At 38.1% G+C, this 65,126-nt stretch overlaps 2 protein-coding genes across 5 annotated transcripts; one reads left to right on the forward strand and one right to left on the reverse strand.

Moving 5' to 3' along the window:
* Positions 1 to 2,870: 2,870 nt before the first annotated feature.
* Positions 2,871 to 14,283, reverse strand: HSPD1 (heat shock protein family D (Hsp60) member 1). 2 transcript variants are annotated; one of them, XM_036857188.1, is made up of 13 exons: positions 14,148 to 14,243; positions 13,476 to 13,561; positions 13,042 to 13,217; positions 10,887 to 11,139; positions 10,181 to 10,263; positions 9,251 to 9,346; positions 8,759 to 8,852; positions 7,489 to 7,657; positions 5,838 to 5,937; positions 5,022 to 5,267; positions 4,455 to 4,629; positions 3,989 to 4,167; positions 2,871 to 3,290 (listed from the first exon to the last, which is right to left on the reverse strand). In XM_036857188.1, the coding sequence occupies exons 2-13, from the start codon at positions 13,477 to 13,479 to the stop codon at positions 3,138 to 3,140; spliced, it is 1,728 nt and encodes a 575-aa protein (XP_036713083.1). In that variant the 5' UTR covers positions 13,480 to 13,561; positions 14,148 to 14,243; the 3' UTR covers positions 2,871 to 3,137. The 2 variants fall into 2 exon arrangements, with proteins under 2 accessions (XP_036713083.1, XP_036713084.1); XM_036857189.1 differs by lacking the exon at positions 13,476 to 13,561 and having other exon boundaries at positions 14,148 to 14,283.
* Positions 14,284 to 14,596: 313 nt separating this feature from the next.
* Positions 14,597 to 58,856, forward strand: LOC118897821 (MOB-like protein phocein). 3 transcript variants are annotated; one of them, XM_036857193.1, is made up of 9 exons: positions 14,597 to 14,831; positions 15,427 to 15,591; positions 32,261 to 32,323; positions 41,164 to 41,264; positions 45,079 to 45,121; positions 45,310 to 45,396; positions 55,052 to 55,131; positions 56,490 to 56,601; positions 56,732 to 58,856. In XM_036857193.1, exons 1-9 carry the CDS (start codon positions 14,829 to 14,831, stop codon positions 56,861 to 56,863), a joined length of 786 nt encoding a protein of 261 aa, XP_036713088.1. In that variant the 5' UTR covers positions 14,597 to 14,828; the 3' UTR covers positions 56,864 to 58,856. The 3 variants fall into 3 exon arrangements, with proteins under 3 accessions (XP_036713088.1, XP_036713087.1, XP_036713086.1); XM_036857191.1 differs by lacking the exons at positions 14,597 to 14,831; positions 15,427 to 15,591 and adding an exon at positions 28,685 to 28,797; XM_036857192.1 differs by lacking the exons at positions 32,261 to 32,323; positions 41,164 to 41,264; positions 45,079 to 45,121; ... (2 more) ...; positions 56,490 to 56,601; positions 56,732 to 58,856 and adding exons at positions 16,525 to 16,614; positions 16,694 to 16,934.
* Positions 58,857 to 65,126: the final 6,270 nt, after the last annotated feature.

Here is a 65,126-nt window from a genome sequence, read left to right on the forward strand (position 1 = left end):
TTTTTCTGTCCCAAGGCATGGGCTCCACTGCTATTCAAGGAATCCTATTCCCATTTGGTGGAAACCAGTATTAGAGACAAAAATCAGGTGCTATGGATGTGCCCAGGAATTGGTGATGGGCACCGATGCTGCCAATGATATCGTTAGGCCATTTTTTGGTGACAGAGATAGAGATCTTTTTTCTTTGGCTGCATGTTGCGGCTTGCCGGATCTTAGTTCCCCGACCAGGAATTGAACCGGGCCCCGGCAGTGAAAGCGCCGAGTCCTAACCACTGGACCACCAGGGAATTCCTCGTAGATAGAGATCTTTGAAGGCTACTAAATTCACAATGATCATCTTCAATTTGGTAGTTACTATACTCCATTTTTCTTAAAATTTTTGGTTTCATCAACCACTTACTCCAACATAGACAGTCCCTTATATTTAACCCAGTTCGAGAATCATCAGTTCAGAGATGCTCTTGTTTGCAAGGACCAGGGAGATACCTCTAGTCATGTGCCCCAAAACATGCTTTTTAGGTTTGAGATTCTCTAACACTTAAACCTAGCTGGAACTGCCCAGATTGCAGTAGAAACAATCTATTTTCTCAACTCTTTTCCTGAAATAGCAGGATCTGACTTCACAGTGGCATTCCTTTTTCCTTGATTACTCCTTTATCCATTTTTAAAGCAGATCCAGCTGTCTTTATAAAAGTTCACCTCCATGGTCAGGGCTAAATATTGGGTGTTTGTGTCCCCTCCATGCCCCTTTTCTCTCAGGCTCATAGATTTGTTCTAACACACTCTTGCAAATTTTTGCCTTTAAAAGCCTGTGCTGTTCAAATAAATCCTGCTTGCTTTCACAGCAAGGCAACTGGGGCCTGGACATTCTATTGTTATTTTGTGTGGCTTCCCAGGGGATTTCCATGAGCACCCAGAGCAGGTTTCCTCAGAGATCTACCATTCCTGCTTCCTCCCCTAGTCACTAGCATCTTTAGTCTTGACCACATGGTATTGGAAGGAACCATCTTGATCCTTGATACTCTTGCTCTTCTCTGTAATCTCTCCAAAACTGCAATCACCTAGTGCAGTTGTTCTAGTCAAAGGGAAAAGGGAATTGCCCCATTTATCTATATTGATTTCTCTGGCTGCGGCTCTTGGGTTTTTTTAAATTGCCTAGATCCTGGCTTAGGGGTTCATTCCAGGCTTGCTCTTTGGTTTAAGCTCTTCAATTAAACCCTGGTTCAAATCTTGGGTCTACCACTTAATAGCTCTGAGACTTTGTGTAAATTACTTAACCATTCAGAGCCTCAGTTTACTAACTGTAGCATAGGTTTGATAAGTAATTCCTAATCCAAGATTGTTCTAAGGGTTAAAATAATCCAAGGACTTAGTCCAGGGTCTAGCACATAACACCTAGTCAATTTTCCTCTCCTGTTGATCTCTTTAGGCTCTAGTCATTCTCTCTGATCAAACAGCAACTAGAAAAAAAAAGCACCTAGAAATCTTTCAGGTCCTGGTGTTTCTCATTTCTTACCTATTCTACTCATTTCGTTTGGCCTTTAAAATACAAACTATATAAAACCCATTCCCCATGGTTTCTCTTTTCCTCCAACCCTTGATACTACTAGCTAGGTTGCCTTTTGCCACTTGAATAACCGTAAGTACATTCTAGACAAGTTTTGTTTAAAATGCCTTTTATTCGTTCAGTCAGTCCCCTCTAATCTCGTCATTTTTTCTAACCCAACCAAGTTAACAAGGCGAAGGTATTTCTAGATGCAGGATTTCAAGTGATTTTGACTTTTGATCTGTGATGGACTTTTTCCTTCTATTCCTGTCCAAACTATTCATACTAGATAAGGAAAGTAGAAACATTTGCCTCAGTGCCTACCTTATACCAGACCTCTTAGCAGCAACCCCAGGGCCAAACTGAGCAACAGACTGGAGTTCCTTCCCACCGAGCAGATCGATTCTATAGCTCCAAGATAAGACTACATTCTTGGCACAGGTTAAAGTAAAAAAGCTTAATGTTCTTGTTGCATAAGATCTTGTACTTTAAATTAGAAAGCAATGTTCTATCTTGCAAATCAGTACCTGTCCCCAACACACACACACACACACACACACACGCATGCACACACAGCTGTTTTAAAAGCCATACTTCTATACTGTTTTATCTAATAAAGACCAAGTGCATTGAGACCGAAACCCATTTCAAGTTCTTATAAAGGTAATCACACTGGGCTGTGCATTATCAAGTTGTGGATGCCCTTCCCTGCTATTCATCATGCTTGAATGGCACACCTCTCCTTTCCACTGAAGTACACTCATACTGTAAACCCTGCCCTCCTCACTTGTGGGTACCTAGCAGGGAACCCATTGCTTATCTGTGATGCTGAGACTCTGGAACAGTAACCATAACCCTTGAAAGAAACAAGCTGCCCTTTTCTTTACGGCCAAACCTCAACACATACAACATTCAGAGTTGTCACCTTTCAAAATTTCCCCCATTACCAATGTAATAATATAATCCAGTCTGCAGCAAAGATAAACAGAGAAACATAAGGAAACTATAGGGAGAATAACATTTTAAGACTTGGGTCAAACCTTACCTTACCCCTCCCTCTTCAACTGGCTTTCTTTCATTCCTCATATCCTCTAGATCATGGAAAGGCTAACACAATTAACTTTAAACAATTTTTATTACACAAAGGTTGTCACATAATTGGATATTGCTCTACTCTGTACACAATTATTCTTACCCTCCACAGAAAGGCTGCTTCTTAACTTCTCATCTGTTGATGGCAATCACTAAAATCCTGATTTTAACAGAATAGTAGTAAAAGTGCCTCAGTGATTTAAGTTGAAAGCAGTACATTGGTGCATGGCTCTTATACTCATTTACCAGGAATGTACAAATGTCTTTATTCAAAAATACAAAATAAATTATCTGTAGGCATGGACAATGACAGCAGTAAACCATTCTATGTTGTCAACTGAAACCAGTAACTGATGGTTATAGTGATCTTCTTAAACATCAGCCAGCCTTTTCTTCAGTCATCTCCTTCAACTGACCTCTCTTAAAGTTATTGGTGAGGAACGCTGCCTTGAGCTTCCTCTCACAGCTCATTAATGATGGTAAAGCACTATTCTAGGAATTAGAACATGCCACCTCCCATCCCACCTCCCATCCCTCCCATCCCGCCCATTCCAGGATCCTTCTCTTCTTTAGGAATTTCTGTGACTACAACTTCTGCTGTAGTTAACAGAGAGGCCACTCCAGCAGCATCCAGTAATGCAGTTCTTACAACCTAGGAAAAAAGTTTTGATAAAATATTACTTTTCCTTAGTAAAAAATTAACAAGACTTGGGACTTCCCTGGTGGTCCAGTGGTTAAGAATCTGCCTTCCAATGCAGGGGACACAGGTTCGAGCCCTAGTCAGGGAACTAAGATCCCACATGCTGCAGGGCAACTAAGCCCATGCGCCGCAACTACTGAGCCTGCGTGCTCTGGAGCCCATGTGCCACAAGAGAGAAGGCTGTGCTCAACAAAGAGCCTGCGCACCGGACCGCAAGATCCCGTGTGCCAAAACTAAGACCCGATGCAACCAAATAAATTAATTTAAAAAAACAAATTAACAAGACTTAACGAAGAGTTCTTTTTTTTGTTTGTTTTTTAAAGGATGGTTTTTAAATTTATTTATTTATTCATTTATGGCTGTGTTGGGTCTTCGTTTCTGTGCAAGGGCTTTCTCTAGTTGTGGCGAGCGGGGGCCACTCGTCATCGCGGTGCACGGGCCTCTCTTGTTGCGGAGCACAGGCTCCAGACGTGCAGGCTCAGTAATTGTGGCTCACAGGCCCAGTTGCTCTGCGGCATGTAGGATCTTCCCAGACCAGGACTCGAACCCGTGTCCCCTGCATTGGCAGGCAGATTCTCAACCACTGCGCCACCAGGGAAGCCCAATGAAGAGTTCTTGAAAGTATTTTTAGACACTGGTGAACTATTTACCTTAGTTGGATCAATGATTCCTTTTTCCACCATATTCACAAAATCTCCAAGCATAGCATCATAACCAACTTCTGAAGAACTTTGCAAAATTTTCTCAACTATCAATGATCCTTCGACACCTGCATTCTTAGCAATGGTCATTGCAGGAATTTTGAGTGCTTTTTTAATAATTTCTATACCTATAAAGAAAATAAATTTTTAGCAAATTTAGTTCTTTCCTTTGTAATTATTATAGCACAATTCTACTTGTGAGAGTACAGATGTAGAAAAATTCCAATTGGGAGAATACCACAGGTCAAATCATTCCCCCTGAAAGATCTCTGACATCAGTGCTATTCTACTTTTGTTATTCTGGAAATTGCTTTACGACTTCTTATTCCATGCAGTGGTAGCAACAATGTAATTCTAACAACAGAAAGACTAAAATCAGGCTACAAGTAAACTCATTACTAAGGTAACTTTTTACCAATTTTTTGATCTTCATTAGCTGGAGTTATTGAATCCAAGGCTGGAAGGCACCGAAGCAGGGCACAGCCCCCTCCCAAAACAATGCCTTCTTCAACAGCAGCTCGTGTAGCATTAAGGGCATCTGTAACTCTGTCTTTCTTTTCATTCACTTCAACATCACTTGTCCCACCAATCTAAAGATTAAAAAAGCATTCCAGTTAGTATGGCTTCTCCCGTTCAAGAAGCTGACTGCCAAAAGACTCATTAAAAAGCACCTAGTTTACTTAAAAAGCAATTTTAAAAAGGTTGCCTATTTGTTACAAGTAACTACGTGATTAAACAGCTAACAGAGTGTGTCTCACAAGTCAGACTCTAGACTGATTATTAACAAAACATCTGTTCCCACACAATTCCCCCACTACAAGTTCAATTCTGGTTTTAAGGAAGGAATGCTTCAGTAAAGAAATTTTATATAATAAATATCTCCACAAGGAAGTTGATTCCCTAAATATTTTGGTTACATACCACAGAAATAGTCATCTTGGGCTTAGAACCCAAGAAGCTTATTTATAACAATGAATCTTACCTTTAGCACAGCAACACCATCTGAGAGTTTTGCCAGACGTTCATTCAGTTTTTCCTTTTCATATTCACTAGTTGTAATATCTAACTGCTCGATGATTTCTTGAATACGCTTTTCAATTTGAGCCTTGTCACCTTTTCCTTTCAAGAGCATGGCATCATCTTTGGTCACAATGACCTCTCCAACTTTTCCTAAGTCATGAGGCTGAACATCTTCAAGATTTAGAGTTAGTCCTTCTTCTCCAAATACCTACAAAAACATTTTAAAGAATGAACAAATTACGGATTACAGCTTTTTTCATTACACCAAGTTCATTAATAATATATCCTACAGGTGTTTTGATAAAAGAAACATCTTGCAATACTGTGTTTCTTTGAAATGTGAGATTTCGAGACCAAAGCTAGACTAAACAAAGTCTGAATACAGTCTTTCATGACATTTCCAACTTCTCACTTAATTCTCAATTATTAACTTTGAGAAAACTATGAACTCAGAAAACTCATCTAAGGCCATACTTTTGGTGCAACCAAAACTAGACCCTAGGCCTAACTCGTAGATCCCATGTCTTTTCTACTACATTCTTGAAAACAGGTTAGTCAGTAAGCCCATTCTTGGGCCAGACTCTTGGCGAGTTAAAGAAAGGGACCTTATCACTATTTAACCCAATCTCTACCTCCCGAACATCTAATAAAAACACAGATTAAGTAAACAGTTCAGATGGTAGTATCTGACTATGAAAATGTGAATTCTGCCTATAAATTTCAGACCAGGATGTATAAATAACATTCAGTAAACCAAAATCACATTTATTTTACTTACTGCACCACCAGTAGCAATAGCCATGTCTTTAAGCTGGTTCTTTCTATTGTCACCAAAACCTGGAGCTTTGACTGCTACAACCTGAAGACCAACTTTCAGCCTGTTAAGAAGTTATTAATAAGATTTAAACTTTATAAAAATGTCTGTCTACTTCAAGTTCTGACAACTAAGGTTACTTAGAAAACTGCACTTTAAAAAGATTTTTTTTTTTTGCTTCCTAGCAACTTTTGGTCAAGTTGAGACAGGAAAGGGCAATTTTCCATTTATCCGTATTTGCCAGTATCTGCTTACCTTCTTAATAAACTGCTGACCTTTCCAGTTGAAAACATGTAAATAGTGGTAACTTTTTATAGTTTGTGAAAATCAGAATTACTATATATTAAATCTGGAGATCATCTAATCAGCCTTTACCCTTAACCCATGGGTTCCATTTAGTATTAGATTAAGTTGCTATTAAAGTCAAGACTGAGCAGTTTCTTCTTTTTTATTGAGGTAGGTATAGTTGATTTACAATACTATATATTTCAGGTATATAACACAGTGACTCACAATTTTTGAAGTTACATGCTCCATTTATAGTTATATAATACTGGCTATATTCCGAGCAAGCAGTGTTTTTAATTCAGTTCGTTTATAAATGTAAATATTGCTGAGAATATCATTAAGCTTATCTACATTTTAATCAGGTAATGAATACTCAGAATATACAATTTAAAAAATGTCCATTTGAGACCAGACTGAAATGGAAGGAATGTACCAACTAAGACAGAAGTGGTCAATTTTATTAAGGAGCCAAATAAAAATCAGAGGGTTAACCTCTGATGATACGCGAAGTAAACTGGAGATCCAACTTTACAGCTACCAGTAAAATGGCTCAATGAAAACTCTTCAGGCCTACTGTTTTTCTATTTTGGCTTCAAATCCCACAATCTCTAGGGCTTTTAATAAATTTTCATAATCCCAAAAGCATATCCAGTCTACAAACATTCCAGGATAAGTAACTCACTTAGGTCAAAGTACTCAATTCTCTAATATATACCTGCTATTTCATTTGTGCATTTCCAATACAATGAAAATTGGAGACTGATTTCTGATGTACCTCAGTTCTAAGATTAGGAATAATATGTATTTTAACAATGCCCTAAAATTGTTTACAGCGTTAACATTACCTATCTTAAAGTAAAAAGTAATACATTAATGTATAGATTAAAAAAATTAAAAGAATAGACCTCAACTTACTTTAGGTTGAGTACCAATTTCTCTATTTCAGACTACTCATTAACAAAATTTTCCTTTTAACAGATTATTCAGAATGGTAGTTGTCTACCTCTTCCCATGAAAAATGGTAATTGTGAAAATATTTTTTTCCAGAAGTCTTTTTGTAAAAAAAAGAATAAAACTAAAGTCATTTATCTTCAAAACAACTGTAAACACTTACGCTATCTTATGAGAAAGTTGCACAAAACATTAAGGACTCTGGGACCCCATTCAAAAAAGACAGAATCATAACTGTACCAACGGTTCATGAATCACATCAATATTATATAAACACAAGTAGTTCAATGTGAAGGTACATAACGGAGATTTCAAACATCAATACAAATAACTGCCTTCCACACAGAAACGTAAACCAAATACCACTGCCTATTACCTGTTCAAAACGAGTGTGCTTAGAGCTTCCCCATCCACATCTTCAGCAATTATGACCAAGGGCTTACGGTGAGCATTGGCAATTTCAAGAGCAGGAACAATGGACTGGACACTAGAAATTTTCTTTTCACTTAACAGAACATAGGCATCTTGGAATTCACATTTCTGACCTGCAGAAGCAAAGAACATTTCTAACCAACTTTAGAACATTATCCTGAAAATGACTGCAACTTAGAAAAACCTCTAAACCAAAGCTCCAGTACACTTTAAAAGTGATTGATGAGTTCATGTTTTTCCTTTCATTTCTCATATACATGAACTTTCTTTTATTTATTTATTCACTGTTATTGATCACTGACTGGGTGCCAGTGCCAGGCACTGTTCTAGACTCTTGGGGTAGATCAGTGGAGAAAAAAGTGAAAAAAACTCTGCTCTTTAGAAGTTTTCATTCAAGTAGGGGAAGAGAGTAATAAATAATAAGAAATACATAACTATTATAAATAATACATAAGTGAATTTGCCATTACTGCCTCAGTCCCCTGGTGAGCTCTCAGTCTGCTTCTAAAGGTGTTGGATCACAACCTTTTCCATTGTGTCTGATGATGCTTTCTTCCAATTTGCATTTTTCTCCTCATCCCTGTTCAGATGCAATGGATGTGTGGTGGTCTAGTTTAGGGGCACCAGCTCCTTTCTGCTTAATGGTAAGTTGTTCCAAGTAGATAATTTATTCCAGAATCATCTTGTCATAATTATTCTACATCAAATTTATATTTCTCTGCTCACCCTCAAAACCTGTCTAGCTTCTTGCTCACGCCAGTCCACACTGGGGCAGCCGTGCAGCATTTTCCAGTGTGTTCCATATTACTCTAAGTCCAAGAGACAGACCATGAGAAAAGTGTTCTATAATCAAATAAGTTTAAGAAAATCCGCATTCTACATCACCTATTTGGAAACTCACATTGTATATGATCATTTTTAAGGCTCTGAGAAGTCTCACAGTAAGAAATTGTTTAACTCTGTTCACTCAGCATGTCCAACACTTACTTTACCATAAAATAGAAACTTGCTCACATTCTACAGAACTAGTGTTTCAGAGCTCAACTTTGGGAAAATGCTGAGTGGTCGACAGCATCATAAGCAAGAAATCCAAAGAAATGTGAGGAACATATGAATTTACTTTTGAGGTCTGACACTGACTAATGCCCTCAGGTTGTCACATAACAAACTATGTTTAAAAAAAAAAACAAACTTAGTTACTGATTTGCTCTTACCTTTTGATGTATTAATAAAGTATGGAGAGATATACCCTCTATCAAACTTCATGCCTTCAATAATTTCTAATTCATCATTCAGTGTTTTTCCATCCTATGAAAAGTCAAAGAATTTGTTATGTGAATTTCATTAAAGAAACAAAAACTGTATAGACCAATTAATAGTCCCCACTTCTCATAAGGAATCCAGGTAGGAATATGCAAATGTCCCAGGGCATCCAACTCCACTTCTGCAAGAATACATGTATGTATTTGAACTAATTTTTACAGCTAGAAGGCAGTATCATCTAAGGATGGATTTACTCCCGAAGGCAAAGGTTAATAATTCACACAAAACACAGAAGGCACTCTATTCTATACAGGTGCCAATATTACACATGAAAGAATGATACGGAATATACTTTTAGAAACACATATAGATCAAATTTTTGTATTTATAAAACTCAGATTATCAGACACCTCATTTCTATGTGTCATTAAAAACACACTTGCCTTTACTGTGATAACACCCTTTCTTCCAACCTTTTTCATCGCATCAGAAATGATGTTGCCGATTTCTTTGTCTCCATTTGCAGAAATAGTAGCAACCTGAAACAATCAAATTACTCTTCCAAATTGAAAAGTAAGGCTACTGTCCTCAATCAACTCCCCTCCCTTTTCTCAGTAACTTCCAAATTGATAGATCCTTGGTGGGAAGCTAGAGGGAGGGTGATGGTGGCGGTGAGAAAGAGGGAGGGGATTTTATGGCATAATAATTGTAATGAAGTATTGATCCTGTTTTCAATTTTTTAAAAAATCCAGTATTTGGCCACATTATTTTTGAAAGATATGAAATAAACACACAATTATTCTTTTAAACAAAAACAGAAAAGAGGAAATTCCTGGTGGTCCTGTGGTTAGGACTTGGCGCTTTCACTGCAGGGGCCCGGGTTCAATCCCTGGTCCGGGAACTAAGATCCCGCAAGCCACGTGGCGTGGCCAAAAAAACCCCCCCAAAAAAACAAAGAAAGAAAAAGAAAAAAGGAGGCTGACCCTGTTACTTTCTTCCCCTTGGCAAACGTGGCAATATTAGAACATGACAAAAATTATGCACCTTTGATAAATGGCCAAAGAACATTTTCTACACATACAAATGAGTTTTTACTCAGTCATATAGAACTAAAACGACATCTCATTAAGAGTCAAATTATGGGGACTTCCCTGGTGGTCCAGTGGTTAAGACTCTGCACTTCCACTAAATGGGACCCGGGTTCCATCCCTGGTCGGGGAATTTTCAAATGCATTAGCAGTAAGAAAAATGCTTCCAATGTTGGTGACTGGATAATGTTGTTATTCTGATACTGCTGTGTAATTATGGAATAAAATCACGTTACTAAAAAAAAAATTCTAACTTTATCATAAAATGTTATAAAAAATCCATACCTGGGCGATCTCTTCTGGGGTTGTCACAGGTTTAGACTGCTTCTTAAGTTCAGCAATTACAGCATCAACAGCTAACATCACACCTGGTCCAAGAATAAATATTATTCTTGAATTATATGCTTATTCTCTCATGGCTCCACGTCAAGTAAAAATTCTGATTCATGTTACGTGTTTCAATGCCTTAACGCTTATGCACTGCTTCTGTACCAGTACTTTTCCTAATCACATGGGAGTTGGATAGCATGCACTGAAACAGAAACTTTAAAAACTGTATTAAAAAACCCCATCTGACATCCTGGGTGACTTGGTTCCTTGTTTAGTCCTACTTTCCAAATAACTAAAGTAAAACATGAAAACTGTATCATCTCTCTCTGCTCTAATCCCCATTAAACTTATTACTTTCAAGGTGAATGGTACATGCTGTAACTTCCAATAAACTTGGTTTGTGGGAGAGGGCCAGGGGACAAAGACATGGATGACTGTGGACAACAGGGAATGTCTTAGTCAGATTTCCCTCTTTGCCACCCAGCACAGTGCCCACCACACAGTCAGGAATTCGATCACTACTCAGTGATTTTTTATTTTTTATTTTTTTTAAGATTTTAAAAGATTTTTTTTAGGAGAGAGAAAAAACAAGAGTCAACTTTCTAATACAATTTAACAGATAGTTCAAAACACTGTGGTGACAATGAAGAGACACTCCTACCTCTCCTGATTTCCACTGGATTAGCACCTTTGCTAATCTTCTCAAAGCCTTCCTTGGCAATGGAGCGTGCCAGTACAGTAGCAGTAGTGGTGCCATCCCCAGCCTCTTCGTTTGTGTTATTGGCAACATCTTGAACAAGTTTCGCGCCAATATTTTTATATTTATCTTTTAAGTCAATGGACTTTGCAACAGTCACACCATCTTTTGTCACTTTGGGACTTCCCCAACTCTGTTCAATAATCACCGTCCTTCCCTATTGCAGAGAAAAAAAAATGTGACAGAGTCACACACTCCAAGTACTATTTAGCTTACAACAGTTTTCATAATAGGCAATTACTTGAAAGCCTTAATGCAACATCTGACAATTTTTATCAGATCTACAGCATGAATCTCAAGGGCAAGTTCATCAATGTTCTTAGTTCACAGACAAAATGACCTTTGTTGCTTAGTGCATAACCTTGGATGATAAAAATTTTAGAGACTTAAAAGATGTCTTCTTATACAATGATACAAGATGAACCAATACCACTTTGGTAGATTATAATGAAATTCCAGAGTAGTCTTCACAAAATTCATACTTGAGTTTTGTCCAGTACCTGCTGTAATAATAATATGAAAACTTTCTTTTAAACTTGTTTTAAAATTTAGTTTCTAAAATACTAACAAGACAAGTACAGTACACACTTTGAGTTGTTCAACATTAAATCTTAAATATGGTGCAAATAGTATTGGCAGCTTTTGAATTTGAACCAAAGCTGCTTCTTGTGAGGCATGCATATGCTGTATTTTATATAGTTTGGATCATTTTGATATTTGTACTGTCTTCAACCTGAAATGAAGCATCACTTCACCGTGCACGACCCTCAAAAAGGTATCCTCAAATTACTTATTACCCCTCACTCATCAATCTCTTGCTAGTATGGAAATATGTTAATATAAATGTTTCAGACATTACATGAAATTTCTAAAAATCTTATATTTGTATTTGTATGGAAATATGTTAATATAAATGTTTCAGACATTACATCAAATTTCTAAAAATCTTATATGTTCTGGTATAATGTTATAAGTAATAATCCTAGTTATTACTTTAAAATGTATATCTCAGAAATAACTACTGTTCTTGTCAACTGCATTATTATGAACTTTCATCAAATCTTTAACCGTGGTCATTCTTAAGTCTTTTGTCATTTACAGACAGTTCTGGGTGTACTCTGATGATTTTGCAAATATGTTCCTATAAAAGGGTTTCATCTTCAAGAAATTCATGGAAAAGACTCTGACAAGTACAGGTTTCTGGTAACTGACTGTACTGCTGAACTGAATGAATAAGCATTTTCAGAACTCTAATGAAAAACTGATGAACTCATAAAAGTGCTAACAAAAGATCAAGATGAAAAAAAATTAATTACATGGGACTGAGTGAGCTGATGAGGATGAGTATAATTTTTGTGACTTTCTGTCTGAATTTAAAAAAAAAAAAAAATCCCACAAGGACTCAGAGGCAAAGAATATACAAATCAATTTTCACTGCAAAGTAAAGGAGCTGTTACAGTGGAGGATTACTGGACTGAATGTCAATATTATGACATAGTATGAGTGTGTTTCATGTTTGGTAATTGCAATCAGTGGTGCTTTTGTTGTGGTCATCCATGTACAATGCTTGGTGTCAGTCTATTTATGTCTTGTAAAAATAAAATACAGTGTGTGTGTGTGTGTGAATAAAAAAAAAAAAAGTTCCAAAAAAAAAAAAAAAATCTCTTGCTAAATGAGACTTAAAATTTTAAATGTGCTTTGGAACCAAGGGACAGTAGAAAAACATTAGGTTAAACTAGCACCTACCAGCACATACTTAAGGTATTGTGGACGTTGTATTCTTCCCTCTATGCCTGGTACTAACTACTGGGAAAGGATCCAAAATTTAAGTCAAGCAGGCAAGCGAGATTAATTCCACCTCGAGTTTACCAATCCATCTTGAGCCAGGAGTTACCACTGGTTTACATCACACATTGTACAAAATAAAGTTCCTCAATTTTGGCAGAAGCAGTTTATGAATACCAAAGCACTGTTCAAAAGCTTGCCGTGACTCTCGCCATCAACAAAATATTACTCCTTAACAATACTCTAAATTACAACAAAGTAAGAATACTGATACCTTTGGCCCCATAGTAACGGCTACAGCATCAGCTAAAAGGTCTACACCTTGAAGCATTAAGGCTCGGGCATCTGCACCAAATTTTACATCTTTGGCATAAGCCCGAGTGAGATGAGGAGCCAGTCCCCTGGACACTGGCCTAATCTGGCGAAGGACTGTGGGCAATCGAAGCATTTCTGGGGGAGAAACAAGCAGATCATCAGTACAATACTAGCACTACCCGTGGTGTGTTACAACACAAACATGACACCCGTGCAACAGAACAAGAAATGTTAGAAGTGAGCTGGGCTGACCTCTGCCAGCCACTACAGCTGGGCCTCGAAACTCACCACCGTCCCAAAACACCAGCTACTAGCGCAAGCTTTAAGTGGCCGCCCCACGCCTGACCTATAGCACTAGCAAAAACCATACCCTTCTTACCCATGGCCACTTACCCATGACGCTAAAAACGAGTTAATCTTTCACCGCTAAAATGGCCTTGGGGGCAAATCAGCTCCAAATGTCCCCTGAAAAACCAAGTCTACAGGAAAGGGGCATTTACAAACCCAAGTGACCAGGGCAATGAAAATATTCCTGACGGTGCAAAAATCCGCTTACTAAAATGTCTTCATGTATCCACTCGGGGCTGCTGCATCAGTGCAGCAGGCAAGGCCGCGAAGCTGGGGGCGGCGGCCCTGCCCACTCCGGGCGGCCCCACGCGTCTTTCCATCAGGATGCCCCAGCAAGGTCAAGGGTAGATGCGCCGTACCCCAGCTGTTCGCGGGGCCAAAAGCCGTTCCCACGCGCTGCGACCACCCCGCCCCCACCCCGCAGCACCCTACACCCGGCCAAACTGGCTTCCATCGGAGGACCCATGTGAATTCACTTCCCCGACTCCACACACCCACCCCAGGCAAGCCCTCCCAGCTGCGCCCTGCCCGGGCGAGCGATCCACGCCGCACGTGATGGGCCCCTGCATGCACCCACGGGGCCTGGCTCAGCGGGCCCAAGCCTGCGGCGTCTTGGGGAAGCTCTGGCTCTCGCCGGCCCGCCCGCTCAGAGCAGCGGGGGAAGGCCAGCTCCGGGGTCCGAGGCGCATAGGTGAGGCGGCGCGCGCGGCCGCGTACCTGGGGCAGCAGCACAGCTTGCGGGCAACGAGACAGGCCGTCGGCGGCGAGTGAGGGACAGAGCGCAGGTCGCACACAGCAATGAGCCCGTGTCCCCTCCCTCCGCCGCTCCCCCCGCCCCTCCGCAGCGCGCGCGCGCGCGCAGGCGCCTCCCACCCCCGTCCCGTCCGCCCAGGCCCTGCAATCTGCACGCGCCGCGCGCCGGGCCCGCCCCTCCCCACCGCGCTGGGCCAGGCCAGTTGGCTTAGCCCTCTCCGGCCGATTTAGGCTAGTTCCCGGGCGGCGCACCGTTCCAGAACTTTCCGGGAAGCGCCGGGCTCTGTGTGGGTCAAGCGTCACATTACGTCATTTCCGGGAGGGGAGGCGAAAGGTAAGTACTTTAACCTCGGCCCGCGGCCTAGAAAACCCTAGAAAAGCCTAGAAAGAGCTCCTCTTTTCTTCCGCCTACCGGTCCGCGCGTCAGTGCCCTGCGCAGAGCCCTGCGCAGAGCCCAGGAAACGAATCGTGGCGCGCGCTGGTGCGGCCGCCCCTTTTCGCGGGGAGGGGCCGGGGGCGAGGGCGAGCGCGCCTGCGCGCTGGGAGGTCTTTTCTCGAGTTCACGTGGCCGGGGGGTCGGACTGAGGATCTCTCCTTTGCGGCGGCGGCCAGAGAGCAAGAGTACGAAGTGCGGCAACCCGAGTCATGGTGAGTCCCGCGTGGGCTGGAGGCCGGTGGGCCCGGGTTGGCCTGGGGCGCACGGGGAGTACGGACGATTCCCTTTGGGCCTGGAGGGAGGGGTAGGGGTCACTCAGAGACCCGCGCCCGCCCGAACCCTGGAGAGGCGAGGGCCCCCCCCCCGACCCTTTCCACCTCGGAGGGCTCTTTGCACTCGCGTGTGAGGCAGCGTGTGTCAGGGGGCGGGAATCCGAACGCACGCGCGGTGGCCGACCCACGTCTCTTGCGGGACATTAGTGGGTGTGTAATCGTCTTGAAGAAAGCACGGCTCCAGGCAGAGGGACTTAAATGTTTGCTGGAAATTTACAGAAAAATGCGACGAAGGAGAATACTTGACCTTGGGAGAAACTAAGGTTGTCCTTGAAGCTCATCTGGCTGCTGACCAAAGGAGCAACAGTGATCCCTAACACACATAGGGAATGGGAAATTAAACTCGGAATTTAGAGCTGAACGTTCAGAGGTGTTTCCTTTGAATGAAAAATCTGAGTTTTGTCCTTATCTTTGAAAGCCATTTGTGGCCTGTTCAGAATACATTGTTTCAAATCTAACATTTTTCTCTCTACAGGCAGGACAGGCATTTAGAAAGTTTCTTCCCCTCTTTGACCGAGTATTAGTTGAAAGAAGTGCACCCGAAGTTGTAACCAAAGGAGGCATTATGCTTCCAGAAAAATCGCAAGGAAAGGTATTGCAAGCAATGGTAGTAGCTGTTGGATCAGGCTCTAAAGGAAAGGTAAATGGGGACTGAAATGGAACTAATTTTTTGTGTGAAGGAGAGGGGGGAAAAAAACCCTGGTTATTATTAAAAGTAGCCTTTTAGGTAGTTTGTTATTTTAAAGATCAGTCCCTAGTGGGTTCGCACCTAATCTTTCTCAACAAAAATGATTGCGGAAAAAAAAATACCGCTTATTGTATATGATGGAGGGAGAGTTCCACAGTATTAAAATCAGACGGCGTAAATTTGAATTGGTCTAACCTCTAACACACTGAAATTGCCATAATCCTTTAATCACTTTCGGCCTTGGTTAGCATATAAAAGGAACTGGTTGGGCTATTGTAGTCATTCTCCAACTGAGGGTTAGACCTCAGACCTCTGTTAAGTGTCAACTAGAATATGCGATAAATGCCCTTGGAGGTCGGATATGTTAATTGCATTGTTCCAGTTGCCTCTAAAAGTTCTAGCAAGGAGCTATCCTGGAGTTAGGAATAGGAAGGCTTTGGGTGCTCTGCCTCAGTCCCTCTCCCCAAATCTGCTTTGGAGGAACAGAAGTTGAATCACAAAAGAAGTGTATGTTCCAAAGTCAGAAAGAAGACTCAAGTTTTTGTGTGTTGAAAGAAGTTAAACATGACCATTGTACATGTGGTTTTAAAAACTGGTTTACTTCGCATACTTGAGAGGTTATGTTAATATTTAACGATCAAAAAGCTTACAGTTTTCCCAGTATAACTCTTTGAACCTTTACACTGAAATCAGGTTTTAGTTTAAGCTACTGCATGTGCATTATTTCAAAGTGTAACTCTACAGTGATATGTTTGAGTGAAGAGCTGTGGTTGTATAAATTATATCATTTGGCCACAAAGTCCTTTTTTAACATTTGATTTAATAAAAGTGTAAATATTTGGTCAACTAGATGTCTTTACTAATAAACATCTTTATTTTCTTAAGGGTGGAGAGATTCAACCAGTTAGTGTGAAAGTTGGAGATAAAGTTCTTCTCCCAGAATATGGAGGCACCAAAGTAGTTCTAGATGACAAGGTGTGTAAACTTAATAATATTAAGGAGAGGCTAAGTATTTGCTATTAGTTTTCTTAACTAACCGTTTCTCTGTTTGCAGGATTATTTCTTATTTAGAGATGGTGACATTCTTGGAAAATATGTCGACTAAAATAAGTCACTATTGAAATGGCATCACGTGAAGCTGCCACTGAAGTTCTGAAATCTTTCATCCTGTAAATAATTTCCGTGTTTCTTTTATAATAAAGTAATGATATCCAAACTAATGATATTCAGTGTCTCTGAAATTTAGTTTTCTCTGTATTGATTTAAACATTCCCAAATAAAAGTATATAAATGAACGGTTTATCTTTATTTAGTGATTTAAGATGGTTTCTAGGGTTCTTAGCTTATGGGGCTTTTTTTTTTAGAAATAACCTGCAGAGAATTCAGGGAAACAAAGTTTTCAGTTTTCAAGTTGAGGTTAGCTTTTTACATATATAGTTGATGCTGATACAAAGCCATAGATTTACACTTACTTAACATTTTAAGAAGGTAAAGACAAGTAGCAACATTCTGACCTCATATATATCAAACATTTCAGTGTAGTTTATGAAATCTAGTCTCATATGTCTTATTTCTTAAGTTATATTTTGAAAAACTTAACACTTCCGGTTTTTAAAACAACACTACTACATAATATACTTGGCAAAAAATCGAAGGCAGGGTATAATAGCTCACACTGGCTGGGTGCCTTCTATATGCCAGGCATAGCTAACTTTTTTAAATTTATTTTTGGCTGCATTAGTTCTTCACTGCTGCATGCGGGCTTTTCTCTAGTTGAGGTGAGTGGGCTACTCATTGCGGTGGCTTCTCTTGTTGTGGAGCACGGGCTCTAGGCACGCGGGCTTCAGTGGTTGTGGCGCACAGACTTACTTGCTCCGCAGCATGTGGGATCTTCCTGGACCAGGGCTCAAACCCATGTCCCCTGCACTGGCAGGCAGATTCTTAACCACTGCACCACCAGGGAAGTCCCCATAGCTAACTCTTTAAGAAGCATTTTCCAGGTACTGGCCTCCATTGTAGGTACTTTTCATATAGCAGATGGTTTAGTCTTTTAACAGCATATGAGCCAGGTACTATTCGTGTCTTGCAGATAAGGAAGGTGGGGCACAGAGGGGTTAAGTAATAACCAGGGACACTGTAGGAAGTGGCAAAGCCAGTATTTGGACATAGGTAGTCCACATTCAGATGCTGTCTAAAACTTCATCCTTTATGGCCTCTGCTACTTTGTCAGCCAATTCTAAGTACTTAATACACATTTCAGTCCTGGTGATAATGACTATGGAAAAGGGGAGGGGGTGTCTAAAAGTGTCTGGCAATTGGTAGGTATCTAGTATATAATTTATTGAGTTTAATAGGAAACTGACAGAACTGGATAAATAGCTTGATTTAGCTATAGCAGCCAGGGAGAATTAAGATTTGAACCCAAACAATCCTACAACAAAGTTGATTACCAACCCCTAAACATGACTGCCTCTCAGCTACCAGCTCTTTCTGCCTCGCAGTCAAATGTGTGGCCTAGTTTTGGTTGCTTATAAGCTAGTGTATGATCATGTCTTTTAAAAGTTGTGTTCCATATTTTTCTTGTGGAATCAACGTCTAGATGAAATTTTAAGTGACATGGAATAATGGTCTCAACTTTTGATCACATCCCCATCAGTAAAGTATTATGTATGTGTATGTTAATGTATGCATTAGTGCCATTTGGTATATAAGGCTTTCGTCATATTTGGGTAAAGAGATTAGAAACTCTTGGTCTTCCCTGGTGGCACAGTGGTTAAGAATCTGCCTGCCTTCCTTAAAAACTAAAAATACAAATACCATATGACCCAGCAATCCCACTACTGGGCATATACCCAGAGAAAACCACAATTCAAAAAAGACACATGCACCCCAATGTTCATTGCAGCACTGTTTGCAATAGCCAGGTCATGGAAGCAACCTAAATGCCCATCGACAGACGAATGGATAAAGAAGATGTGGTATGTATATACAATAGAACATTACTCAGCCATAAAAAGGAACAAAATTGGGTCATTTGCAGAGATGTGGATGGACCTAGAGACTGTCATACAGAGTGAAATAACTCAAAAGCAAATATTGTGTATTAATGCATATATGTGGAATCTAGAAAAATGGTACAGATGAACCGGTTTGCAAGGCAGAAATAGAGGCGCAGATGTAGAGAACAAACGTATGGGCACCAAGGGGGGAAAGTGGGGGTGGGGGGATGGGATGAATTGGGAGATTGGGATTGACATATGTACACGAATATGTATAAAATAGATAATAAGAACCTGTATAAAAAATAAATTTAAAAAAAGTAAAAAAAAAAAAAATCCACCTGCCAGTGTAGGGGACACAGGTTCGAGCCCTGGTCCAGGAAGATCCCACATGCCACGGAGCAACTAAGCCTGTGCGCCACAACTACTGAGCCTGCATGCCATAATTACCAAAGCCCACGTGCCACAATTACGGAAGCCCGTGCGCCTAGAATCCGTGCTCCACAATGAGAAGCCACTGCAATGAGAAGCTTGCGCACCACAACGAAGAGTAGCCCCCGCTCGCCACAACCAGAGAAGAGCCTGTGTGTAGCAATGAAGACCCAACACAGCCATAAATCAATCAATCAATCAATCAATCTATTTTTACAGAACCCAAGTGGGTCATCAATTTCCTGCTGTGCCCCAGGCACAGCTAATGTGCTTTGGAGGTCATAACCTTGTAAGCACAGATTTCCCTCTCATTTACCAATGAGAAAACTGACGGAGGAGAAGAGGAAACTTGTTCAAGGCCATGTAGCTGGTAAATTGCAATTAGGAATCCAGTCAAAGGCTATGGCTTTCCCATTAATACTGATTTTTTCCCCCAGACCCAAGCAAATAAGTTTTGAGATCTAAGATGAGTTTCCAAACCTTGGTTCATCCTTCGAATTACCTGCTATACTTAAATTTCAGGGCTCCTTCCATAACCTACTAAACCAGAAGGACAGGAGAATTCTTTTTTTTTTAAACACACACAAATTTTTTTTTTTTTAACTTTGGGTTTATTTATTTATTTATTTATTTATTTATTTATGGCTGTGTTGGGTCTTCGTTTCTGTGCGAGGGCCCTCTCCAGTTGCAGCAAGTGGGGGCCACTCCTCATCGCGATGCGCGGGCCTCTCACCATCGCGGCCTCTCCTGTTGCGGAGAAAAGGCTCCAGACGCGCAGGCTCAGCAATTGTGGCTCACGGGCCTAGCTGCTCCGCGGCATGTGGGATCCTCCCAGACCAGGGCTTGAACCCGTGTCCCCTGAATTGGCAGGCAGATTCTCAACCACCGCGCCATCAGGGAAGCCCGGGAGAATTCTTTTTGTACCACAGAAATTGTCCTCGTCTAGCAGAACTGCTAAAGAAATAACTTTAGATTGTGAGATTATATTGGGAATTAATAGGGAAAAGAATTTTGGCATGAGAAATTTGGGCCAAAAATATGGGTATTGTGGGTGTGGACCCATGTGCTTTAGAAAAGCATGTTGGGACTTCCCTGGTGGCTCAGTGGTTAAGAATCCACCGGCCAATGCAGGGAACACGGGTTCGATCCCTGGTCTGGGAAGATCCCACATGCCGTGGAGCAACTAAGCCCGTGCGCCACAACTACTGAGCCTGCTCTCTAGAGGCTGCGTGCCACAACTACCAAAGCCCACGTGCCTAGAGCCCGTGCTCTGCAACAAGAGAAGCCACCGCAATGAGAATCCCACACACTGCAACGAAGAGCAGCCCCCGCTTGCCACAACCAGAGAAAGCCTGGGCACAGCAATGAAGACCCAACGCAGCCAAAAATAAATTTTTAAAAAAAAGCATGTTGTCATTTACCTTTTGTTCAACAGGAAAATATCAATGGTAAGGAGAATGGTAAAATAGGTAAAATTCTGACTGGAGTTTTCATAACATTACCATTTTTGACCTCTTGCCAGGCACTGTTCTAGGCACTTAACATATAATCTTGCTTACCTGTGTAATCATAGCAACTCTGTGAGGCAGATGTTCTTTGCCTCATAGGTGAAGCATGCAGACAGAGGTAGAGTAACTTGCTCAAGGTGACATATTTTAAGTCATAAGCTGGAATTGAACTCAGTTTTGTCTGACTTCAAAGTCTGCCTTCCACAATTCTATACAAAAAAAAAAAAGAAAAATTGAGAATAAAATTAAAGTTACCAGGGAGCTATTCTGTTGTGAAAGTATTACCATTACCAAGATTATGATTTTTTTCCTCTATTGCTCCGGAAACTATGCTTTACAAAAAGTTCTTATTTTTAAAAATTGGGATTACAAAATATTTTTTTCATTTTTATTGTGGTAATGACACTTAGCATGAGATATACCTTCTTAACAGATGTTTAAGTGTACATCATAATATTGTTAACTATAGGCACAATGTAGTACAGTAGATCTCTAGAACTTTTGCATCTTACTTAACTGAAACTTTATGCCTGTTGATTAGCAACTCCCCATTTTCCCCTCCCCCTAGTCCCTGGCAATCACCATTCTACTCTCTGCTTATATGAGTTTGACTATTTTAGATACTTCATGTAAGTGGAATGCAGTATTTTGTCCTTCTATGATTGGCTTATTTGACTTAGCTTAATGTCCTCAAGGTTCATTCCATGTTGTCAAATGTTGCAGAATTGCCTTCTTCTTTAAGGCTGAATAATATTCCAATGTATGTATATACATTTTCTATATTCATTCATCCAGTAGATGGACATTTAGGCTTCCACATCTTGGCTGTTGTAAATAGTGCTACAGTTAACATGGAAGTGCTAATATCTCTTTGAGATTCTGATTTCAATTCTTTTAGATAAATAGAAGTGGGATTCCTGAATAGAAGTAGGGTAGTTCTATTTTTAACTTTTTGAGGATCCTCTAAACTGTTTCCCATAGTGGCCACACCATTCCGCTTTCCCACCAACATGGATCATAAGGTTTTATATAATAGAGGTGTGAACTTGTCACATTTGTTTCCTAATTTGATGTGCAGTTTTGTTTCTAGCTAGTCAAATCTCATTCTTCCAGTACATTTTTTCTTTTGGAAATGTAATTCATTGATCCATAATTTTAGTGTATAGTGTATGTGTCTTTTTTTTTTAACCAATGATTATCTTGTCTCAACTTTACTGGATTATCCATTCTTCCCCACCACCACTCCCCTGCCCCCAAATTTGAAATGTCACCTTTATCATACATTAAAGTTTTAAATAAACATATTCCTGGATTTTTTTTTTTTTTAGATTTTTTTTTTTTTAAATTTTATTTATGGCTGTGTTGGGTCTTCGTTTCTGTGCGAGGGCTTTCTCTAGTTGCGGCAAGCGGGGGCCACTCTTCATCGCGGTGCGCGGGCCTCTCACTATCGCGGCCTCTCTTGTTGCGGAGCACAGGCTCCAGACGCGCAGGCTCAGTAGTTGTGGCTCACGGGCCCAGTTGCTCCGCGGCATGTGGGATCTTCCCAGACCAGGGCTCGAACCCCTGTCCCCTGCATTGGCAGGCAGATTCTCAACCACTGCGCCACCAGGGAAGCCCCATATTCCTGGATTTTATAGTCTGTTTCATTGATCTCTCTGTTCCATCACAGTGTTTTCAATATAAATATAAACTGTTATATTTAAGTTTGATATCTGATACAGCAATTTACTCTCAACAATACTTACCTAGCTGTGAGCATTTTTAAGCTTCTCAGCAAGGACTGCCAGATTGTTCTCCAGCATGATACTAAAACATGCCTCATCCAGAAAGCTAATTGCTGTTTTCTCTGCACCCACACAAAAATGGAGTTTTGAGCTTTTTATTTATTTATGTGAAGACTATTTAAATGTTTTTCTTTACCCTTAAGCAATCTGTATGAGAGAGCTCAATAAAACCTAGGCTCTGGATCCCATGTTGCTTACATACTAGTTAAGTGACATCTGACAAATCATCTGACCCCTCTTAGTTCAAGAATTAACTGTAAAAGGAGGGCACAAGATGTCCCTTAACATTTTGAGTCAAGCCTGTTATTTTTTTTCCTTAAACTTTAATTTTTTTTAAAACTAGATAATGTGTATGTAAGAGTCCTTCCCATCCCTGTGCCCTAGCCACAAAGTTCCATTCCTGGAGGCACTAGTGTTACAGTTTATATTCTTCCTGTCAGGGGTGTTTTATGTATACATATGTATACGTGTGTGTATAAACATATGTATCTTGTGCATATGAAATATATATATATATATATTCATTTTCCTTTTAAAAAATAAAATATTCCATACACACCATTTGGCACCTTGTTTCTTTTTGTATTAACAATTTGTCTTTGGAATTAATCTATAAACTACATAAAAGTTTCATTCTCTTTATAGCTGTATGATGTTTCATTATTTGGATGAACCAAAATTTATTTAAGCATTTCCTATTGATGGACATTTAAATTCTAAACTTATGCTATTAGAAACACTTCTGCAATAAATAAAATTTCTGCATAAATTTCATATCTGTAAGATAAATTGCTAGGCATGTAACTGCTATGTCAAAGGGTATGTGGACTTTAATCATATATGTGTACACACACACACACCCCTTCAAGTTGCCCTTCACGGAAGTTCTATCAATTAATAGTCCTACCAACAACGTATGAGACTGCTGATTTCTCCCGACTCTCAATAATACAGGATGTTATAAAGTTTATGTTTTGCCAAACTGATAATTTTATCATTATGAATGAGGGTGAGGATCTCATGTGTTTAAGAGCCATCTCTATTTCCTTTACTGTTAACTGACAGTCCGTATTGATTGTTAGTATCTTCTACTCATTTTTCTACTGGGTGACTGGCCTTTTATGATTTGATATCTTTATCTATCAGGGGAATTGTTTCTTTGTGACAAATTCTTTTCCTCCAGTTTATCATTTTGGCTTTGATTTTGTTTATGCTTTGAATTTGCAGGAAGTCATTTTGGTACAGTTGAATAAAAACTGTTTTCCATTATAGCTTCTGGTTATTATTTCAAACTCTGAAAAGTCTTCTCCAATATAAGCTTCTTCCATTGGTTTCTTTAGGTATTTTTATAGTTTTTGGTTTTATAGTTTATGGGGTTTTTTTTTTTTCAATCTTGGCTTACATGGAGATTTTCCTGTTATAAGAGATAAGGAATGGATCCAAACCCTCTTTCCTCTTACAGATTAAGCCTAGTTCTTTAAGACATGTTAAAATTTAGCCAAACTCTTACAAAATGCTCTTTCAGTCTCATTTAGCCTGGAGACTTGACTTGGAAAAAACATCAATGGGTACTTACTTATCTGGCTTGTCATTTCAAAAGGTCAGTTTATTATAGTATTTTTTTTTAAATTAATTAATTTATTTATTTATGGCTGTGTTGGGTCTTCGTTTCTGTGCGAGGGCTTTCTCTAGTTGCGGCAAGTGGGGACCACTCTTCATTGCGGTGCGCGGGCCTCTCACTATCGCGGCCTCTCATGTTGCGGAGCACAGGCTCCAGACGCGCAGGCTCAGTAATTGTGGCTCACGGGCCCAGTTGCTCCGCGGCATGTGGGATCCTCCCAGACCAGGGCTCGAACCCGTGTCCCCTGCATTGGCAGGCAGATTCTCAACCACTGCGCCACCAGGGAAGCCCTATTATAGTATTTTTAAGTAATTCATTTTTTTTTTGAACATGTGTCAGGCACTGTCTTAGGCACTGGAGATACAGGGATGAATAAAATGGGGGAGGCAGAAGTAAACAACTAAAGTAATAGCATAATTTTAGATAGAGATTGCTGTCATCTAGAAGATAAAGGTAGGGACTTCCCTGGTGGTCCAGTGGCTAAGACTCCGAGCTACCAATGCAGGGGTCTAGGTTCGATCCCTGGTCAGGGAACTAGATCCCACATACCACAACTAAGAGTTCGCATGCTGCAACTAAAGATCCTGCACATGGCAACTAAGACCCAGCACAGCCAAATAAATGCATAAGTAAGTATTAAGAAAAAAAAAAGAAAAAAAAGAAAGGTAAAAAATGCTGTTAACTTCATGAAAGACATGAGGTCCCCTCTTAAAAAGAGGAAATGATAATAGTCTGTTGTGACTTGTCTCTTCTGATCACATCTTCCTGAAAGTTCAGGAACTACTGTATTAGTTATCTATTGCTGCATAACAAATCACCCCAAACTTAGTGGCTTAAAACAACAATGAACATCTCACACAGTATCTGTACATCAGAAATTTGGGAGCAGCTTATTTGGATGGTCCTAATTTGGGGTCTTTCATGAGGCTGCCATCATCCAAAGGTTTGACTGGAGGTGGAAGTTATACTTCCAAGATGGTCACTTATGCTGGCAAGTCGATGCTTGCTTTTGGTGGGAGCTTCAGTTCCGCACCATGCAGATCCCTCATAGGCTACTTGAGGGTCCTCACACATGACAGCTTTCTCACCCAGGGCAGGTGAGCTAAGAGAGCAAGGCAGAAGCCACAATGTCTATCACCTAACATCAGGAGTCACACAACATCATTTTCACAGAACCTATTGGTTAAACAGGTCAGCCCTATTCAGCATGAGAGAGAACCACACAAAGGTGTAAATACTGAGAGATAATAATCACTGGGGGCCATCTTGGCAGCTGGCTACCACAATCACTAATTGGCCAAATATTCTAGAGAGAAAAATGAAGTGCAGTGGGAGGTCAGTCTCTCACTCATTTGTAGTCAAAGTTGTCTAAGTTTGAACTTTATAAATTTAAAAAATTTTGTCTATAACAATTTTTATAAAGAGAAATTAATTTTCAAATAATACATTGGAAATGTATAAAGCTACATATACAACTAATTTGTTCAGCTATGAACATACATCTCCATACTTCACTGCTGCTTCACCTTTACTTGGCCTGGAATGAAATCTCCTGCAACTCCACAGATAAATGCTACTTTATGGCACATTTCAACTACTTCATGCATCATTCACTGCATCAGCTTTGCTCTTAGGCTGGCTTCCTTCAAGCCAAGACGGTTGATGTAGCCCCAGACTTGACAAGGTTCAGTGGCAGAAAAAAGGGACCATCTCTTTTAGTATCTTGTCAAGATTAAGAAAACCTATCCCTAAAATGCTCCATCAGATATCTTTTCATATCTCTTTAGGCTAAAATGGAGTCACATGCTCACCCTTTAACTAAACATTGGCTTAGGCCAATGAGGGTTTGTCCCGCAGCTAGAGATGGGTTTACCTTTCTCTGCTCAAATTCGGAGAGATGGATACTGAGCAAGATCAAAGTCTGTTTGCAAAGAACATGAGTGAATGGGTATGGAGAGCAAGCAGGCAACCATCAGGGGCTGCTTAACACTTAAGACATCTTGCTTTGTAGTATAGTAATTTACATATCCTCTTTTCCCATTCATTTTTAAGCTTTTTGAGGATAGATTATACATCTTATTCATGTTTCTCAGCACTTGCTCAGTGTCTTACACACAATGGGCATTCACTATTTTACTTGGATTTTAAAACTCCCCAAAGAGAATTTCATATTGGATAGATGGTTTTGAAATTACTTATGATTCTTTGGATTTACAAAATATTTTCTTCTAAAACCTTAAGAGACTTCCAGGAGTATTTACTTTTATACTTTCATACTCTATGAGGCAGAGGGAAAGAACTGCTGTGCAATAGTTTTATTACCAAAAAAAAAAAAAAACCCTTTTATTTGATACATTGTTCAAAGTCTTACAGTCAATAAGCAAGAGAATTTAGATTTCTTGAATCTCAGTCCAAAGTTATTTTCATTTGTCCATACTGCCTTTAAAAAGACGACTCCTTCTTTAACCAAAATATTCAAGTAACCCATTATTACATGTAACTGTTATGATACTGATCATGCTTTTTTTTTCTTCTTCTTCCCCCATCCCCTAAATTAATCGTGGTTATAAAACTGTTTTTGCTTGGAGGTCATAATCTGCAGACTGATAGAAGAATTAAAATGTGAAGGTTATGAGCTAGAAACATTTCAACCATAAAGAAAAAGGTTCTTCCTGTGAACAAGGCCAGAATTGACATCACAATGTAACTTGATTAGACTTTTCAGAGAGATGAATACGTATTTTGTACCTTAATTTAACACCTACTTATTCACTTTTTCTTTTGTTCTTTTCAGATGGGCTGAAACAGTATTACTTAAGTATTATTAAATCTGGACTTAAGAGAACATTAAGATGAGCCCCTTCAACTATAGGTAACTGATATTTACAGCTCGGGGACTACCACACAATCTGGGAAATTTTAACTGAATCCTTGGAGTAAATGAGGCGAGGTTGTCCACAGACCTAAGACTCTGCTCTCTACAGACCCACCTTTATCTCTCTTAGGGAGGCAATATTTAGCTGCCGCTTGCCTTAGATTCTCACTGTATTTAGTAAGAGAATTGGTGATTTGCACGGCTGTCTCCATTGCTAGACTCTAGGCAACTTATGGTTAAGGATGCCGCCTTTTCATACTTTTACCTCACTGGGGCTTAATAAATACTTGTTGAATGAATAAATGTTTTGCCGTCTATGAGGTAGTGATGGAATTGTCCTTGCTCTTGAAAAGTTACCAGTCTCGGGGCTTCCCTGGTGGCGCAGTGGTTAAGAATCCTCCTGCCAATGCAGGGGACACGGGTTCGAGCCCTGGTCCGGGAAGATCCCACATGCCGCGGAGGAACTAAGCCCGTGCGCCACAACTACTGAGCCTGCGCTCTAGAGCCTGCGAGCCACAAATACTGAGCCCACGTGCCACAACTACTGAAGCCCGCACACCACAACAAAGAGTAGCCTCTGCTCGCCCAACTAGAGAAAGCCCGCTCACAGCAATGAAGACCAAACGCAGACCAAAAAAAAAAAAAAAAAAGTTACCAGTCTCTACATATTCCCAATAGAAAGTATCTTACTCAAAGGCAAACAGACTTCCCGTTGTTAAATGCTTTTGAACAAAATTCCAGGTCATGAGTTATTCAGCTTTGCACTTACTCATTTTAACCAACCTCTCCTCCACTCCTCCCTTCCAGCTTTGGAGGCTCTGCTACATCTCTCAGCATTCTCAATACACCTTTAGGTGTACTTGATGGGATATCTGATGTTTTCCTCTCTTGTAAATCACCCTACTGTATATACACTGTTTACTCTTTTAACTGTCTTCGCATCTGGTAACCTATGGCCTCCGTCATCCCAGATCAAATATTTAAGGTTTCCAAGCAGGAACAAAAACAAAAGTTTGCCAATACTACTGTGATTTCATGACTTAAGAGAACACTTAAAACTTGCAACAAAGGAAATCTGAAATCCTGTAAGATGCACAACTCCCACTGTCTATCAAGGGGCATTCATTTTCTCCTCCTGCTTCTGACTTGCAAAATTTATAAGCTAATTTTGTTTGCTTGACACACAATACCAGATGTCTACTCTATCTCAGATAATTGGCATCTGGGTCTCATCTACACAAACAAACTTGTTACTGAAAAGCCCTTGGTTTTGAAGGTAGTGGATAGCGGAAATATCATTTCACACTCTAAGCCCGAGTCTGATTTGAAATTGGGTCGATTTCATGCAGGGTCTGTGGAATTCTCCCAGACTGCTGGCGTGTTTCCCACTTTGCACGCCTAGGCAGATTTCGGGACAGAATTACGCTTCTCTAGGTATTTGCTTGCACAAGGGTTTACTGAAACGGTCGCCATTGTGCAAGCTCTGTCCTTCCAACGTTAACCAATGTCAAAGTTAAGCCCAAGGAGATGCACCAACGCGTTACGCCGAACTTGCACATTCCCGCAGCGCCTCTCTGCGCTGGCCTGCGGACTCCCTCGCAGCCACTCCCGGCCTCCGCGGCGGGGGTCTCTCCCTCCCGCCACATTGCCGCCAGTGAGTCGTCGGATGTTCCTTCTCCAGTCCCCCTCCCTCCGCCCGCCGGCCCTTTCCCGGCCTCCTCCGGTTCCTCCCAACCTGCCCCGCGCAGGCTGCGGCTGTGCCGTCAGCCGTCGCCCCTCCCCCTCTCCCGGACCAAGAGCGCCACTCCGCCCCGCCCCCCGCGCAGGCAGCCGTCCCCTACATCCGGGTACCGACTTCAGCCGCCCAGACTCTGGCACTATGGTCATGGCGGAGGGGACGGCAGTGCTGAGGCGTAACAGGCCGGGCACCAAGGCTCAGGTACTATCTCTGCACCTCTGGTGGAGGGGGGAGGGGACTCTTGGTGCCGAGCTGCGCCGCACCTGGAAGGTGGATGCCTGTGCGAGGAGGTTGGGCCGGGGCGACAGGCGGGCGGGCAGGGGCACTGGTGCCCGGCCTGCTCTTCCGGAGCCTCAGCCCCTCGGTTTGGCTGAGGCGGCGGCGGCCCGCGAGGCCTGCGGAGCTCCGACTGGAGGGTGGGCGTGAGGGGCGCGTGGGGGCCGCCGAGGCCCGGGGCTGGGAGCTTGTCAGCAGCGACTGCTTGTTCTCGCTTCTCCCCTGATCCCCAGTGACCAGCTTCGGGGAGGGGCGCGGCCGGCCGGGTGGAGACCCCTGGGGTGCCATGAGGGTCGGGGCTGCCAGGGTGGGAGGGGTGTAAACAACAGCCTACCTCGTCCTGGTTTCCATTTCCTACCTGGCCTGTGACGTGCCCGACTTCTGCCATCCAGCTTGTCTAGCCGGATCCGGGAGTCGATAATTTACTTTATCCTCCTCTTCATGCTGTTTGCCTTTGACCACTTCTCTCCGTAGTTGTTCTCTGGTCTAGCAAGTTTTCATCATCAGGCTGGGACTTGTTAGATGCCATTCCTTGTCAATTTCCTTGTTACTATGTGTGAAGCATAGGGAATGAACTTATTGTAATTTTATCACCTTTTAGTAGGGCAGTACTTGGGGTGAATTGGTGCTTGTTTCAGTATTGATTCTTGGGATTTGCCAAAGACGGGATGCTTCACATTCTTAAAAAAATCAAATAGACCTCATCTGATTAATCTGCCAGGTGAAATGCCTTGCGATTGAGTACAGACTCCAAAATCGGAAGAGATGTGTTAAAATGTAATTTTAAAGAAAAAGAGATGGATGGGGAGGAAACCAGAAACCACCGTGGAGCTATGACAGTATGCCAGAGAATACATTTTAATATCTTGCACAGAATTTTGGAAAGGGAGTTCTTTCAAAGGGAACTTTTAGATCCAGACAGCTTCCTAGATGCATGTCACAGAAAAGGAAACTGAAGCCCAGAAATTAGACTGCATTTGCTCAAGGTTGCACAGTCTCCAGATTTGATTCTTAGTTCATTAGTGACCTTGTCTTTTTAACAAGTTGCTTCTAGTACTGAATTTTACAGTTTAGTTGGGAAGCCTTTTTTTATAGAGTCACGTGTGTCAGTTCTATTGGCAATTTTGTGGTCATACTACTCGGAATTTATATATTATTTATGCTTTTACTGTTTCTAAAGTTTCTTTCTTTATAAATGATCTTTTCTCAGATACCTTTAATTCTTTTTCTGTGGTAACATTATTTCTGATTCTTTTAAGTGATCAACTTTTATGTTTTTAAATTCAGAAATGGACTTTTGTACTCACATTCTGAGACTCATCCATTTTTACTTATTCAAAAGTTCTTAATTTTGAAAGGTTAGAGTCATAGATTTTAACTCAATATTGTAACACACCTGTTTGCTGTGTTGTTATGAGTAAGTCACCTATAAGAAAACTCCTTTGCTTTTTTCCAGATTGTCATAGATCAAGGTTGTTAAATAAAATGTATTAGAAAAGGTTAGGATTAAAAAAAAACAGGACTACTTAAGCAGCATTCTGTCATATCCCTTGTCTATCACACTGATTTCCTTCAGTGAAAGGGGTCTATTCTAAAATGATTTATTTAGAACTATAATAGAGTAGGTAGAGTATCTTTCTCCTTTTTTTTTTTTTAATTGGTTAGATTGGGTTATAAGCACAAAGTTGGTTTTCAGTAAAAGTTTAACTGAATTAGATGAGAATGTTCATTAGGCTGGATTTTTGGCTCCTGGTTTTTTTTTAAAATATTTATTTATTTATTTATTTGGTTGTGCCAGGTGTTAGTTGTGGCAGGCAAGTTCCTTAGTTGCGGCTCGCTGGCTCCTTAGTTGTGGCATGTGAATTCTTAGTTACGGCATGCATGTGGGATCTAGTTCCCTGACCAGGGATTGAACCCAGGCCCCCTGCACTGGGAGCACGGAGTCTTAACCAGTGTGCCACCAGGGAAGTCCCTTGGCTCCTCTTTTAAGTGTTTAAAGTATATCACAGTTATGATGAGGCAAAGCATTTAATTTCCAATTAACTTTTTTACATCTTTTCTGTGTATCACTATGTGTGTTTTCTAATATTTTGAAAACAAAATATTCTACAAACTATCTTTTTTTTTTTTTTTAAAACGAAAGAATAGGCAAAGCTTATTGATAGAAACATTTTTCACTACAAATCAGAAAGGAAGAATTTAAAAACTACTTTCTGGTGATATGTAGATGATGTCTAGGAAAAGACATCCTAGAACAATTTCCAGAAAGTTTTTATTTCTTGACATTTTAAAATAAAGTTCATTTTCATTCAGATAAGGCAACTATTAAAAGATATGAAATGCTTAAGACACTTAAAAAGGTATACCATACCCATCACCTACTCTCAGAACTAGGACATTACTAATATAGTTAAATCCCTCTGTATCACATTCTTCTGTCTTCTGCCCACTCCCAGCCAGTAATGGTGATTATCATTCCTTTTCTTTCCTTTATACTTTTATCATATATGCATTATATTCATAAGTATGTTTTGCACTTTATTAAACTTTTATTCATGTGGTATCATGCACTGTATTCTGCAGTTTGCTCCAATTTTTGCTCATGGCCTTTGGAGACTTAATCCATGTTGATCGATACAGGGTTATGGATTGTTGGTTTACTACTACCTTTTCCCAGACATTTATTGAGTACCTACAATGCGTTGGACATTGTGCGCCTACAAGGGATATATTTCAGCCGTCAAATGGAAAGGTTCTTAACCACTTAGGGGAACGTCTGTGAACTGAACTATCTATAGAGAAATTCAGAACCAGTGCAAAGTGATCCACAGAAATATTCCCCTTAAGAGAAGATTGTTCTGTTTAGATGACTACTTTTGATGGAGCTCATATTTTGATTTAGAAATTTAAAACACCATTTGGAATTGGAATTATAATTTATAATGTCTGTCTTAAATAATATTTATGGAGTAGTAACTACTACTAACTCTAGCTATTCTCTTTGGGTAAAAACTGATTCAGTTTTTTACTGCCTGGAGTTTTTTTTTTTCAGTATAACTTTTAGAAAAATATTTAACTATCATAAACAAAAAAGTGATAGACTTATCAATTAAGTAATACATGAGAGGTTTATGGGAGCCATATTTGAGGGATTTGTGACTGAAAAAAGTATAGCTTATAGTTCAATTAAATAAAATCTTGGTGTTCATTTAAAACATTGAATAAATTCCTTTAACTTATTCACTAATAATCACATTGTTTACCATATGAGGGCTTTTCTTCTCTGGTATAACTTCGGATCTTTATTAAGAATTGAAGTTAATCGTAATAGTATTGCACCTTCTTTGTAACTTTGTACATGCTTTAATCATTAAATTTTTTTTTATAGGATTTCTATAATTGGCCTGATGAATCCTTTGATGAAATGGACAGTACACTAGCTGTTCAGCAGGTAATAACAATAGTTACTTTTGCAACTCTAATAACCTAAGCATTTTATTTCCTTTGGCATAGTTAAATATTCCTGTAACTTTTAGCACAAACCAGAATCCATGTAATTAATGGGATACCTGTTTGAAACTTTTATCAAACCTCATTTTAAGATGGCATATTAGGACTTCCCTGGTGGCACAGTGCTTAAGAATCTGCCTGCCAATGCAGGGGACACAGGTTCGAGCCCTGGTCCGGGAAGATCCCACATGCCGCAGAGCAACTAAGCCTGTGCGCCACAACTACTGAGCCTGCGCTCTACAGCCCGCGAGCCACAACTACTGAAGCCCACGTGCCTAGAGCCAGTGCCCCACAACATGAGAAGCCACCACAATGAGAAGCCTGTGCACTGCATCGAAGAGTAGCCCCCGCTCACTGCAGCTAGAGGAAGCCCGTGCACAGCAATGAAGACCCAACACAACCATAAATAAATAGATAAATAAATTTATTTTAAAAAAAAAAGAATGTATTGTTCAATCAGGAAATATTTAATGGGCTAGCAAAGAGATAGGCCTTGTGAGGATACAGAAATATAAACCTGGAGCTCTATGCCTGGAAATTGGCAAAAATTAAAAGGAAAAATGTGCACATATTTTTCCCTTTAAAAGTAGAGTTTTGTCCTGATACTTCGTTGAATTCGTTTATTAGTCCTAACAATTTTTTTGTGGAATCTTTTGGGTTTTCTACATGTGAGATTATTTCATGTGCAAACAGCTAAATTTACTTCTTTTCCAGTCTGGATGCCTTTTATTTCTTTTTCTTGCCTAATTGCTCTGGCTGGAATTTGCAGTAGTATTTTGAATAGACATGGCAACAGCAGGCATCCTTATCTTGTGCCTGATCTTAGCAGAAAGCTTTCAGTCTTCCACGTTGAGTATGATGTTTGCTGTAGGTTTTTCATATTTGGCCTTTATTATGTTGAGTTAGTTTCTTCTTATTTCTGGTTTGTCGAGTGTTTTTATCATAAAAAGGTGTTGAATTTTGTCATATGCTTTTTCTGCACCAATTGAGATGATTGTGTATTTTTTTTTCCTTCATTCTGTTAACATGGTGTATTATATTGATCAATTTTTGTATGTTGAACCATCCTTGCATTCTAGGAATAAATCCCATTTGATCATGATGTATAATTTTAATTTGCTGCTGAATTTGGTTTGCTAGGATTTTTGCATCAGTTTTCATAAGGGATATTGGTTTCTAGTTTCTTAGAGTATCTTTGTCTGGCTTTGGTATTAAGAATGCTGCTGTAGTGGAGTTAGGAAGTATTCCCTTCTCTTCAATTTTTTGGAAGAGTTTGAGAAGGATTGATGTTAGTTCTTTAAATATTTAGTAAAATTCACCAGTGAAACCGTCAGGTCCAGGGCTTTTCTTTGGTCGCACAACATTGTGAATGCAAGTAAGCCACAGAACCGTACACTTAAAAATGGTTAAAATGACTAACCTTTCCACATTGAATGGTTTTGGTACCCTTGTCAAAAATTCATTGGACTGTATATGTGAGGGTTTATTTCTAGTTTCTCTATTCAGTTCCATTGGTTTATATGTGTATCCTTATGTCAGTACCACACTGTTTTGTTGTTGTTGTTGTTTTTTGGCCGCACAGTGTGGGGGAATCTTAGTTCCCCAAACCAGGAATTGAACCCGTGCCCCCTGCAGTGGAAGCTCAGAGTCCTAACCACTGGACCACCAGCAAATTCCCAGTACCACACTATTTCGACTACTATAGCTTTGTAGTAAGTCTTGAAATTGGGAGGTCTGCATCCTCCAACTTATGTTATCTTCTTTTTTTTTTTTAATTTATTTATTTTTGGCTGCATTTGGGTCTTTGTTGGGCTTTCTCTAGATGCAGTGAGCAGGGGCTACTCTTCCTTGCAGTGCACAGGCTTCTCATTGTGGTGGCTTCTCTTCTTGCGGAGCACGGGCTCCAGGTGCGCAGGCTTCAGTAGTTGTTGCTCCCTGGTTCTAGAGCGCAGGCTCAGTAGTTGTGGCGCACGGGCTTAGTTGCTCCACGGCATTTGGGATCTTCCCGGACCAGGGATCGAACCCTTGTCCCCTGGATTGGCAGGCCGATTCTCAACCACTGCGCCACCAGGGAAGCCCCCAACTTATGTTTTCTTTTCAAGATTATTTTGGCTATTTGGTGCCCCTTGCAATTACATATAAATTTGAGAATCAGCTTTTCCATTTCTACAAAAAAGACTGTTGGAATTTTGATAGAGATTGCACAGAATCTGTAGATTGCTTTAGGTTATGCAAGTTTTGAAGTTTTCAGTATGCAAGTATTTAATCTCCTGATTTAAACTTATTCCTAGGTATTTTATTCTTTCAGATATTGTTGTAGATGGAGTTGCTTTCTTTTTTTTTCTAATTTTTATTATTATTTTTTATTGAAGTAGAGTTGATTTGCAATGTTTCAGGTGTACAGCAAGGTGATTTAGTTATATATAGATGTAGATATATCAATATATAGGAGTTCCTTTCTTAATTTTCTTTTTGAATTGTTCATTGAAGGTGTATAGAAACACAACTGATTTTTGTATTTTGATCTTGTATCCTGCTACTTCACTGAATTCACTTCTTAGCTTTATGAGCTTTCCTGTGGATTCTTTGGGATTTCTCTATATAGGATCATGTCACCTGTGCTCTTTATTTATTTATTTACTGTCTAATTGTTCTCACTGGTATTTAAGTACAGTATCAAATAGCAGTGGTGAAAACAGGCATCCTTGTCTCATTTATGTTTTTTTTTTTTGGGGGGGGGGCCGTGCTGTGTGGCTTGCAGGATCTTAGTTCCCCGACCAAGGATTGAACCCAGGCCATTGGCAGTGAAAGCATAGAGTCCTAACCACTGGACCATCAGGGAATTCCCTTATTTCTGATTTTAGAGGGAAACCTTTCAGTCTTTCACCATTGAGTATGAGTAACATCATACCTGTGGGTTTTTCAAAATGCCCTTCATCATATTGAGGAAGTTCTTTCATATACCTAGTTTTCTGTGTTTTTGTCGTGAAGGGTGTTGGATTTTGTCAGATGACTTTTCTGCATTAATTGAGGTACTTGTGTGTTTTTTTCTCTGTATATTAATGTAGTGTATTACATTGGTTAATTTTTTTTTTTAATGTTGAACTACCTTTCATTCCTTGCAGCTTTCTTTTGATTCATGTTTGTATGGTATATGTTTTTTTCCATCCTTTTACTTTTAACCTACCTATATCATTATATTTGAAGTAAGTTTCTTATAAACAGTATAGTTGGGTCGTATTTCCTTGTTCTTTCTGACAATCCTTACCTTTTAACTGGTATATTTAGGCCATTTAATGTTAATATGGTTATTGATAGATATGTTTAGATTTAGAATTACCATTTTATTACTTGTTTTTAGTTTCCTCTTTTTTTTTCTGTTTCCATTTTCTGCCTTTTTAAGGGTTATTAGAGCATTTTTAGTATTCTATTTTAATTTTAATTTTGATTGTATCATATAATTTTTTTGATGATTGCTCTAGAGATTACTAAGTTCATGCTTAACTTTTCACAGTCTATTTAGAGTCAATATTTTACTGCTTCAATTGAAATGTAGAAACTATTATCATTTGGACCATTTTACTCTCCTCCTTTGTGCTTTAGTTATCTATATTACATCTACATACATTGAAAACCCCACAATATTATAGACAATATTATATTTTTTGCTTGCATCTGCCAAACATATTTTAAAGATCAAGAGAAGAATGGTCTAATATATATTTATACCCAGATATTAATATAATTGCTGTTGCTCCTGATAGTCTAAGTTTCTTTCTGGTATTATTTTTTTCCGTCTAACTGAAGAACTTGCTTTAGCAGTTCTTTTAGAGCTGTCTGCTGGCTAGGAATTCTCCTTAGCTTTCTTTTTTTTTTTTTTTTAATTTTTAAATTTAATTTTATTTATTTTTTTATACAGCAGCTTCTTATTAGTTATCTATTTTATACATATTAGTGTTATATGTCAATCCCAATCTCCCAATTCATCCCACCACAACGACCCCCCCCGCCTCTTTCCCCACTTGGTGTCCATACGTTTGTTCTCTACATCTGTGTCTCTGTTTCTGCCCTGCAAACTGGTTCATCTGTACCATTTTTCTAGGTTCCACATACATGCGTTAATATACGACATTTGTTTTTCTCTTTCTGACTTACTTCACTCTGTATGACAGTCTCTAGATCCATCCACATCTCTACAAATGACCAAATTTCATTCCCTTTTATGACTGAGTAATATTCCATTGTATATGTGTACCACATCTTCTTTATCCATTTGTCTGTCGATGGGCATTTAGGTTCCTTCCATGACCTGGCTATTGTAAATAGTGCTGCAATGAACAATGGAGTGCATGTGTCTTTTTGAATTATGGTTTTCTCTGGGTATATGCCCAGTAGTGGGATTGCTCGATCATATGGTAATTCTATTTTAAGTTATTTAAGGAACCTCCATACTGTTCTCCATAGTGGCTGTATCAATTTACATTCCCACCAGCAGTGTAAGAGGGTTCTTTTTTCTCCACACCCTCTGCAGCATTTATTGTTTGTAGATTTTCTGATGATGCCCATTCTGATTGGTGTGAGGTGATACCTCACTGTAGTTTTGATTTGCATTTCTCTAATAATTAGTGATGTTGGGCAGCTTTTCATGTGCTTCTTGGCCATCTGTATGTCTTTTTTGGAGAAATGTCTATTTAGGTCTTCTGCCCGTTTTTGGATTGGGTTGTTTGTTTTTTTAATGTTGAGCTGCATGAGCTGTTTATATATTTTGGAGATTAATCCTTTGTCCATTGATTCATTTGCAAATATTTTCCCCCCTTCTGAGGGTTGTCTTTTCGTCTTGTTTGTAGTTTCCTTTGCTTTGCAAAAGCTTTTAAGTTTCACTAGGTCTCATTTGTTTTTGTTTTTATTTCCATTACTCTAGGAGGTGGATCAAAAAAGATCTTGCTGTGATATATGTCAGTGTCCTTCCTATGTTTTCCTCTAAGAGTTTTATAGTGTCCGGTCTTACATTTAGATCTCTAATCCATTTTGAGTTTATTTTTGTGTATGGTGTTAGGGAGTGTTCTAATTTCATTCTTTTACATGTAGCCGTCCAGTTTTGCCAGCACCACTTACTGAAGAGACTGTCTTTTCTCCATTATATATCCTTGCCTCCATTGTCATAGATTAATTGACCATAGGTGTGTGGGTTTATCTCTGGGCTTTCAATCCTGTTCCATTGATCTATATTTCTGTTTTTGTGCCAGTACCATATTGTCTTGATTACTGTAGCTTTGTAGTATAGTCTGAAGTCACGGAGTCTGATACATCCAGCTCGGTTTTTTTCCCTCAAGACCACTTTGGCTATTCAGGGTCTTTTGTGTCTCCATACAGATTTTAAGATTTTATGTTCTAGCTCTGTAAAAAATGCCACTGGTAATTTGATAGGGATTGCATTGAATCTGTAGATTGCTTTGGATAATATAGTCATTTTCACAATATTGATTCTTCCAATCCAAGAACATGGTATATCTCTTTGTCTGTTTGTGTCATCTTTGATTTCTTTCATCAGTGTCTTACAGTTTTCTGAATACAGGTCTTTTACCTCCCTAGGTAGGTTTATTCCTAGGTATTGTATTCTTTTTGTTGCAATGGTGAATGGGATTGTTGCCTTAATTTCTCTTTCTGGCATTTCATTGTTAGTGTATAGGAATGTAGGAGACTTCTGTGCACTAATTTTGTATCCTGCAACTTTACCAAATTCATTGATTAGCTCTAGTAGTTTTCTGGTGGCATCTTTAGGATTCCCTATGTATAGTATCATGTGATCAGCAAACAGTGACAGTTTTACTTCTTCTTTTCCACCTTGTATTCCTTTTATTTCTTTTACTTCTCTGATTGCCATGGCTAGGACTTCAAAACTGTGTTGAATAATAGTGGCAAGAGTGGACATCCTTGTCTTGTTCCTGATCTTAGAGGAAATGCTTTCAGTTTTTCACCATTGAGAATGACATTTGCTGTGGGTTTGTCGTATATGGCCTTTATTATGTTGAGGTAGGTTCCCTCTATGCCCACTTTCTGGAGAGTTTTTATCATAAATGGGTGTTGAATTTTGTCAAAAGCTTTTTCTGCATCTATTGAGATGATCATATGGTTTTTATTCTTCATGGTGTATCACATTAATTGATTTGCATATATTGAAGAATCCTTGCATCCCTAGGATAAATCCCACTCATGGTGTATGATCCTTTTTATGTGTTGTTGGATTCTGTTTGCTAGTATTTTGTTGAGGATTTTTGCATCTATATTCATTAGTGATATTGGTCTGTAATTTTCTTTTTTTGTAGTGTCTTTGTCTGGTTTTGGTATCAGGGTGATGGTGGCCTCAGAATGAGTTTGGGAGTTTTCCTTCCTCTGCAATTTTTGGAAGAGTTTGAGAAGGATGGGTGTTAGCTCTTCTCTAAATGTTTGATAGAATTCACCTGTGAAGCCATCTGGTCCTGGACTTTTGTTTGTTGGAAGATTTTTAATCACAGTTTCAATTTCATTACTTGTGATTGGTCTGTTCATATTTTCTATTTCTTCCTGGTTCAGTCTTGGAAGGTTATACCTTTCTAAGAATTTGTCCATTCCTTCCAGGTTGTCCATGTTATTGGCATAGAGTTGCTTGTAGTAGTCTCTTAGGATGCTTTCTATTTCTGAGGTGTCTGTTGTAACTTATCCTTTTTCATTTCTAATTTTATTGATTTGAGTCCTCTCCCTCTTTTTCTTGATGAGTCTGGCTAATGGTTTATCAATTTTGTTTATCTTCTCAAAGAACCAGCTTTTAGTTTTATTGATCTTTGCTATTGTTTTCTTTGTTTCTATTTCATTTATTTCTACTCTGATCTTTGTGATTTCTTTCCTTCTACTAACTTTGCATTTTGTTTGTTCTTCTTTCTCCAGTTGCTTTTGGTGTAAGGTTAGATTGTTTATTTGAGATTTTTCTTGTTTCTTGAGGTAAGCTTGTATTGCTATAAACTTCCCTCTTAGAACTGCTTTTGCTGCATCCCATAGGTTTTGGATCATCGTGTTTTCGTTGTAATTTGTCTCTAGGTATTTTCTGATTTCCTCTTTGATTTCTTCAGTGATCTGTTGGTTATTTAGTAACGTATTGTTTAGCCTCCATGTGTTGTGTTTTTTACGGTTTTTTTCCCTGTAATTGATTTCTAATCTCATAGCATTGTGGTCGGAAAAGATGCTTGATATGATTTGAATTTTCTTAAATTTACTGAGGCTTGATTTGTGGCCCAAGATGTGACCTGTCTTGGAGAATGTACTGTGTGCACTTGAGAAGAAAGTGTAGTCTGCTGTTTTTGGATGGAATGTTCTATAAATCAGTTAAATTTGGTGTATTGTATCACTTAAAGCTTGTGTTTCCTTATTAATTTCCTGTTTGCATGATCTATCCATTGGTGTAAGTGAGGTGTTAAAGTTCCCCACTATTATTGTATTACTGTCGATTTCCTCTTTTATAGCTGTTAGCAGTTGCCTTATGTACTGAGGTGCTCCTATGTTGGGTGCATATATATTTATAACTGTTATATCTTCTTCTTCAGTTGATCCCTTGATCATTACATAATGTCCTTCCTTGTCTCTTGTAACATTCTTTATTTTAAAGCCTATTTTATCTGATATGAGTATTGCTGTTCCAGCTTTTTTTGATTTCTATTTGCATGGAATATCTTTTTCCATCCCCTCACTTTCAGTCTGTATGTGTCCCTAGGTCTGAAGTGGGTCTCTTGTAGACAGCATATATATGGATCTTGTTTTTGTATCCATTCAGCGAGCCTGTGTCTTTTGGTTGGAGCATTTAATCCATTCACGTTTAAGGTAATTATTGATATGTATGTTCCTGTTACCATTTTCTTAATTGTTATGGGTTTGTTTTTGTAGGTCCTTTTCTTCTCTTGTGTTTCCCACTTAGAGAAGTTCCTTTAGCATTTGTTGTAGAGCTGGTTTGGTGGTGCTGAATTCTCTTAGCTTTTGCTTGTTTGTAAAGCTTTTCATTTCTCCATCGAATCTGAATGAGATCCTTGCTGGGTAGAGTAATCTTGGTTGTAGTTTCTTCCCTTTCATCACTTTAAATATATCATTTAAATATATATAAGCTTCCTGATGGGGGGTACTTGTGGTGGGTAGAGTTGGGTGTTGCTCTGGTGGGCAGAGCTCAGTAAACCTCCTTAGTTTTCTTTCATCTGAAAATATATTTATCTTCATTCCTGAAGGGTATTTTTGCTAGATACAGAGGTTGACAGTGCTTTTCTTTCAGCACTTTAAACTTGTTCTGCCATTTCCTCCTGTCACCTGTGTTTTCCGGTAAGAAAGCTGCACTCATTTGAATCCTTATTCTATAGGTCATGTGTCTCTTTTTTCGCTGGATTCTTCACACACACACACACACACACACACACACACACACACACACATTCACCCCCGCTGGCTTCTTTAGCTTTAGTTTTTGTCAGTTTGATTACTTCTGGGCATGGATTTCTTTGGATTTTCTTGTTTGGTGTTTACTCTGCTTTTTCTTATTGTGGTAAAAAAATATATAACATAAAATTTATCATTTTTGCCATTTTTAAGTGTACGATTCTGTGGCATTAAGTACATTCACATTGTTGTGCAACCATTACCACCTCCATCTCCAGAACTTTTTCATCTTCCCCAACTGAAACTCTGTACCCATTAAACAATAATAAGTCTCAAAAGATTTACCATGTAGTATATTTTAATTAACTGTAATAACTTCTTTGTTTGTAGTATATTCAACAGAATATAAGAGCAGATTGTTCCAATATTGACAAAATTCTTGAACCACCTGAAGGCCAAGATGAAGGTGTATGGAAGTATGAACATTTAAGGTAGGTCTTTATGATGTATCAAAATAGTAATAGTACTCCTAGTAGTAAAAAATAACCTTTAATATTAATGATGATTATGAATCATTAATTAAATTATTTAACTACAGAGCAAAAAGCCAAATTCTAAAGCTTTTATGTTTTCAAGTTATAAAGTGTTCAACATTGTTATTTACTCATGGTTTTCTGTATTTATGGATTTGGGCCTTATTATCTTTTTACACGGTTTTCCTTAATCACATCATTTAATCACAGATGCATTATTTCCATGTACCTACTCATTTCTAATACTTACTACTTACCTACTTTATTTTTCTCTAGAGGTCCTAGTCTAGACTTGGTAGCTGATGAGTTACCTGTTAACTATTGTGAACTTCCAGTCTTTCGTTTGGTAAATGGAGATTAATTATAATCCTGAAGTAAGAAGTTTTAGAGCTTTTCATAATATCCTTTGAATGAGAAAATTGATTTCTAATGAATCATGAGTTAAGTTTAGAAGCAGTTGTATTCTGAAGCTACTAGGTTATTTCTTGAAGTTATAAACTTTCCATTGTAAATGGGAGCTAGGATGAGTTGATAGATTAAAAATAGAGGATGCTGTATGAGATATGTGTTCATCAGAGTTTGTTACTTTGAGTTGATTTTTAAATAATAAGGTGGAGTAGAGATATGACTTTTCCTGAATAAATTAGACTACATTTCCTGTGATGAGTGCCTCAATTTGTAGACAAGGTACTTTTTCTGTTGTTTTGTTTTGATGCTATAGGCTTGTCTATATATTGTTAAGACAGTGTCTTGTCATAACCGTTCAGCAGTTTTAGGATGCTGAGACTTCTTTGTAATCTGCCATTTTCTTGGGCAAGTCACTTGGCTATTTGATTGAGTTTTGGTTTTTTGTTTTATTTATTTATTTATTTATTTATTTATTTATGGCTGTGTTGGGTCTTCGTTTCTGTGCGAGGGCTTTCTAGTTGTGGCAAGCAGGGGCCACTCTTCATCGCGGTGCACGGGCCTCTCACTATCGCGGCCTCTCTTGTTGCAGAGCACAGGCTCCAGTCGCGCAGGCTCAGTAGTTGTGGCTCACAGGCCTAGTTGCTCCGCGGCATGTGGGATCCCCCCAGACCAGGGCTTGAACCCGTGTCCCCTGCATTGGCAGGCAGATTCTCAACCACTGCGCCACCAGGGAAGCCCAATGAAGAGTTCTTGAAAGTATTTTTAGACACTGGTGAACTATTTACCTTAGTTGGATCAATGATTCCTTTTTCCACCATATTCACAAAGTCTCCAAGCATAGCATCATAACCAACTTCTGAAGAACTTTGCAAAATTTTCTCAACTATCAATGATCCTTCGGCACCTGCATTCTTAGCAATGGTCATTGCAGGAATTTTGAGTGCGCCACCAGGGAAGCCCTGTTTTTTTTTAATACATCTCGATGCATGATAACTGAAAGCATGAGTATGTAGATGTTATACCATTCTTATAAATATAGAGAGCACTTTAGTATAATATATCCTCTGTCTTTTTTTAATCAGCTTTGAAAATAACTACTTCGTTACCTATGGGATTAATGATGAAAATAAGCAAGCGTGTTTTTTTCACTGTAAGCATAATTCCTAAAAAGTGAGGGTTCATTTTAATTTACAAGGTTTTTATTTTAGGTCTAAGAAAAACCTTTTCCTCCCTATTTAACTTAGACTATGAAATATGCATTATACAAAACTTGTAAAATCTTTCTTATTCATATTCCATTTGTCCTGGTGCTATTGTTATTACTTTTGGGGTTTTTTTTGATGTTAGCCACCTTTTTTGTTTTGTATAATTTATGTATTATATATGACATATATATTCTTTTGTCTCTTTATTATAGTGTATACATCTTTATAGTTAAGCAAGAAGAGTTTTAAAAGCAGTTTGATTTTTTTTTTTGCATGTGCTTAATGTTACTGATTTGAGGCTTAATACTTGCTGTTACTGATTAATGCAGTTGATTATATTATGATGTTAATGGGAATTGAATCATGACCTCAGTCAAATCTCCCACTACTCCCTACTGAATATTTGTAATTAGGAAAAGATGCCCCTTCCTCTGGGTGACTGCAATCCCATGCTAGTATGCATGGCTTAGTGACTAGAGTGTAGACTAGATTTCAGCTCTGGTTTGTCTTTTCAGCTGCATAACTGTGTGTGTTAGTCCTATACTGAATTAACTTGAAGCTGTTAGGTTTGCACTATTTGCCACAGATTGTACCTGTAGCATTGCCAAGTCAGTTAGCTTAATTTTCCTGTTGGCCATAAGTAGGTTGGACTAGATGAGAAACTTGTTTATCACCACCCGTCTTTATTACCACTTAGTAGAAAACAACTCAGAAACACATAACATGCAACTTACAGATATGGGGCAGTAGAGGACTATGTGGTGATTCAGAAATAGTGTTACTTGTATAATCTACGAACAGCATTATTATTAGGCATCTGGAAAGGAAGTACAGTTGTAGACAACTGAAAATTTGACCCTTGTTTTTTAATTTGCTTTTTTCTATTTTAATGTATGTTATAAATAAATAAATATAGTTTTTCTTTCACATATGTGCAGTGTTTTGGGTTTTTTGTTTTTCTTTTGGAACTCTCTTTTATTTTCTAATTATAGGTTTTAGCCTTGCATATTTGCGGAACCAAAGTGTATTCATTTGTTTGATAGGGAAACATAGCGATTAACTAATTTGATAGGTTTTTAGAGGGAACACATTCAGCACTTTGACAACATAAAGTATCTTTATGACATAAAGGATTAATTGTCTTTTCATATCAAATAGCAAGTCTGTCTAAAAATGATCTAAATGTCATGTAATTTGCTCCATTTTTCATTTATTCAAAAATATTTTTTGAGCACTTAACTATTGTAAGAACAATCCAAGCATTGTTCTAGGCTTTATAATTCTCAGTTTGACAATTTTAGAGGGAAAGTAAATCATGAAAAAATGCCCAAGATCTATTAAGTGGCAAAAAAGCAAGTTACGAAATTGTGTATGATAGGATTCCAATATATTTTAATCTATCGAGAGAAAATCAGATTTGCATGTAAACAATAACTATCTTTTGGGAAGAGGTCATGGAAGTACGGAGAACTTTCCTGTTTTATATTTTGTATTTGGTCCTGTTTGGAGTTTTTAGAAGGAGCATGTTGTTTGTAATCAGAATAAAACCTGTATAATATATAGGAATATAAAACGTCTAGTCTTTCTTCTGATTATCTGTATACAGATATGTACACACACATGAATTTTTACATAACTGGAATCTTACTGTGAATATAAGTATATATCCTTTGTATGTTTATGTAATACCAACATTTCACTACTCTCCAATTGCTAATCATTTATAATGTTTCAAAGAAATTTTTTATGTATATAGTTTCAGTGACCATCTTTGTACATATGTCTGCATTGCAGTTCTGATTATTTCATTAGAATAGATTCTTAGGAGAATGACTTAGTTAAAAAATATACACTTTGTAAGGGTCTTGGTAAATATTTTCAAAGTATTTCTCAGAAAAATTGTACCAATTTCCAGTGTGTAACAGTAATCAACTCACTGAACTCTGATATTGAACATTATTGTTAGGGTTGTTAGTTTTGGGTTTTGTTTACTAATGTGTATGTTTTTGTAAAGAATGTGCCATGTAAGTTCAGGTGGTGTTGATAATGATGATGAGGGAGGAAGGATGGTACTGATGGGATTCTGTTTTTACAATTAATATTCTAAAAATAATATGGAGGATAGATAAGACTTTTCATTTATATATTTACATTTTTAGGCAATTCTGTCTTGAGCTAAATGGACTTGCTGTCAAACTTCAGGTAATATTTTCTTTAAGTTAAAGCTATAATTGAACGTTCTGATTTTTTTTTCTGTTTTTGTAAATTAATGTGCTTACAAAGACACAAATTTTTAATTTATTCTAGAATTTTACATGAAATGTAGCAACTCAAATGATAAACTTTTTCATTATTATTTTACATATTAATAAATGTAACTATTTTAACAGAGTGAATGCCATCCAGATACATGCACTCAGATGACAGCAACTGAACAATGGATTTTTCTTTGTGCAGCTCATAAAACACCAAAAGAGGTGAGAATTTAAAAAAAAAAAAAAAAAAGAGGTGAGAATTTATGAAATAGAATGACTAATAAAATCATCATAACCTAAATCTCTTTAAGATAGTGGTAGACAAATTTTTTGAGTTTTTAGGTCACTGTTTATTTTGCCCTTTGGTTTAGAGTTCTTTGCTGCAAGGTCATTGGTACAGTGCTACTTTAGGGTTTCTTGTGATTAGTATCTTTTTAAAAAATTTAATTGAAATTATCATTGACCTACACTGTGTTAGTTTCAGGTGTATGACATAGTGATTCGATATTTCTGTACATTACAAAATGATCACCGTGATAAGTTTAGTTACCATCTGTCACCATACAAAATTATTACAATATTATTGAGAGTATTCTTCATGTTGTACATTTCATCTGTGTGACTCATTCATTTTGTAACTGGAAGTTTATACCTCTTAATCTTCCTTACCTATTTCACTCCTCCTACCTTCCCTCTGGCAACCACCTTTGTTCTCTATGTCTATGACTCTGCTTCTGTTTTGTTGTTTGTTCATTTGTTTTTTAGAATCCACGTATAAGTGAAATCATATGGTATTTGTCTTTCTCTGAGTTATTTCACTTAGCTTAATAGCCTCTAGGTCCATCCATGTTGTCACAGATGGCAAAATTTCATTCTTTTTTATGCCAGTGTGTATACATACCACGTATTCCTTATCTTTTCATCTAATCAGTGGACACTTAAGTTGCTTCCATGTCTTGGCTACTGTAAATAATGCTGCAGTGAACATGGGGGTGCATATATCTGTTCGAATTAGTGTTTTTGTTTTCTTTGGAAAAGCACCCAGGAGTGGAATTGCTGCCTCATATGACAGTTCCATTTTTAATGTTTTGAGGAACTGCCATCCTGTTTTCCATAGTGGTACCAATTTACATTCCCTCCAACAGTGCGTGAGAGTTCCCATTTCTCCTCATCAGTACTTATTTGTTGTCTTTTTTTTTTTTAAGTCTTTTTTTTTAACTTTTAATTTTATATTGGAATATAGCCAATTGTGTCTTTTTGATAATAGTCATTTTTTAAAAAATTTATTTTATTTATTCATTTTTGGCTGTGTTGGGTTTTCGTTGCTGTGCGCGGGCTTTCTCTAGTTGCAGCAAGTGGGGGCTACTCTTCATTGCAGTGTGTGGGCTTCTCATTGTGGTGGCTTCTCTTGTTGCAGAGCACGGGCTCTAGGCACACAGGCTTCAGGAGTTGTGGCACATGGACTCAGTAGTTGTGGCTCACAGGCTCCAGAGTGCAGGCTCAGTAGTTGTGGTGCACGGGCTTAGTTGCTCTGCGGCATGTGGGATCTTCCCAGACCAGGGCTTGAACCCATGTCCCCTGCGTTGGCAGGTGGATTCTTAACCACTGCACCACCAGGGAAGCCTGATAATAGTCTTTTTTAAAATATTTATTTACTTATTTATTTTTTGGCTGCATTGGGTCTTAGTTGCAGCAAGTAGGATCATTCGTTGTGGCGCACGGGCTCTTTGTTGCTGTGTGCGGGCTTCTCTCTAGTTGTGGCATGTGGGCTCTCTAGTTGTGGCATGCGGGCTCCAGAGCGCACGAGCTCTGTAGTTGTGGTGTGTGGGCTCCAGAGCACGTGGGCTCTGTAGTTGTGGTGGCGGGCTTAGTTGCCCCATGGCATGTGGGATCTTAGTTCCCCAACCAGGGATTGAACCGGCATCCCCTGCATTGCAAGATGGATTCTCAACCACTGGACCACCAGGGAAGTCCCCAATAATAGTCTTTTGGCAAGTGTGAGTTGGTATCTCATTGTGGTTTGATTTGCATTTCCCTGACGATTAGTGATGTTGAGTATCTTTTCCTGTGTCTGTTGGCTATCTGTATGTCTTCTTTGGGAAAATGTCTATTCAGATCTTCTGCCCATTTTTTAATCTGGTTGTCAAAGAGTGTATTGCCTATGTTTTCTTCTAGGAGTTTTATGGTTTCCCACCTCACATTTAAGTCTTAGATACAGTTTGAGTTTAGTTTTGTATATGGTGTGAGAAAGTAATCCAGTTTGACTCTTTTGTACGTAGCTGTCCAGTTTTTCCAGCACCATTTACTGAAGAGGCTCTCTTTTCCCCATTATATATTGCCTCTTTTGTAATAGATAATTGACCATGTAAGTGTGGGCTCTCTATTCTGTTTCATTGATCTATATGTCTGTTTTTGTGCCAGTACCATACTGTTTTGATTACTGTTGCTTTGTAGTATAGATTCAAATCAGGGTACGTGATATCTCCAGCTTTGTTGTTCTTTCTTAAGATCGTTTTAGCTATTTGGGGTCTTTTGTGTTTCCATACAAATTTTAAAATTATTTGTTTTAGTTCTGTGAAAAATGCCATAGGTATTTTGATAAGGATTACATTGAATATGTAGATTGCCTTGGGTGGTACAGTCATTTTAACAGTAATAATTCTTACAGTCCATGAACACAGTGTATCTTTCCATTTGTTTGTATAGTATCATTTTTCATAATTGGACAATTGAATGGGCTAGAACTTATGATTCACTGGCTATGACAGAATAACACCTGTCATATGGTGTGTAATGGATGAGATGCACCAGTTCAGATTTTTGGTTTAGTCTTAATTTCTTTTGATAGGAATAACTGTTGGTGATTACTAGTTGATTCTTAGTCTGTCAAGTAGAAATGTTACTTTTGAACTTTATAGGTCAATATTTTTTCTCTACATTTCATTAATATTTCTTACTACTTATTTGAAACCTACCATAATGATTTTCCTCTCCATAATTGGTCTTACCTTGAAAAACTTATTCATGTTATTTTCTCCTTATTTAGTTTTAGTCAAGGCGAGAGTATAAGAAGTAGCAATTTTTAGAGAACATTTTTTCTTTTAAATAATTCCTTCATGTTATCTAACACCTAGTACACATTCAGTTTTCCTTAGTTGTCTCAAAAATGTCGTTTACAACTGGTTTGTTTAAACTATGCATTGCATTTCCCTTTATCTGCATTCTCTTTTAATCTGTAGTAATTAGTTTTTGCTTGACATTGACTCATCGAAAATAGTTAAGTTAGGCCTGTGCTGTAGGATTATAGACCTTTAAGTGATCATTATATTGACAGACCTCTAAGGCTTAAAAACAGGTAATTCTCTAGTTGGAAAATCAATATTTGATATTCTTTAGTTTGAAAAGGCAAATTCTCCAAAATAAGAAGTATCTGATACCTGTCTGAGCTAGTAGTACTTATTTTTTAAGACTGACTTCACTCATGGTGTTACTTTTTTTGAGTTAATAAATTGAAGCAGTGTAGCAGTTAATAAATTGAAGCAGGTTGTGTATCATTCTACATCTGGGAAAATCATAGCAGTTTCATTGATAATTCACTGAAATTGGCTACGTAGTATAGTAAATGATGTGATAATTCCAATTAGGAAACTGAATCCAAAAAGCTAGTTTCATTTTGGCAAATAGTAAAGATGCATTAGTCTCACTTTATTTATTTATTTTCTAAATAAATTTATTTATTTATTTATTTTTGGCTGTGTTGGGTCTTCGTTGCTGTGTGCGGGCTTTCTCTAGTTGCAGCGAGCAGGGGCTCCTGTTCATTGCGGTGCACGGGCTTCTCATTGCGGTGGCTTCTCTTGTTGTGGAGCATGGGCTCTAGGCGCGCGGGCTTCAGTAGTTGTGGCACGTGGACTCTAGAGCGCAGGCTCAGTAGTTGTGGCACACGGGCTTAGTTGCTCTGCAGCATGTGGGATCTTCCCGGACCACGGCTCGAACCTGTGTCCCCTGTATTGGCAGGCGGATTCTTAACCACTGCACCACCAGGGAAGTCCCTATTCTCACTTTAGAGTAGAAAAGCCATCCAGTTTGTGATGTATTGTGAAATTTATATATACTGTCATTACCACATCCACTTTTTTCTTGAGTAATGTTAAATGTAAGATAGGATAATCATCAGCATTAGATCCTGTGAATGAGTCTTAAAAGTGCAATATTGCAGGGAATTCCCCGGCCGCCCAGTGGTTAGGACTCCGCACTCTCACTGCCGAGGGCCGGGGTTCAGTCCCTGGTCAGGGATTGAACCGACACAAGCCACGCAGTGCAGCCAAAAAAAAAGTGCAACATTGCTTGGTGAAGACCAGCTCTGCTAGATTGTCCATGTGTCAAGGGAGGCTGATAGTATAATTTCCAAGGGGTAGCTATATGGGATGGGATTACTGTAAAAATACAAACAAAAGAAAATCTTGAAAGGATACTTTTTTAATTCTTTTGGAATAATTGTGCATAGTTAGAAAATAATAGCAACTGACAGATTAGTAGCTAAGAAAGTTGCTCTTATGAATTAAAAGCACTGGCAGATTCTGAAGTGGAAGAGGCAGAGTAGTCAGCACGAGTGATGATTTATGCAAGGTCCTTGAGAATTAAAGAGAGGCATTGCAGCAAATAGAGTTAACTGTACAAATAGTGATTGTGATGAAGATTGTAACTTGTTATTATATGTTAGCCCTTTCAGTCACATGCAGATTGTGATTACTTGCAGTAGCATTATGAATATATATTTGGTAAAATATAATTTATAAAAGCTTGAACACATTCCTTACTATTTTGTAACGTACTATATTTTGCCAACTTTTTGCTGTTACGTATGATGCAGAGTAGGATCGGTTAACTGAGAATTAATTGGGGGAGGTGGAGGGAAGCAGTTAAAACAAGGCAAAACTCTTCCTCTAATTCCAAAAAAACCCAGAAAAAATTCAGAAACCAATTGAATATGTAAAGTTATGCTGTCTGATACAGTAGCATGAAACACGTGTCTGTGGAGCACTTCATGTGGGTAGTCCAAATTGAGATATGCTTTAAGTGTAAAATACATACCGATTTCAAAGACTTAGTACAAAAAGATAGTGTAAAATATCTCACTGAGAGACAACTGGATATCTACATACAAAAGAATGAATTTAGACCCCTACCTCACACTGTATACAAAAATTAGCTCATAATGGATCAAAGACCTAAATGTAAGAGCTAAAATTATAAAACTCTTAGGAAAAAACATAGGTATAAATTTTCATGACCTTGGACTAGACAGTGAATTCTTAGATATGACACCAAAAGCACAGAAGTGGAAGAAGATATCTATAGATGTCAGATTTCATCAAAATTAAAAATGATTACGCTTTAAAGGACACTGTCAAGAAAGTGAAAAGACAGTGTACATAATGAGAGAAAATATTTTTGTAAATCATATCTCTGATATGGGTCTAGTATCCAGAACTATTATGAAACAGCTAAAAGGCAACCTAATTTTAAAATGAGCAAAGGGTTTTTTTTTTCCTGGCCGCACAACATGGCTTGTGGAATCTCAGTTCCCCGACCAGGGATTGAATCCGGGCTCACGGCAGTGAAAGTACCGAGTCCTAACGACTGGCCTGCAAGGGAAGTCCCTAAAATGAGCAAAGGATTTGAATGGATGTTTCTCCAAAGAAGATATACAAATGGTCAATGAGCACATGAAAGGTGCTCAGCATCATTAGTCATTAGGTTAAATGCATATCAAAACCACAGTGAGAATGGATAAACAAAATGTGGTGTATATATATATATATACCATGGAATATTATTCAGCCATAAAAGGGAGTGAAGTTCTGATACATGCTACAACATGAATGAACTTTGAGGACATTATGCTAAGTAAAATAAGCCAGACAGAGAAGGACAGTTATTGTATGATTTCACTTGTATGAAATATCTAGAAAGGGCAAATTCATAGAGACTGAAAGTAGTTTAGAGGTTGCCAGGGTCTGGGGGTTGGGAATGTGGGGAAGTTATCGCTTAATGGTTATAGTTTCTGTTTGGGATGATGAAAAACCTTTGGATGAAAACAGATAGTGTAGATGGTTGCACAATGGTGAATGTAATTAATGCCACTGAATTGTACATTTAAAAATGGCAAATTTTATATTTTACCACAATTGTTTTTTAATGGAAAAAAAAGACACACCCCTACAATGGCATACACTTCACCCACTAGAATGACTAAAATATAAAAAGACAAATAATAACAAGTGTTGGCCAGGATGTGGAGAAAGTGGAACCCTTATACATGCTGATGGGTATGTAAAATACTGTAGCCATTTTGGAAAACAGTTTGAAAGTTCCTCAAAATAATAAGTGTAGAGTTACTGTATGACTTATCAGTTCTACTCCTAGGTACACACCCAGAAGAAATAAGAACATATATCCACACAAAACTTGTGTACTAATGGTCACAGTCACATTATTCACAATAGCCAAAAATGGAAACAACCAAGTTTCCATCAACTGATGAGTAAATAAACAACATGGTATATGCATACAACGGATTATTATTTAACCTTAAAAAAGAATGAAGTCTATAGAGGGAGAAACAGATTTTACATATATTAAAAACAAAGTCAAAAAGGTTTTGAATTAAGAAAAGAAAGTAATGAAGTACTAATTCATGCTGCACTATTGATGAGCCTTGAAAACACACTGAGTGACACAAAAGCCCACATTCTATTCCATTTTTTAGGAAATATCCAGAATAGGTAAATTCAAAGAAGAAAAAAAGTAGATTAGTTGTTGTTTAGGATTAGGGGGAAGGGAGAAGGAGAAGTGACTGCTAACTAGTACTGGGTTTCTTTTGGGGGTGATGAAAATGATCTGGAATGTAGTTGATAATGGTTGCACAGTTTTCTGAATATACTAAAAACTACTGAATTTTACACTTTAAAAGAGAAATTTTTTGTTATGTGAATTATGTCTTTTTTTAAAAAATATATTATTTATTTATTTAGGCTGTGCCAGGTCTTAGTTGCGGCATGCAGACTTCTTAGTTGCGGCATGCGGACTTCTTAGTTGCAGCATGTGAACTCTCAGTTGTGGCATGCATGCGGGATCTAGTTCCCTGACCAGGGGTTGACCCCGGGCCCCCTGCATTGGGAGTGCAGAGTCTTACCCACTGGACCACCAGGGAAGTCCCTTATGTGAATTATATCTAATTTAAAAATACCCCACAAAGACTCATTAGCAATTTTCATATCAATTATATGTTAAAATGATAATTTTGGCTATATATATGGAGTTAAATAAAATACATCATTTAAATTAATTTCACCTGTTTCTTTTTACTTTTTTTTAATGTGGATACTAGAATTTTTTTTAAAATAAATTTATTTATTTATTTATTGGCTGTGTTGGGTCTTCGTTGCTGCATGTGGGCTTTCTCTAGTTGCGGGAGCGGGGGCTACTCTTTGTTGCAGTGTGCGGACTTCTCATTGCGGTGGCTTCTCTTTGTTGTGGAGCACAGGCTCTAGGCATGCGGGCTGCAGTAGTCGTGGCACGCAGGCTCAGTAGTTGTGGCTCCCTGGTTCTAGAGCGCAGGCTCAGTAGTTGTGGCGCATGGGCTTAGTTGCTCCACGGCATGTGGGATCTTCCCGGACCTGGGCTCAAACCCGTGTCTCCTGCATTGGCAGGCAGATTCTTAACCACTGCGCCACCAGGGAAGTCCCTAGAAATTTTTAAATTAAATATGTAGCTTGCATTATATTTCCATGCTGACTTAAAGGTTGTAAAAGTGTCCCATGGTACACCCAAATGACCAATGTGAATGAGAAACACAGTGACTTGGGATATTTGTTTTTGACCAAGTCACCTGTAATCATATATATGGAGAAAGATACTTTTTTCAGTAAATACTGCTCATGTTCCTATTTTAGGCAGTGAATCTACTAGCTGTAAATTCCTGTGGATGTATAGTTAGAAAAATACTTTTTGTTTTTTTTGGTTTAGATAATCTTTATGTATTTGCCATGTACTATACTAAGCCATATTTAGTAGTTACTGCATTTTTAAACACCAGTTTCATTCTCAACAATTGAAAAATATTCTAATTACTGGGTAGAACTAGAGTCATTTTTATTTCTTTCTCTAGTTTATTTTTTCCTTCTTGGTTCCCTGGTTCATTCTCAGTCTTCCTTTCTTTTGATGCTTCTCCCTCTCTGCCCTCAGAAGAACTGAATGAGGAGAATTACTTTACAGTTTTAGTTTTCCTTTAATAGGTTTGCTGATTTGCCATGAGACAAATAGGTTTCATTGTTTCTGATAAATGAAATAGGGTAAGACAGGTTTATTAAAATATAAAGATACTTCAGATTTCATATTAAATTGCAAAGGAAGAAAATTTTTGAGAGAGCTGCTAGATTGGTAACAGGGTACCAGCAACATAATAAGGCATGCTTTTTTTTTTTTTTTAAAGATTGATTGATTGATTGATTGATTGATTGCTATGTTGGGTCTTCATTTCTGTGCGAGGGCTTCCTCTAGCTGTGGCAAGCGGGGGCCACTCTTCATCACGGTGCGCAGGCCTCTCACCATTGCGGCCTCTCCCATTGCGGAGCACAGGCTCCAGATGCGCAGGCTCAGTAATTGTGGCTCACGGGCGTAGTTGCTCCACGGCATGTGGGATCCTCCCAGACCAGGGCTCGAACCCATGTCCCCTGCATTGGCAGGCAGACTCTCAACCACTGCGCCACCAGGGAAGCCCCAAGGCATGCTTTTTAAGATGTAAGGAGGCAGTGATCTCTGGAGGTATTTGTGAAGTGAAGGAGGCTGCTTGGCCACTTGGTTAAGTATAAATCAGTGGACTAGGGCTTCCCTGGTGGCGCAGTGGTTGAGAATCTGCCTGCTAATGCAGGGGACATGGGTTCGAGCCCTGGTCTGGGAAGATCCCACATGCCGCGGAGCAACTAGGCCCGTGAGCCACAACTACTGAGCCTGCGCGTCTGGAGCCTGTGCTCTGCAACAAGAGAGGCCACGACAGTGAGAGGCCTGCGCACCGCGATGAAGAGTGGCCCCCGCTCGCCACAACTAGAGAAAGCCCTTGCACAGAAACGAAGACCCAACACAGCCAAAAATTAATTAATTAATTAATTAAATTTAAAAAGGCAGATGCTTGCTTAAAAAAAAAAAATCAGTGGACTAGGAATCAGTGTATCTGGGTTATGGTTTTTAAGTCCTTCTTCCTAACTATGTCATCTTGCATAAGTCATTGACCAATAGTCAAGGGTAGTCCCTGTTGCTGTGCATCATTCTTCAGGGGTTCTCCCTCTCATGCTTCAGAGTTGGGATATTTGCATGCTTGCTTACTTGAATCTCTGTCGTTACAGAGTCAGCCTCCTCTTAGACAGCATGCCTAAAAAGCAGACTTTCCTAAGTTGGAATGCTTGTTTTTTGAAGTATTCCTTATCTTTGCCTATAGACTTTTAAGATCTGGCAAGAAACCTGTGAATATTCTGCAAACTGATCAGCCTCAGTTTCCTCATTTGTAAAGCCAGAGGGTTAGATTAGATAATCAGGTGTTCTTCCCAGCTCTAAGCATTGTTTTCTTCTAGATACAATAGAGTGAGAAATTAGGGGACTGATTCACTTATTTTCTAGAAGCCAGGTATTATAGTTGAAGGGGATAATAAAGCCTTATTTATTGACATAACATTGAATTTTACAGTCATTCTGATATTGTAAGGAACTTTTTCTTAGACTATGCTCAGGGTTTTTGGAATAAGACGCCTAGGTAATAAATATACCTAATTTTAGAGGTAGAGCTCTTTGTTGATGCATTTTTATATCCTTTCTTTTATAGTGTCCTGCTATAGACTATACTAGACACACACTTGATGGTGCTGCATGTCTTCTGAATAGCAATAAATATTTTCCCAGCAGGTAAACAAAACTTTTAAACATGGTGCTAAACTTTTTGAATTTAATTTTAAAGATTGCTGTTTTTAAAACTAAAACTAGTTTGCTTGTTAATTGTATTCTTTAAACCGTTTTTTTTTTAACCTATTATATATTTGGCTTGTTCAGAATTATTCAAGTTTTGAAATTAAGATTGTGGTTAAACTAAAGGCATCAGGACTCAGCTCCTGAATCTCACAGGCCAGTTCAGTTCCTGCTGCTGTGCATCATTTTCCAGGGCTCTCCCTTCATGCTTTAGAGTTGGGATATTTACACACTTGCTTGCTTGAATCTCTGTGGTAGAGAGAGGCATCCTCTTAGCATGCCTGAAGAGCAGACTTTCCTAAGTTGGACTGCTTATATTTTTTTTTCTAAGTATGTTCTATGTATTTCCAGAGTATTTTTTTAATTGTATAGTTGATTTACAATGTATTAATTACTGCTGTACAGCAAAGTGACTCAGTTATACATATATATACATTCTTTTTCATATTCTTTTCCATTATGGTTTATCACAGGATATTGAATATAGTTCACTGTGCTATACAGTAGGACCTTGTTGTTTATCCATTCTATATATACCAGTTTGCATCTGCTAATCCCAAACTCCCAATCCATCCCTCTCCTACTCTCCTCCCCCTTGGCAACCACCAGTCTCTTCTCTGTTGGGACTGCTTATTTTTGAAGGAGTCCTTATCCTTGCCTTCAGATTTTTAAGATCTGAGAGGAAGCCTGTGCATACTGTAATATATTATTGGTGAGGTTTGTGACTGGCCTTTTATTCTATTAAGATATTTGTTAGCAGGTGGATAGACTTGGAGACTTTTCCCCAATATCACTAACTTCAAAGGGCTCATATAAAATAGGTAAAAAATAACGGTTTTTGCCTTGGTATCCTATGTACATTTTTTAAAAAATCAGAAATATGTAGGCAGTTTTTATTTCTCACACACACACGAAAAAGAATTGAGTTCTGTAGAATAAAACAATAGTTCTTTCAGTAGTTTTAGTTAGCTCTAGTGGACAGATTGTTAATGTCATAAACATACATTTTAGTAAGTTTTGTTTTGTCAGGATTTGTTTTAATTGCATTAAACTAGCAAAGTTTCAGAACTATAGTACTGAATTTCTTGGGCAGTGTGGTTAGGTAGAAAGAGCACTGCCCCGGGAGTGAAGAACAGGGGTGTTAGTCCTGCCCTTGCCACTTACTAGTGCTGTGACCTGGACTGGTCACTTACTTTCTCTGGTGTCAGTTTCTGTACTTGTGAATTGAGAAGATTGGACTATATTGTTCCTAAGATCTGTCCAGCTCTATAAATCTATGATTTCTTTTCTATTTCTAGGGTTAGCATAAAGGAATCATCTGTAGCAAAACTAGGATCAGTATGCCGTAGGATTTACAGAATATTTTCACATGCTTATTTTCATCACCGGCAGATATTTGATGAATATGAAGTAAGTATATTTCACTAATTGTCCTGATACGTTCTTATCAGAATGACAATAATAAATGTTGATATTATGTCTCATTTATTTGGTTTTGAGTAGTAAATTGAAATGACATATTTTTTTTCCCTCTCTACAGAATGAAACATTTTTGTGTCATCGGTTTACTAAATTTGTGATGAAATATAATTTGATGTCCAAGGATAACCTGATTGTACCAATTTTAGAAGAAGAAGTTCAGAATTCAGTTTCTGGGGAAAGTGAAGCATGAAGGGAATCATATAGAAAAAAATGTACTGATCACATAATTAACATTAATTATGTACTGTATATATATCATTTTAGACACATCAATCATGTATCCATATTATAGCTTCTTTGTTTAGTATAGGTTTTTGTATGCTGAGTGTTGCCGTTTAAAATGGGAAATACTTTTTAAGTTATTCATGAGCTGTATATTCACTGGTGTGGCACTCATGGTTTTTAAATAAGATTAGTATTATCTGTTTATAATGCCCGTTAATAAAAGAATTTACAGTTTGGTAAAATTGCTGCTAAACAATCATTGGATCACAATCCTCATCAAATAAACACATCTATGAAAAAGATGAGTGAGCTTGAGGTTTCACACAAGCCATTTACTAAAGAGATAGTAATGTTTTCCTTTGGTTTTATACCTGAGTTTAGATATTCTAGAAAATTCTGTAGCACATAGTTCAGTCTTAACTGTTAAGTTTTCCAAAGTGAGATAAAAGTGTTTTTAAATTCTGTTTATACTTTTTGATATACATATATGATTATGTGTATGTCCAAATATAAATGCAAATGAAGCATTAGGAATACTTAAATAATCTTACTATGCTACATAAAGTATATTCTAGACCAGCATACTTGGAAAGGATTTATCTTTCTGTTCAGTGGACTGTTACATACAAGATGATAACGATAAAAGCGTGTAATTGATGTTCCCACTGGAAACCTGCCCTGTCCTTCCCTTCTCTTCATTTCCCTTAACTCTCTCCCCAAAGTACATTAGCTGAGAAGCTTTTCACCAGACTGTGATTTAGTGGTGGCTTATACCTATTTATATTTGTATTAATTGCTTACAGATTATACCTCATAGTAGCAATTATACTACAGGAAAAAATGTACTGGCATAGGCTCGTGCTTATCTTTGCTTTGTGAAATTGTTCTAACTACTTGGAGAACAGTCTTTAAAATAGTTTGACTCTTACTATTAGTAATATTAATCTTTTCTTCTAACCATCTAGGCAGCACTTAAATAGAGTTGAAAAATATTGTAGTATTTATTTTACACCCCTTCCCCACAAAGTTTATGTTTGAATTATATGCACATGTAAGATTTTTTGCAATAATTCACAGGTTCCAAAGGTATTGCTGAATGCTCATACGTTTTTTGGACTTTGTTATAATTCAGCGTCTTAAGAAGGATTCGACTGTAGATTTTACAATCTTACCTACTGAATGCAATTTTTTACAAAAGCACTGGAGGTCTTAATTGCTAAACTGGTTGTAACAGGCACTAAGGGTAAAAAAAAATTGTACATGTAGTGAAGAAAATATTTAAATCCATCTTTTGAACAGAATTAACAAACGAACTTCTTTCATTTGAATGGGTTATGTTCAAATGAAGATTAAAATGTAGTCATCTTGATTATTTTTTCAAATTGGAGGAAATAATTTATACCATATTATGAGACAAGAATGTACAGCAAAAATGTGGAAAACAGTAGCATCCTGAGAGTTTGTATATATATTTATGCCTTCCAATCCTGCCAGTATATTTGGCTTTGAACAATGCTATCCCAGCAGCCAGTCATTACCCCAACCCATAACTAACTTTTAAGAAGTTTTATGTTCTCAGTGAAAGGAATATTGACTTTGAAATGATGCATTTATATTAATGTTACTATGAACCAGTGGGAATAGTAATTTTTACACAAACTTGCTAAATATTGAGAGACTAAACTACTAAGTTAATAAATTATATATAGTAATGTTGCTGTTCTCTCTAGACAAAGTCTCACAATGGATTTCTGTTGCTTGACTATTTTCTTAGTGAACATTTGAACTAAGGCAGTGGCTGGGATTGGTGATCTGGCTAGATATTTTGAAACATATTTTGAATAATACAACTCGGTGTTACTAGGGAAATGAAATATGATTTTTTTCTTACTCATTCCATCTTCCCTGTACTGTGTGTTTGGAATTGATCATAAAAAAAAAATCCCCCAAAGAAAACATCAGTTTGTAGTCTTGCTTTTGTATTCATATTGATATCTCATTCATACTCTTGCACTGTAAAGTTGACTCACTTCATTAGGTAAGACCTAAATGAAACAGTTACTGTTTTTCCTTAATACTGATTACAGAATTTTGAAAATATACACGTATGTACTTAGGTGGTATTAAAAAAACTGATGAGCCTGGCAAACCACTGATTTATGAAGTAAGTGTTCTAAGAAGGGGGGAATAGAAAGCTCACAGTTCTGTGCAATAAGGAAGTTAGGCTCCACTTTTTGTTTGGATTACCCAGTATAGATCCAAAAGTTAACATTTTCTTTTTATAAAATTATTTTGACTCATATAGTCGACTCATTCTTTTTCCCCCATCATATCTGGGAAAGTAGCTAATTTTTAATAATTTATGTTCCCATGGGTATTATAGTTCTTTTGTGTGTGTACATTTTCTTTTCTCTGACTTGAGGTGTTAAATTTGTATTTCTAGAAACAAATTTCTCAGTTATATATATATATATATATATTTATATATATATATATATATATTTTTTTTTTTTTTTTTTGGCTGTTCCACCCAGCCTGTGGGGTCTTAGTTCCCCAACCTGGGACTGAACCCGGACCCTTGACAGTGAAAGCGCAGAGTCCCAGCCACTGGACTGTCAGGGAGTTCCCTAAATTTTTAATGAGTTAATACTTTTAATATCAGCATAAAATTTTAAATCTATGATTAATTGCATTGTTAGCAAGAACTGTATTACGGTCTCAAACACATTTACTGACTGATGTCAAATTCGTTGTAATAGAACTAATTAATTTTTCCCTGGGTACTTTGCCCTATTTTTTCCTAAAGGCTTCCTATAATTTTATTGCACAGTTAAATGCTACATTTTGTATACTTCATTTTTTAGCTACTTCTTGAATGTACTAAAGGTTTCTTGGTATAGTTCTTCCATGCTAGGCATGAAAGATTTTCGTTTTTTGAATACAGCTAATTGTTCACTAAGCAGACACTATGGATGTATTGGTACAACATGTTTAGCAATTTATTTGAGGTTGTCAAAACATCCAAATATTTTTTCTGAAAAAATATGCATTATTAGTGTAGGGTACATTATAAAACCAGATAACATAACTACCAAGTGAATTCACTAGAGGGTTAGATTACTCATCTAAAAGATTTAATTAGGAGCCTCACTCTTAACATTTGGGGATGCATGGATATTTTCTCTGGGCTAAGAATCTAATTACAGTACTTCATTTATTTGATTTTTTTCTGCTATTTACATTTCTTTTTATAGTATACAACACTTTATATCAAGTGTGAGAACCTATTGTAATTAAGCAAAGAGAATACTGAGTTTTCATAATAACCCACATTTCCAAAAGAGAAATACAACTGACATCCTGAACTTATATCCATGAAGATAATATGTCAAATGTTATGTCAGATATTGAGTCCATGATTAATTACAGCATCACCATTCAAAAATTAGTAAAATATTTATTCATTTTAAATGAAATCAGCATTTTATCCTGATCTGGATTTCTGCTATAAACCTTGGTAAAAGCAGTTTATAATTCCATAAATAGTGTATTTACCACTTTATTTTGAGTGGACCTCATGAAAGCCATCTGTATCTTGTATAACAATTGTAAATCTTCACTTAAAAATTGTAGTTTGTCACAGATAATAGGATTTTCTCTGCCTTTTTTGGTAACTGTCAAAGAAACAGTCTCATTTAATATGATACTTTATGTAAAAGAATTTTCTACATCTTTGTAAGCATTTGCTGATTTTAATATTTTTGGTTTTCCTTATTAGTGTCTAGAGGAAAATGTTAGTTTCTGTAAAAACAACAACAAAAATGCTTTATACCTTGTTCTAAAAGGGGTTAAATGAAGTAGGAATGATAGGATTTTGTGCTCCTATTTCCCCTACCTCCCTCAGAGATAGATTGAGGGGAGTCCAAGGAACCAGGCAAGCCCAGAGGAGAGGAAACATTGGGTACGGTCATTATTGCACTAGCAATGAGATAGCCCCTTCACCCAATTCCGGAAATTCAATAGAATCTTTTCTGAAGGTAAATCCTTATTTAACTCCCCTAAAAAATGTCATCGTGTTTTAAAACTTGGTGTATATTTATAGAGGGAAATTGTTCTTGCCTTGATTTGGATTAATATTTAAATCACTTAAAAAATATTTGGTGCTTTTATATTTTTAAACATTTTACAGGGACTTCCCTGCTGGTCCAGCGGTTAAGACTCTGTGCTCCCAATGTAGGGGGCCTGGGTTCGATCCCTGGTCAGGAAACTAGATAACCACATGCTGCAACTAAGACCCGGTGCAGCCAAATAAATAAATATTTTTTAAAAAAAGAAAAAACACTTTACAAAAAAAATGCAGATCTTGGATTCTGATTGTTGAGAACCATATTAGTGATGATATTAGTTTTCAGTGTCTGCTGTAGTAAATTACCACAGACTTAGTGTCTTCAAGCAATACAACTTTATTCTCTTACAGTTCTTGAGGTCAGAAGCTCAAAATAAGTTTTACTGGGCTAAAATTAAGTTCCCGTCTCTTTCTGGAGGCTCCAGGGGAAATTTGTTCCTTGCCTCTTTCAGTTGCTGGTGGCTGCTGGTATTATTTGGCTTGTGGCCCCATCATTCCAGTCTCTACTTCCATCATCTCATTGCCTTCTCTTCTGTAGTGATAGCTCTCTCCACATCTCTAAGGATGCTTGTGATTGCATCATTATGCCCACCTGGATAATCCAGGCTAATTTCCCCATCTCAAGATCATTTATCAGGGGCTTCCCTGGTGGACCAGTGATTAAAACTCCATGCTCCCAAAGTAGGGGTCCTGGGTTCTATCCCTGGTCAGGGAACTAGATTCCACATGCTGCAACTAAGACCTAGTGCAGCCAAATAAATATTAAAAAATATATATAAGATCATTAATCATATTTGCAAAAGTCCCTTTTGCCATATAAAGTAGCATATTTGTCTTAGGGGGCCTTTATTCAGCCTACCACAGCAGTCCTCTTGAATTCATATTGTTAATGTCAAAAAGTTCTGCATGCTATGGACTTAATTTTCACTCTGATGGTGGTTCTTTTTATTTCCTGCATGTTATCTACTTCTTTATGCCTCCCAGTCACACATGCTTGATTTAAGTCTCTGATTGAAAAAGTTGAACTTGAAATCATTTTCTGTAGCTTACCATTTACTACCTCCTTGTATTGATCCATTGATAGCTAAATTTTTGGCATGACCTTTTAGTTGACTCATAGAACTGATCATTCTGTGGTTCAGAAACCTTGCTTACCAGTTTGTGAAAGGCAGAGTAGGAGAGATGGAAGATGAAACATTTTAAGGAATATGATTTTGGATGCAAATTAGAAAATAAACTTTAGGTAACAGCTATGTAAAGAGCACTGCTTTCTAGAAGCTAGACATGAGACTACTGGAAAAGAAAGAAAATGTGATGTTTGTGACCTTAAAAGGAGAGGAATAAGCTTTAGAAAAGTACATCTTTAACTATAGATTTTCAATTTCTTCCTAACTAAATTTGGAATATCTTACAATTTTTAGTTCTTCAATTCTACATTTTAGTGTTAACTTTGTGAAAACTGTCTCTAAAAAGTTTTAAAAATTTCACTGGATAATATACAAATTGTGTTTTATATTATAACAATGGCTTATATTAATGTCTTATATCTGGTTAGAGAAGCTGTAAGTCTTGGCGACAACATCTGTGAAAACATCAGTTTTGCTTATTCACATTAATAAGTTTTTTCTAAGCTATATTCACAACCTGTCTATTTAGTAAGTAATGAAGGTTTTTGTTTAGTGCTGTATTTATGTATAGTTATTTTGATTATCTGAACATAGTTAAATGTGTTAATACAAAAGTATTTAAAATAACTTGGTGATAATTTGCGGGCATTAGGAGGAGAGGGGTTTTTCAAGCATTGCTTGGGGCAGGGGAAATGTTATGGTGCATGGCAAAATGAGCTTAGTTGTTGGTGAGAGGATTATGGCTGGAATGAGTGGGGTTTGCTATTTCTGAATAAGATGCCAACTTTCAGGGCAAGGGTAGAGACTAAGTCCTTGTTATTTTAATTAAATACCAGTTCCCAGATATAGAGCAATCACTATGGGAAGAATCCATCAGTACAGAGTGGAAAGCTCAGATTTAGCAGGATAATACCAATTAGAATGTGACCATATTGATTGGTGTCACATTTCTGGGGTGTTAGGAGAGGCCACAGTCTGTGAAGTGAGGTGTTAAGTGTCAGAAGGAGAGGCCTCTCAAATGTGTCTTTCTGGCTGTCAAAGCCCTCCAAACCCAAGGTATCATTTCCTCTGTACTCTTCAGACTCCACTCATGTGTAAGATTCAAGGACTCATATACTCACTGAGAAGTAAAAATCATTACTCGCGTAGAATCAGAATGGAGTGCGAAAAGGGGCCAAGATGGTGACCTAGAAAGGCAGTGATGATGGTGAAAGGGAGGCCAGGTGGAGAGCGACAGATAGGGTAGATTTCTCCTGATGCAGATGTTCTTTCAACCTACAGAAGAAGAATTTTTCATCTTTGAGTTCCCTATTTCCTACTCTCTCCCAATGCCTGTGACACCCTAGATCTACCGATAAGAGCCCACCTGTACCCCCAATCTCACTCAGGTCCTGGCACACCATTTGCTGCTCTGCAAGGTTTGAGATACTTTGCCCCAAGCTTCCCAAGACCTTAAAACCAGACAATTTTCAGACCTTTGTAGGCAGTAGAGTCCACCCCACATAAGACCAGACCAAATGTATTAAAATGTATCCCCATTTCACATTAAATATTATTTGTATATTAAAAAATATAAATTTGAACAGCTCTTTGTAATTGATTTTAAGAATTTGTCTCACCATTGGTCACTTAGTTTGCAATTGGCTGTGGTTTCTCATCCATCATCACATATGTCTTGGAAGTGAGAAAAGTTAATCTACAAGTTACGTTCAAAGTTAACGACATTTTTATGAATATGAAAGGAAATAATGTTTTTATATATATTACGTTTTACAGCTATTTAAATATTTCAGTTTGGCAGTTTTCGTATTTTGGAGCCAATGTATTTTTTAACAGGTCTCAAACATTTTGGGGCACCCCTGAGAAGTTCATAGGTCCTCAAGTTTAAAATGATCTGCTTATGGGACTTCCCTGGTGGTCCAGTGGGTAGGACTGCGCTCCCAATGTGGGGGACCCGGTTCGGTCCCTGGTCAGGGAACTAGGTCCTACACACATGCCGCAACTAAGAAGTGCGCATGCCACAGTGAAGATTCCGCGTGCCGAAACTAAGACCCGGAGCAGCCTAAATAAATAAGTATTTTTTAAAAATTCACTAAAATGATCTGTTTATTATTTTATAACACAAACACAATCTATTACTAGAATATTATTATTTATCAAATATCATTTGCTCAGGGAAGCCTTCCCTGACCTTGAATATATTAGGTTCATCTGTTATATGCCCTCCTAGCAAACTTTGCTTCCTATGAGTATTTCCATCAACCATAATTACATGATTATTTCTATTACTGTTCACGCACTATCTTTCTCCTCCGTTAGCCTGTTGATTCCATAAGTGCAAGACTGACCAAGAGTTAAGAAATATTTGTTAAAGGAACGAATGGGTGAGAGAGTGAACCTGTGTCCTCTCACAAGGAATCTGTTTCAGGGGGAGGGTTTCATCACTGACAAGAGACTGAACGCTGAAAACTAAAAAGCATTCTTAAAGTATATCCTCGCTCCTCCACCTTTTATTTGGGATATCTGCCTTTAACATCATCTGTGCCTGTAGAGATAGCAGCATGGTCTTCTGCAGACGTAATTTGTTCTTGGCTGCTTAGCATCCGGTCTTGGGTCTCTGGTTCTTCTGGAGACCCTGTGAACTACCTAATATACTTGGCAAAGTACTGGTGAATCTTTTTATCTACCACGTAGAAATATATTTAAATCTTTAGCTGTTATATTCATATTTAAAAGATGCCCTGTATTTATTCTGGAGTTTCCCCAAGCATAAGATTGTTCACCTCACTAAAAAGAACTTCTTTGCAAACTTAAAACTGGACCTTTTGGGAAAAAATAATGGTTTCAATTTCTCGAGCACCTAACCAGGTGTCAGGAACTGTGGTACATTTCCCACATAATTGCACTAAATCCTCATACGATTAAATTTGTTTGTTACTATCCCCATTTTACACATAAGTAAACTGAGCTTCAAA

This window comes from Balaenoptera musculus, chromosome 7 (assembly GCF_009873245.2).
Source record: "Balaenoptera musculus isolate JJ_BM4_2016_0621 chromosome 7, mBalMus1.pri.v3, whole genome shotgun sequence".
NCBI lineage: Eukaryota > Metazoa > Chordata > Mammalia > Artiodactyla > Balaenopteridae > Balaenoptera > Balaenoptera musculus.

Excerpts from the sequence above, each read along its gene's own strand:
- HSPD1 (XM_036857188.1), bottom strand. Across the intron at positions 11,140-13,041 it reads CCGTTACTATGGGGCCAAAG|GGAAGGACGGTGATTATTGA; the intron begins GTATCAGTATTC and ends TCTCTGCAATAG. Across the intron at positions 9,347-10,180 it reads CCCCAGAAGAGATCGCCCAG|GTTGCTACTATTTCTGCAAA; the intron begins GTATGGATTTTT and ends TGATTGTTTCAG.
- LOC118897821 (XM_036857193.1), top strand. Across the intron at positions 41,265-45,078 it reads TGGAAGTATGAACATTTAAG|GCAATTCTGTCTTGAGCTAA; the intron begins GTAGGTCTTTAT and ends TTACATTTTTAG. Across the intron at positions 56,602-56,731 it reads AGATATTTGATGAATATGAA|AATGAAACATTTTTGTGTCA; the intron begins GTAAGTATATTT and ends CCCTCTCTACAG.